Source organism: Lottia gigantea (genome assembly GCF_000327385.1).
Source record: "Lottia gigantea unplaced genomic scaffold LOTGIsca_80, whole genome shotgun sequence".
Classification (NCBI taxonomy): Eukaryota; Metazoa; Mollusca; class Gastropoda; family Lottiidae; genus Lottia; species Lottia gigantea.
In genome coordinates this window covers 210,210-282,298 of record NW_008710663.1, presented here as the reverse complement: position 1 = coordinate 282,298, position 72,089 = coordinate 210,210, and the positions used below count along the sequence as shown (strand labels likewise).

General features: G+C 34.0%; 6 protein-coding genes across 6 annotated transcripts; 3 read left to right on the top strand and 3 right to left on the bottom strand.

Annotated features, from left to right (window-relative positions):
• Positions 1-4,008: 4,008 nt before the first annotated feature.
• LOTGIDRAFT_132512 (hypothetical protein) lies at positions 4,009-4,425 on the top strand (the record flags this gene model as incomplete). The annotated part of the gene is made up of 1 exon (XM_009067180.1): positions 4,009-4,425. A coding segment is annotated over one exon (417 nt), but the record flags the coding sequence as incomplete, so codon positions are not given.
• Positions 4,426-25,575: 21,150 nt separating this feature from the next.
• Positions 25,576-29,313, top strand: LOTGIDRAFT_132723 (hypothetical protein; the record flags this gene model as incomplete). The annotated part of the gene is made up of 8 exons (XM_009067179.1): positions 25,576-25,705; positions 26,053-26,154; positions 26,447-26,566; positions 26,912-27,186; positions 27,635-27,757; positions 28,429-28,499; positions 28,835-28,975; positions 29,169-29,313. The coding sequence occupies 8 exons, from the start codon at positions 25,576-25,578 to the stop codon at positions 29,311-29,313; spliced, it is 1,107 nt and encodes a 368-aa protein (XP_009065427.1).
• Positions 29,314-38,084: 8,771 nt separating this feature from the next.
• On the bottom strand, positions 38,085-46,063 carry LOTGIDRAFT_168891 (hypothetical protein; the record flags this gene model as incomplete). The annotated part of the gene is made up of 17 exons (XM_009067178.1): positions 38,085-38,234; positions 39,563-39,742; positions 40,324-40,437; positions 40,850-40,942; positions 41,160-41,267; positions 41,639-41,737; positions 42,073-42,166; positions 42,476-42,567; positions 42,901-43,089; positions 43,421-43,495; positions 43,961-44,035; positions 44,407-44,493; positions 44,716-44,823; positions 45,078-45,188; positions 45,367-45,461; positions 45,701-45,776; positions 45,950-46,063. 17 exons carry the CDS (start codon positions 46,061-46,063, stop codon positions 38,085-38,087), a joined length of 1,860 nt encoding a protein of 619 aa, XP_009065426.1.
• Positions 46,064-49,338: 3,275 nt separating this feature from the next.
• On the bottom strand, positions 49,339-53,153 carry LOTGIDRAFT_222286 (hypothetical protein; the record flags this gene model as incomplete). Its single annotated transcript, XM_009067177.1, has 7 exons — positions 53,051-53,153; positions 52,013-52,122; positions 51,554-51,657; positions 51,051-51,172; positions 50,450-50,655; positions 49,763-50,035; positions 49,339-49,498 (listed from the first exon to the last, which is right to left on the bottom strand). The coding sequence occupies exons 2-7, from the start codon at positions 52,114-52,116 to the stop codon at positions 49,339-49,341; spliced, it is 969 nt and encodes a 322-aa protein (XP_009065425.1). The 5' UTR covers positions 52,117-52,122; positions 53,051-53,153.
• A 1,426-nt stretch (positions 53,154-54,579) lies between these two features.
• LOTGIDRAFT_236370 (hypothetical protein) lies at positions 54,580-61,093 on the top strand (the record flags this gene model as incomplete). Its single annotated transcript, XM_009067176.1, has 7 exons — positions 54,580-54,703; positions 55,887-56,163; positions 56,392-56,510; positions 56,906-57,015; positions 58,316-58,498; positions 59,450-59,564; positions 59,919-61,093. The coding sequence occupies 7 exons, from the start codon at positions 54,580-54,582 to the stop codon at positions 60,683-60,685; spliced, it is 1,695 nt and encodes a 564-aa protein (XP_009065424.1). The 3' UTR covers positions 60,686-61,093.
• A 1,045-nt stretch (positions 61,094-62,138) lies between these two features.
• LOTGIDRAFT_168888 (hypothetical protein) lies at positions 62,139-65,597 on the bottom strand (the record flags this gene model as incomplete). The annotated part of the gene is made up of 8 exons (XM_009067175.1): positions 62,139-62,329; positions 62,550-62,641; positions 62,815-62,974; positions 63,460-63,519; positions 63,783-63,969; positions 64,235-64,333; positions 64,543-65,116; positions 65,446-65,597. 8 exons carry the CDS (start codon positions 65,595-65,597, stop codon positions 62,139-62,141), a joined length of 1,515 nt encoding a protein of 504 aa, XP_009065423.1.
• Between the last annotated feature and the right edge of the window lie 6,492 nt (positions 65,598-72,089).

Sequence of the window (72,089 nt, the reverse complement as noted above, 5' to 3'; positions counted from 1 at the left end):
ATCTGGTGCATCTTCACAATGTCAAGCTATTAGGATTTATGAACCTCCCCTTATACCTTGACTGCAATGGCAACCTTTCTTTTATTTAATTGGATTGTACTTTAGCACATACGATTGACTTATTAACGTACAATCCAATCAAATCGCAGCATTAACAAACTTCACAGGTGGCTATTGCAGTCAAGGTATAAGACAAAGTTCGTAAGATGCATTTGGTGTCAGTTGTCAACAATTGATTATAAAAACACCAGTCAATAATTCTGACAGCAGTAAACATGTCTGACTATAATTCATATATTAATCTGAAATTGATTTGAATTGTTTATTATTCTATATATTGTCAGTCATATATCACTTTCTTTCTTGATCTGACCTATATATTAATTAATTATCCACTAACAGAGCTTGATCTAACAGTAAGTTTATAATATTAGAGTCATTTTAAAAATATTATATATTATATTGTTAGTCATATATCAGTTTCTTCTTGATTGATCGGACTTTAAGGGACATGTGCATCATTTTAGGAGGTTGATTTGAGTCTTGAATATATGTAAATAGTCTTCAGAAATATCTCAAACTAGGAATTTCTTTTCTATTTCTACAGTTGCCTTTTCTCTATATGGCAGTGTCTCTTGAAAAGACGACCGTATTTTTAACTTTCAAACATGGATAATTCTGTACATACATGAATTTGAAGGCTCAAATTTCGACAGTGACTTGTTAACATTGTTACTGATCGGCTTAGCTAAATAAATTCCTGTTTCTCAGGCTAAGGTACAATTGGTAATCCCTTTAAATATGAATTATTATATTTTTATTTATTGATATAACACCCTTTACCAGACAGGTCTAACTTCTAGTTTATAATATTACAGTCATTTTAAAATAAGTGTAAATTATAACAACTCCGGGGGTTTCTGATAAGATATATCTAATTAGTAATACGCAGTTAAATTTTCAACTCGTAAAAAATCTAAATGACGTCATTTTGCGATAAATATGTAAGTTTGGGTAAACAAAATAAACGGAAATAAAATCAGCTGTAATCTTTAAAAGAGAGTGGTTGCTAAGATATCACTTACGCCATGAATATTCATTCCTCTTTTAATGGCGGCCATTTTAATTCGTCTGCAAGTTGCACCAGTTGTTGTTTACTAGGTTGTATTTTATACGATTAATTGATATGCACTCTCTAAACTAAGTTTTATAAATTAATTATTTAATGTGATGAAATAGAATATTTTATTTTATCTCTCATTATCTACACTGATTCCCCTCTGTGAATGGTTTTGTCATTTCTGTATCTCATTCAGAGAGTCCACATAACTAAGATATATTTGGTATTTAGGTGTTTCCACTCAGCATGCCTTTCAGAGAGTACACATAGCTAATAATGTTTATGTAGGTATTGAGGTTTGTCATCTCTGTATCTCATTCAGAGAGTCCACATAGCTAATGACATTTATTTTGGATTTTGGTATTTACGTTTGTCAACTCTACACCTTTCAGAGAGTACACATAGCTAGTAATGTTTATGTAGGTATTGAGGTTTTTCACCTTGGCATCCCTTTCAGAGAGTCTAGTTATTTATTTACAGGCAATTAGGTTTTTAAATTCAAAGCAAGGGAAAAAAACAGTTCAGTGTTGAGTGGAAAATTTTGTTAGTAGGACTGGATTTGTTGTTAACACAATATCTTTATGGCACACCTGTAAAATTACGATTAGACTAGTAGATGGAGAGGAGATGTTATAAAACATTGGCACCATGCCTATCATACAGAACGGAAGACAAGTTGAAATATCTTGTAGCGCTGAATTCCATGTTTAATTTTACATGTTAGAAAATATATTTCTTCTAATTAGATAATGTCAGTTAAGATGGAAAATAGAAAATAGAAAATAGATTTTTTTTACCTGGCCTCTTGTATAAGACCAGAGTTTTTTTTGTTGATGTTATTAACTTATCATTATTATGAATGAGAAATGTACAAAATAATTAATTGTATTTGGCTAATTACTAAGAAGTAGATTTATGATTAGCATTATACTGTATTAACAAACCCAGTTTGCTAAGTAGACTCTCCAAAAGGGATGCTGGCAAATCCAGTTGCATTCTGGTATCATCTGGCTTGTTGGCTTTAATTCAAATATTACATTATATCAGGTACAGCACCTTTTATTCCATCAGCCATTAGCCAACATCGTTTATCAGGTATAGCACCTTTAAGTCCATCAGCCAACATTATTTATCAGGTATAGCACCTTTAATACCATCAGCCAACATTGTTTATCAGGTACAGTACCTTTAATACCATCAGCCAACATTGTTTATCAGGTATAGCACCTTTAATACCATCAGCCAACATTGTTTATCAGGTATAGCACCTTTAATACCATCAGCCAACATTGTTTATCAGGTACAGCACTTTTAATACCATCAGCCAACATTGTTTATCAGGTATAGCACCTTTAATACCATCAGCCAACATTGTTTATCAGGTATAGTACCTTTAAGTCCATCAGCCAACATTGTTTATCAGGTATAGTACCTTTAATACCATCAGCCAACATTGTTTATCAGGTATAGTACCTTTAATACCATCAGCCAACATCAGTTTATCAGGTATAGTACCTTTAATACCATCAGCCAACATCAGTTTACCAGGTATAGCACCTTTAATACCATCAGCCAACATTGTTTATCAGGTATAGCACCTTTAATACCATCAGCCAACATTGTTTATCAGGTATAGCACCTTTAAGTCCATCAGCCAACATCAGTTTATCAGGTATAGCACCTTTAAGTCCATCAGCCAACATCATTTATCAGGTAAAAGTAACAGAAACCAGACATTTGTTTTCTAAATAAATCAGGTTTTAAATAGATAGAAAACACATAGACTGGCTTGATATACTTATTTAAAATAACTGTATTTAGTATTTGACCAGTGTCTGGTACCTTAACGCAGGTGTTTTTTCAAATTGGGGTAATTTTGAAATGTTTGGGGAGTAAATTAGGAAAGTTTTGGATAATTATGACTATTTTCAGTAAGACTAAAAGCTAAAAGTCATATGCAGCAAAGAGATATTTTGAATCCAACCATGAAGTTTAAATGTGTATTTCTCTATTATCAAATCAGATAACTGTATATCTTTAAAATTCTAATTCTTATCTTGGTTACGTTTGTATGAAACTCCTCCAAATTTTATAAAAGTGGACAACTGCACGATGTTCCTATTTGTCATAACTGCCTTCAAGAATGTTAATAATGCACGGGGAGATGTCCCTGACTATACCAAAACACAGCGTTTCTGGCTGTGTACCAAGTGAAATATGGCGTTTTGAATTGAAGATTGTTTTGGCTGATGTGTGATAGTTAAAACAGTTAGAGATGTTTGTGAAAAACTGAAAAACCAGGTAGACAAATGGTTTGTCGTTAAAAATCATTTTAAAATACGAAGCGGAAGATAGACACGAGTTGTTATTAAACTTAACGTACCTTTATTTTCTTATCTTCTTTAAATGAAGAGTTCAATGGCAACCTTCCAAGATACAAACCGCGCATTTAAATATAGGTAAGATATGAGAATTGTTAAATTATTTAACTTCCTGTTCCAGCCTGCTTCCATTTGGCCTGCAAATCAACAGAATAATTCCACAGAGTTTTATCTTCAGTGTGAATTGAAGCTTAAAACCTTGTGATTTTCAAATTTCTTACAAGGTTTGAAAGAAGAATGATAGCAAGGGAAAGGGGGACATTTTGATTTTAGCACCAAATGAACACTTCCAATTTTATTTTCTATCCATTGGTGTTAATAAGATATTGAATTGAAAGTGGGATAAAGGGTTAAATAAATTTAAGTTTTATATTGTATGATAAAGGATTAAATGAAAGTTTTACATTGTATGATAAAGGATTAAATGAAAGTTTTACATTGTATGATAAAGGGTTAAATGAAAGTTTTACATTGTATGATAAAGGATTAAATGAAAGTTTTACATTGTATGATAAAGGGTTAAATGAAAGTTTTACATTGTATGATAAAGGGTTAAATGAAAGTTTTACATTGTATGATAAAGGATTAAATGAAAGTTTTACATTGTATGATAAAGGGTTAAATGAAAGTTTTACATTGTATGATAAAGGGTTAAATGAAAGTTTTACATTGTATGATAAAGGATTAAATGAAAGTTTTACATTGTATGATAAAGGGTTAAATGAAAGTTTTACATTGTATGATAAAGGATTAAATGAAAGTTTTACATTGTATGATAAAGGATTAAATGAAAGTTTTACATTGTATGATAAAGGGTTAAATGAAAGTTTTACATTGTATGATGAAGGATTAAATGATAGTTTTACATTGTATGATAAAGGATTAAATGATAGTTTTACATTGTATGATAAAGGATTAAATTAAAGTTTTACATTGTATGATAAAGGATTAAATGATAGTTTTACATTGTATAATAAAGGGTTAAATGAAAGTTTTACATTGTATGATAAAGGATTAAATGAAAGTTTTACATTGTGTGATAAAGGATTAAATTAAAGTTTTACATTGTATGATAAAGGATTAAATGATAGTTTTACATTGTATGATAAAGGATTAAATGAAAGTTTTACATTGTATGATAAAGGATTAAATGATAGTTTTACATTGTATGATAAAGGATTAAATGAAAGTTTTACATTGTGTAATAAAGGGTTAAATGAAAGTTTTACATTGTATGATAAAGGATTAAATGATAGTTTTACATTGTATGATAAAGGATTAAATGATAGTTTTACATTGTATGATAAAGGATTAAATGATAGTTTTACATTGTATGATAAAGGATTAAATGAAAGTGTTACATTATATGATAAAGGATTAATTAAAGAAAATTTTAAACTGAAGAGAGGAAATAGTAAAGTAATTCATCAGGAAATATTTGAGATAAAGTGAATTATAAATAGATACTGAATGATGATGATATTACAACATGAATGAAAACATTTTTGAATTTTTATAGACTAAAATTAAATTTCCTTGTTTGATTGTTCCTCAATCCCTTTCATTTTCTATATGAATAAAATATTATTTACAAATAAAATTCTGATCTAGATACCTTATTTGTCATTTTTATAATGTCAAGCTATTACCAACTTTGTACTTATACCTTGACTGCAATAGTCACCTTTCTTGTGTCTTGGAAGGTTGTAAATAAAGAGATTTAATTGGATTGTACGCTACTGAATACAGCCAATCAGAGACCTTGACAGAAAGTATGTGAACATACATCCATAATGTTCCCAGCCTCTATCTTTTTGTCAAGAGATCTGATTGGCTGTATTCGCTGGCATACAATCCAACAAATCACTGCATTCTATGACACAAGAATAGTGGCTATAAGTGCAAAGTTCGTAATAGCTTGACATTGCGAAGGGTGTGTATGCCTTGCCATCTCTCTTTTATTATAGTAAAGGTGGAAGCTGGAGACAGAGCTTATTAAGAAGCATGCTCTATCCCTATTCTTTATTCTAGTTAAGCTTGAAGCTAAATACAGAGTCCTGTCATCTCTCCACAATACTTACTATAGAACTAGAAGAGGAAGAAAAAAGGTATAAAATACTACCAGACATGATAAAGAAATGATATAATTTATATCAGAAACTTGATCTAGAAAATATTTATATTCCAATAAACTCTGAATTGTGCCATTTGTCTACAACATGTTCTCTAATATAACACACACACTGGCGTTCCAACACCTGAACTTTACCATTTCTTTACCTGGTCTTAATTACTAGATTATCTTACATCTGATACGCACATACATTTCACTTGCATCTGGTAGAAATCTAACAAGATTGGGTAACACACCTCCTAAGTACAGTATAGTATTGTAGTAGATAGTTTTAACACATTCATCATGTGTGCATCTCTTCAGAGATTTTATTAGCATACACCCAGATAGCAGTTGAAATAATTTTTTTTGCACATCCATTACATGTGCATCTGGTAAGATTTAACAACAATTGAGCAACATAGTAGTGAAGCATTAGTTAAAAATTAAACATTTCCAAACCAGCTGTCTGATAGCACCATTGCAATTTTCAATCAGATGTCTGTCTTCCTGCAATTCCTCTAAAACTACTAGTAGGTGCTTGATGATGTCACTAATCTCGAAGGGCCATGTGTGATAAAGCATATTTTCGATTAGTTATATTCTGAAGTGCTTGGTAGAATTGCAGGAACCACAGACATCTGATTTACAATAGGAATGGTGAAAATTGATGCTATTAGTGCCCCTGATACACATACAAAATTTAGAAAACCTCTTTAAAATCCCTTTAATACTGATTCTATATCTTCAAGGAATATACCAAATCAACATTATTATCTATGTGAACTCTCTGAAAGGGATGCAGAGTGTCAAATAAATATTATTAGCTATTTAGACTCTCTTTAACAAGATAAACAACAACAATAAGATTATGTAATGATACAGATGTTTGTACCCTTAGACTGAATCAGATCCTGTGTAAGCTTGTTCTAAAAAATTATTGCACCCGTTTCTGCTGACCTCGACTCATAGGTCCAGATGATACCTTCGATTTTTCAACCCAGTTTCTCCCTGTCAGTGATGCAGGTAAGAGGGGCTGACATGGACAAAGCGTCTGGTTGTTTGGATGGGACAATAAACGGAGGCCCTGTGTTTAACAGGCTGTGCACCTTAAAGATCCTTCGATAGTTGGAAATCCAAAAAGAGCATGCCATTGTCCTGGTAAAATTTCCTTCATTGAACCCTGCATGGTGGTGTTGCCCGTTTTCATTAGCCCACATGGCGCAGAATAGTGGGACGTAAAATTCCATTCATTTCATTTTATTTCCTGACATTGATTTTTACCATTGTATTAATTCATCGTTCCCTTCATCAGACTTATAACATGTGCCATTCATAACATGTGCATGTAGACTGTAAGAGTATTGTATATGTACATGTTGCATTGTAGAATTCTAAATATTCTTTATATTCTTAAAGATAGGAGAAAGATATCTGAACTTCTGAACTGAGATAATTTTTAAAGATGTAGAATTTTGATTAAATTGAATTGCTGCATGAAGTTAATAGAAAACCAAATGAAAGGGTGGTTGACCAGCCAGAAACAAACATTACAAGAGTGGTCGTCTTCATGTTATGCGGTTACAAATTTTGTACTTATACCTTGACTACAATAGCCATCTTTCTTGTATTATGGAAGGTTGTCAATGCAGCGATTTGATTGAATTGTTCTCTACTGAATACAGCCAATGAAAGCCTTTGACAGACAATCTATAAACCATTAGCCATAATGGTTGCAGTCTAATTATGTTAAGGGCTCTGATTGGTTGTATTCACTAGCGTACATTTCAATCAAATCACTGCATTCTGTCATACTAGAAAGGTGGCTATTGCCGTCAAGGTATATGATGAAGTAGCTAGACATTGTGAAGATGAAGGGTGGTAGACTTGCTATAGACATACATTTCAAGGGTGGTAGGCCGGCTAGAAACATACACCTGAAGGATGGTAGGCCGGCTAGAAACATACACCTGAAGGATGGTAGGCCGGCTAGAAAAATACATTTCAAGGGTGTAGGCCAGCTAGAAACATACACCTGAAGGATGGTAGGCCAGCTAGAAAAATACATTTCAAGGGTGTAGGCCGGCTAGAAACATACACCTGAAGGATGGTAGGCCGGCTAGAAACATACACCTGAAGGATGGTAGGCCAGCTAAATACACACTGTTCAAGGGTGGTCAATAAAGCCACATTTTGAAGGTGGTAGTTGGCTAGAAACAAAACAGCTCTATACATGTGGTAACAGATATATTTCCACCAGACCTCATGATTTTAACACATGGTTTATCTTAATCATTACACATATCATAATAAACATCAACATAGTCAGTTCAGGTTACAGGGTGGCTTAACCTGGTCTACAGTTCAGGTTACAGGGTGGCTTAACTTGGTCTACAGTTCAGGTTACAGGGTGGCTTAACCTGGTCTACAGTTCAGGTTACAGGGTGGCTTAACCTGGTCTACAGTTCAGGTTTCAGGTTGGCTTTAACCTGGTCTACAGTTCATGTTACAGGGTGGCTTAACTTGTTCTAAAGTTAAGGTTTCATGTTGGTTTTAACCTGGTATAGAGTTCAGGTTACTGGGTGGCTTAACCTGGTCTACAGTTCAGGTTTCAGGTTGGCTTTAACCTGGTCTATAGTTCATGTTACAGGGTGGCTTAACTTGTTCTAAAGTTAAGGTTTCATGTTGGTTTTAACCTGGTATAGAGTTCAGGTTACTGGGTGGCTTAACCTGGTCTACAGTTCATGTTACAGGGTGGCTTAACCTGGTCTACAGTTCATGTTACAGGGTGGCTTAACTTGGTCTACAGTTCAGGTTTCAGGTTGGCTTTAACCTGGTCTAGAGTTCAGGTTTCATGTTGGCTTTAACCTGGCCTAGAGTTCATCATAACTTCATAATTTGTAGAAATCTGATTGGTCAATGGAGTTGTTGCTATAAACCAATCCAATGGCTCGAACATACTTATATCTTATCCTGGCATTGATATATATCCAGCGATATTTACAAATCATAGTTTTCAACCTGTTGTAGCAGGCCAAACCACTCAATGATAATTGATGTTTTGACAATATTTATTTTGTTACGGCAAGTTTACTTCATTACTCTCATAAACTCTCTTAAATTCTCATAAACTGACTTTTTTGTGGAAAATTAGACCAATAAGTCACAAGGTATTGGTGTAACAACAAAAGTAATTGGGGGCAAAGGAAAAGGAATCCAGATTTTTCGGGTAACATACAGAAAGCAGTGCCCTAGTTTCAAAGCATCTTCACAATAACCTATGATTTCAAGCGCTGACAAATTGTTTGCAGTCTTTCTGTTGATTTTTCTGATTGGCTGTATTAGCTAGCGTACAATCCAATCAAATGGCTGCATTTACAGACTTCTCTGATACAAGAAAGGTGGCTATTGCAGTCAAGGTATCATATGCAGTTCAATAGCTTGTCAATGTGAAAAAGGTTTTAAAGAGGAAAGATATAATGTGGTATTGTTGTTCTACCTGATGCCATTGGTTTAAATCTTACTTTTAATGCCTCAACCAGTGTGTTTGAGGGTGAAGACCAATCATTAAATATTATTCTCAGTGTGTTTTATGTCGATCTTAAAATCTTTGAAAAAAAGTGATGAAAAACAGGATATTGGGTATGTAAGTACTGAAACTACTTAAAAACTCTTCCAAACACTTGACTAGAAACTCAATTAAAACGTTGATTAGTCAAATAAAACCTCTTTCAGTGATTATATAGAGAAAATATCAAAGAAAATTAGGACTAAGACAGATAATGTTATCTTTTTCAAATTCAGTCTGGAAATTTCATATTTTAACTCAAATTTCTTCATGTGAAATATTCTTATCTATTTTTCATCTTTTTGATAAATAACAAATTTTTGAGGTTTTTTGTTGTAATTAATTTAGGTGAATTGATCGTAGATTGTAAGCTAATGAACGAATGAAATGAGACATTATAATTAAGTCTTTCTGTTTTTTTTTTTCTTTTCATTGGCACAAAGTTAAATGGAATTTGGCTTACAAATTAAGTATCACTATTAACTATCAAACCATAGTTTCAATAATATAAAGTGGGAACCTAACTTTAGTAACTTATCAAACTAAAGTTACATTATTGTATAGTGAAAACCTAACTTAAATGCACGGCCAAACCAATGATCTACTATTATAAAGTGGGAACCTAGCTTTAATAACTTATCAAACTTAATTTCTACTATTATCTGTGTTGGAATTAAGAGATTATAGTTATCAAAACTGATGGCTTTAAAACAATTTTTATAAGAAAACTGGGCGAAGTCTTATCTTTAAATTAACCCAGAAGATAAACTAGAGCCAAAATTAAGATATTTTTATTCCTTTATTTCTTAATCTTTCCACAGTTCTCAACTTTGACCTCTAATAGATTAAAGACATGACCTTTAAACTCTGACCTCCGTCATCTTCACACTATCAGAATACTTGTAAACAACAAAACTCTATATATGTAATTATATCAAATACAATGTTATACTAAGTTTTGTTTTTGTAAAATGCTAGATTTTGTTTTCTAGCTATGTTATCTTTTGTATATGTGTATATGTTGTACAATGTTACACTAAGTTTTTTGTGTGTTAATGTAGTACAATGTTGTACTATGTTACACTAAGTTATATTTGTGTGTATGTTGTACAATGTTGTACCAAGTTTTATTTGTATATATCTTGTACAAAGTTTTTGTGACTATGTCATCTTGACCCAGATCTACCCTAATTAATATATCTCGTTAACATAATAATTAATTACTTAATTATCTCTCAAAATACACATACAAGATATAAACTTTCACACATGCATGTTTGATAACAAGCACTCTCTATATCTGGTGTATTAAGATAACTTTATGCAGATTCTCTGAAAAGTATAATCTCAAATACCAAAATATAATCAAAAGCAGTTTGAATATTCCAAATGAGCTGAAAAACCCAGTTGTCAATTGTCATCAGGTGTTATAGAAGGATGATTTTGCATCCTGCTTTCTAGGCTTTAAACTGTGATGTATCAATTGGTTCTCTCATGATAATCACCTTTATTTTTTACCTTAAAACAAAGATGCACATGCATTGCAGGTTTGACCTAGTTTTATAGAGTTTAACTCAGTACATGAAAAAAATACAGAATAATAATTGATCTGTACTGAATACACCTGAAGAACAACCTGCACATGATGTAGCAGATGACAGACTGTTTGTCATTCATGTGCTATTTGACCTAATTTTAATAAAAGTGACTCATTTTTTGACACGCCTGAATTAGCCAACTGTATATTATTAATAGTTTTTTGAATACATCAATAACTACTCAAACTGAAGAAGAAAAATGATATTGAACAATGAATAGTGGTAATATATTCTATGAGTGGAAATTGTAGGATCATGAGCTAGCATAAAGGATTTGATTCTCTGCAAAATACATATTTAACAAAGATTTTTCGATGTCATTGGACTTTCTAGACATATAAAGATGTTATTATGTATAATTATCACTTAAGGCCCATTGTGATTAGTGATGTCATCAAACACTTAGTTTTAGTGGAATTACAGGAATCAATTGTGAAATTTGAAATGGTGCAAATTGATGCTATCAGTGTATCCAATACCAATGAATTTTTTTAAACAAACCTCTTTACAATCCCTTGAATATGTAAGCAGGGAGCAATATAATGTCTGACAGTTTCAATTGCAATACTTGCTCATTCTTGACAAAAAAATACTGATCCAGTTTGTATTTCTTAAACATCCTTAGATGTAGGTCAATATCAACTATTATAAGAAAATATTGTTCCCTAAAGTTGAAAATTCCTGAAGACAAAGATCACAGTAAGACATTTTAGTGTCTGGTAAAAACAGACAAATCAGCATCCCTGAAGTGAACTATATTATTATACCAGTTTATAAAGTCTAGTGTTCAACCTTTCATTAATAAAAATTAGACAGGAAGAAAATTATACAGAATGGTTAGAGCAATAAACTCAAACTGAAAAAGGCGACATTGTTGAAACCACTCCTAGTTTTAATTAGGTATTGTACCAAGTCTGTTAAATCCTGTTTAATAAAGTTAAAATTAATTATAATTAACAAAATAATTAATGAATAACCCAGTTCCCTTCATCTAAATTTCTCAAACAGATACAAAATTCTGAAAGAGAACAACATTTTTCTAAAGAAACATACCTACAGAAGTGGTCAAAAATTTCCTTGAAAACTCAAAAAAAAATTTAAGGTCAGATATCAGTGGAAATATGCACAACAAACGAAGAACGACAAAACATTAAAAAAAGGAAATGTTCCAAAAATAATTTTTTTTTAGTCCATGGCATAATATTGTCTTCAGAAGCAAAGGGAGTTTTTGATGTGAAGACAATTTAGTCCTTATTGTTCAAAGGATGTTCTATAACTATAAGATTTGGTGAACACCCTGTATTTTCTCTGTTTAGAGTTTAAATAGGATGACAAGAGTGAACTCAATTTAGTCCTGATTGTTTGAAGGATGTTCTGTACTATGATATCATTGTGAACTCTCTGTGATGTGAACATAATCTAGTCCTAACTGTTTGAAGGATGTTCTATAACTATAAGATCATGGTGACCCAGCTGTTTCAGAGTAACTGATATTTTACCTGACTGACTACCTGAGGTTTTTGTTTGATGTTAAAAACAAGTTAATTGTAAAATTATCAGGTGAATCATGCTCACATGCAACTATATATTTTATGTTGAAGTCACATAGTGCACACTCCTTTTTCATTCATTCATTCATTCATTCATTCATTCATTCATTCATTCATTCATTCATTCATTCATTCATTCATTCATTCATTCATTCATTCATTCATTCATTCTGTCATTCATTAATTTTTAGACTGAATGTTGGTTTTCACCTTGGAATATTTTCTTTACTTTATTTTTACTGACCACTGCCGGCCACCATCTGTGAAAATCATTTATCTAATGAACATAGTTTTGGTGGGTGAATGTTGGTTTACACCTCTTGATATATTTTCTTTACTTTATTTTTACTAACTATTGCCGGCCACAATCTGTTTTCTTTATTTTATTTTTATTGACCACACATAAAGTGGAATAATGTTAAAACCAAGGAAATAAAACTATTAACAATCTAAATATACAGCAGGAATAGAGTTCTAGAGAAGGGGAGCGCCACTTTAATGAGTATAAAGTGTAATTTATTGAGGAGGGCACCTGTTAATATTATCACTGATATTTAAAGATACCAGCTTTAGTTTCTCTGATCTGAAATCCATTTAATCTCAAGTAGGTTGATGTAGTGGTCTTTTACTGTAAATATTTTTATTTGCCTGAGGGACACAGGGAAGAAGGGAAGAAACATAGAAACTTTGCATGAAACTGAAGTACTGGTACACACTGGTTTAATGTGTAGAACATACTAATACCTTGACTGCAATAGGCACCTTTCTTGTATCACTGAAGTTTGTAAATGCAGCGATTTGGTTGGATTATACATAAACAAATACAGCCAATCACAGTCCTCGACAGAAAATCTGTAAACAATAAGTTTTAATGATTACAGTTTACAGTCTTTCTAAGGGTATGATTGGCTGTATTTGCTTTCTTACAATACAATCAAATTGCTGCATTTGCACACTTCTGTGGTATAAGAAAGGTGGCTATTGCTGTTTAACAAACGTATAACTAAAATAGAATGAGTATTTTAAGAAATACAGTTATTTGAGTGGTTTATTATACTCAAGGTAAGATTGATTTTAGTGATTGATCTTGCAGAAAAACCAAACATTAAAATTAGCTCCAAGTAGGTATTTTTGTGTGTCTCTTTGTCAGTTAAAACAGAAGTACCAAACTGGCTAGATGTGATATGCTTTGAGTTTATCATTCTTGGCACTGTATAACAAATATGTCAGATGTTTTAATCGTTGAAATTGTGATAAAAGTATTTGATTCCTCCAGTCTTAATGATAAGCCTCACTTTAAGCCAAGTTAATCTGGTTTAAACTACACCTGTTGAAGTGGATTGTCTCCCTTTGATGAGGTTTTGTAATCGTCTGTCAGAATTTAGTTTCTGTTGCAAACTGTAGATATCTCTCAAAACATACAGTGCTTTTGAGAGTCTGTCAAGTATCAGTTCTTAACCCCTTTCTCTTAAAACTTGACTTATAAGCAATTGATACAAAAATGTATATAAAATGGTTGAAAAACATCAAAATAATTCTGACAACATATCCATGATGTTAAATGAAAAATAAAATGCACACTAATATTTTTGCAGACTAAGATAACCATTGAATATCAACTTAGTTAATTTTTGTACCTTTCTAACCACTAAAACATCTTGAAACCTTGTTTATTTGTTTACCCTGATTCTGTTGATTACAGATAAGATGACCTAATTTCTACACAAACCTCACAGAATTAGGTCAAGAAAAAACAGATACATTCATCTGATTAGTTGTTCTTTTAGCTTTTCAAATACTGAACAACTCCCCTATCATTCCAAACAAACAATAAATGATAATACAGTCTACAAACTTTGAATACAAATTAGCTACTCATGTTGAAAATTGCTTAATGCAGTTCTTATTTTAGTTTATTTTTTATGTAGGAACCATAAGCTGTGACAAATATTCAACAATGAAATTCATATAGCATATCATTATAAATTAAATTAGACTTCTGTAAAAAAAAAAAACAGAAGCATTTCAATAGATACATAATTTATAAATTATATTTGTGAATGGACCAAATTTTTTTTGTTTCTCAAGTAAGGAATCTTTTTATAATATTAATTTTAGAAATTGGACACCTTGATACATGTCTTCCATTTTCTAATCAATTTTTGTTTTCTATTTTTAGATAGTTCATTTGGTAAAGTTCCGCAGATAGATATTTTAAATTCTACGCTATATTTAAAGAAGGGAGATAACCTCACATTAACGTGTTCGGGTCATAAAGAAGTACAATGGATCCTCAACTCGCTTGGTCCACTGGTAAGTTCTTGTTTTATATCATAGATAGAAAGAAACAACTATATTTTACCAGGATAACAACTTAGGTTCACAAAGAATCTTTTCTATCAGCTGATTCTTGACCAAACCTCTTAATATTGATCTTATCTGGATTATCCATACCCATTTACAACTGGGTTGACTGGAATTATGAGTGAAAACGACTTATTCAAGGTTATTAGACTTGTACACACTGATCGAGATTAGAACCCACAGCCACCATTTGCTGGACTTAACCAACCTAATGACGTTGTGTAAACCAATTCTCTAACCGACTGTACTATGGAACCTCACAAAATGTGGAGCCATGTAGTAGAATTTTTCAGTTTCAGAAGAACATTTTCGTGACTACAAGATTTTTCCAGAGACTAGTTGGAAATTTTTTGATTAGGGAAGGAGGAACTTAAGAAACCAAATTTTGACTTCTAAGGATTTGACAAACTAAGTCAACACAATACTTATAAAAATATTCTCCCTCCAGTCTGAATATTAACGAAGCTCATTAATTAGGATAAGTGTAGAATAATTAGACCAGTAATTATCCTCATCAAATACTCTTATTTTATCTCCATTATGAAGAGTTCATATCCTTCTCCTTAAAGCAGCCGTCTGATGTGGAACAACCAAATTTTCCACCTTTCTCTCAGGGAATCCATATAAATCAACTTTTCCTGAAATGATCCTTCTGGTTGGTTTGTATATACACCTAGTTTTCAGCTTTGTCCAAATTTCTAAACACAGGACTCAGCACTTGAAGTTAGACTAGGCCATGTCCAATTCTGTATAAAAAGCCAAAGCAAACATGTTTTGCTATGGCATTATTAATTTTCGAATTGCGGAAATAGATTTGGTAGAGTCCCTCCCTTTGTTATAAAATACTATAATTATTTTGGGAACCAAAAATCTTCAGGAATTTTTGCTGTAGATGACCTTCTAGGTCATATTTGCTACAACATTTTCGAACATTATCATACTAGAATTTATTCTGCCTCCCGTTCATGCTGCAAGGGTCACCAAGTTTAAGGACATTAGATCCAAAATCAAAACACTAACACAAACATTAAATTATGAAAGTAAATTTAAGAGTCACGGTTTTAAAGTCAAGATGGTTTTAACAGTTTGTGAATAAAGTTTAAAAATGTTGAGTGAATGTAATCTATTATTCAAGCTGATATTCTGCCAAGTTTATAATTACAGTCAGTTTTTATTCACTGTATTTTATACTAGTTATATATAACCCTCTTAATCTATTCTTATTATATATAACTTGAAACAGGGCATGCTCACCTTTTCAGGGGGCCTTTTTCTAGAAAATTAAGTAAGATCAAGTCCAAATTTTATGAAATACATCAATCTAATTGGATGATAAAGCTTAACTTAAAACTGATTTTAGTGATTGACCAATCAGATGACAGGAATACTGATATCATCTTTAGTTACGTTTTCGAGACTAAGGCCACTGAAGGCTTGACCTCACTCTACAGCGATATTGATCATATTAGTCTCCCTTCAGAGAGTCAACATGGCTAATATTGTCTATTTGATATCTAGGGTTACTTATTTCATATAGCTTAAAACAAGGCATTATCAACATTCCAGAACACTTGACCAGCCATTTCTTTCATAGCAATATCCTTTCAGAGAGTCAGCTTGGCAAATTAAGAATTAAACATTGGTCTCAGTAGCATTATTAGTATGTATACGCAATTGATCATGTGACGAAGTAATTGATTGAAATACTTTCCACAGTAACCTCAGTTTTGTATATCGTACGTTTTCAAGTACACAGTTCAAATGATTTTACTATAAAAGTGACTAGATCCTAATTCTTGACCTATTATAAAACTAAGATGGTAGATTTTGAAAGTTTTCCCGAGGTCAGTAGGAAATACCGGCCCGCCTCGTTTCCTCTGAAATATAAAACTGATTGAAAATTTCGTGAATAAAATTTGACTAATTAATTGTTGTCGTTGAAGTTTCTGAAGGTTTCTTCAATGACTTCCGCTGACTAGTATCGCCTTGGCGTCTGAATAAGTGGCAAACAAAGATGTATAAACGCAATTCTTTTCTCTTGTTCATATTTTTACGATCTGGGACAAAATGATATCAAATTTGTAAAAGTGATAATAATCTTATGTTCTTGGAATTTAACCCTCAGTAGAATCAATCGGTCAAGTTTACTTTCAAGAAATGAAAATTCAGGGTTTCCGGTAGTCCCACATTTTGAAATTGACCCACATTTATTGGTTTTGTATTTAAATACATATTAACCTTCCCCGAAACCTAACTCCAATACAAGATTTTGTAAACATCTTAGATGTTATACAACTAAACAATGCAAAATCCAAAGTCTTCTTGTGACCTAGGCCAGTGCTTTTATAGGAACGTATCTGTTACATAACAAATCTGTTTATGATGATGCAAATCTTCTAAAATTCATACACTTATAATATGGGAATATGAATGTGCTGCAGAATATGATAATTGCTTGGAATGTACAGAGAGCAATATATCTGATCTCAAGATTATAAATTACCATTTATCTAGGATTGATACTGAATCCAATAACAATTGAGCCTCACTGATAATAATAAAATCATACATTTATTACTATTTTAGGGGTTTTGCTACAAATTCATAAAATAAAGATATGTAGTAATAATGATAATGAATTACAATTTTCAGAGAATAGCTACCAAATCCAATAAAAGTAATCTCTAGTAATAATGATAATGAATTACAATTTTCAGAGAATAACTACCAAATCCAATAAAAGTAATCTCTAGTAATAATGATAATGAATTACAATTTTCAGAGAATAACTACCAAATCCAATAAAAGTAATCTCTAGTAATAATGATAATGAATTACAATTTTCAGAGAATAACTACCAAATCCAATAAAAGTAATCTCTAGTAATAATGATAATGAATTACAATTTTCAGAGAATAACTACCAAATCCAATAAAAGTAATCTCTAGTAATAATGATAATGAATTACAATTTTCAGAGATAGCTACCAAATCCAATAAAAGTAATCTCTAGTAATAATGATAATGAATTACAATTTTCAGAGAATAGCTACCAAATCCAATAAAAGTAATCTCTAGTAATAATGATAATGAATTACAATTTTCAGAGAATAGCTACCAAATCCCCAAAAAAGGAGCCCTGATAAAAATGATATATTACTATTAGCCAATAAAGATACCTAGGAATAATGATAATAAATTACTATTTTCAGAGATATGCTACCAAATCCCCCCAAAATTGAGCCCTGACGATATTGATATAATTGATATAGTCGAAGAATAGCTAGCAAATTGAGCCCTAGTAATAATGATAATGATAAGAGTATATAAGACAATGGTTGTAAAATTAATCTCAAATACAGTCAATATGGAAATAGAGGAAGCAAACACTACTCTTATCACCCTCAGCACTCAAGATAAAGACAGTATTGACGATGGTGATGTCAGGAGGTGACGTCACCTTACTGTCATATCTCTCGTTTATTTTCTACGTTGTTTTAAGTACCACCTCCATCTTGTCAGCAGGAAGGATGGTTGAAATTAGGTCAGCGGAAGGACAAAAGTAACTTGTTATCTTCAAAGTTTATTTTAGTCATCAGATTTCATTTTTGCATTCAAATTAATACTGTATATTTGCATGTTTATTAGCAGATTTTTACTCCAAAAAGGGTAATACATCATCACTTAGAAAATGCTCTAACATCATGAAAATGACTTTGTGCCAGTTTTCAATTCTGAAAAGAGATACAGAGAGCTGAAATTGAGCTCAATCAGTTGATAATGCAAATATTTAGATGACTATACAGATAGCAAAATTGAGCTTTATTGTTTGGTAAAACAAATATTTAGATGACTTTACAGAGAGCTGAAATTGAGCTCAATCATCTGCTATAGCAAATATTTAGATTACTATATAGACAGCTCAAATTGAGGAAAGCAAATATTTAGATGACTTTACAGATAGCTAAAATTGAGCTCAATCAGCTGATAAAGCAAATAATTCAAATGACTTTATAATAACCTGCATTAATATTGAAATTTGTATTACAGAGTTCTCCAGAACCAGAGGGTCACTCTATCGTGTATCACAAACTTCCAGAACAAGATTACGGCAGGCATGCTGTCCAGCTTAATATGACCAATTCACAATATTACGATACGGGGCGATATAGTTGTCTTTTTATAGACACAGTCGGAGATTATTCAATGTCCAATTCCAGTGTTTACATCTATGTTGAAGGTAATAATCTCATGAATATATTTATTATCTTAGGCTTTCTGAGATTGGCAGGGTAGGATGGTTGTTTATGGCCAGTGATCTAAAAATTAAGTTTAGGCTTAAAAAAATTTAGTCCGAAACTTTTTGACCATTAATGGCAGGGTAATTGCAAAATTTCTCTCATTGCACACTGCAATGCATTATCTACCCATTTCTGTTGTTGCAAAATCCATGTGGTCATCTTTATAAATGAACAGTAATATGTAAGCTAACTAATGTCCTACAATTTGCCGAAAACAGACATTTGATCTGCCAGTCATGTCCGTTAAAAAGAGTCAAATCAAAAACCCTGACAAGCTGACTGACTTTCTCTTCCTTTTTTCAGATCCTGACAATTTATGGATCGGCCACAAAAATTATATGCTGCCATTATTTGTCTTCATCAATAGAAATGAGGCAGCTACTGTGGCGTGTAAGGTCACGAACCCTGCCGCTAACGTTAGTCTGATTAAATATCAGGGGGAGAAGGATATCTCTCAGCAGGATGATGTAACCTATGACCCTGAAGTTGGTTTCATACTTCACTACCCCAATGTTTTACTATCAGGAATGTATAAATGTATCGCAGAGTTCAACGAAACGGTCGATGAGATGCTGGTTGTTTTGAAATATAGACGTAAGTTGAATTCAAGATTTTCTCGGATTGTGTGATAAATCTGTGGCAGAGCCAAGTTTACGTACGAGAGGGGGCGATATACCTGAGGTTGTCAGAAATTATAACCTAGTTATAAGATTTTGGCCCGAAAAACATGCTTTCAGGGCTGTGAGGGGGGGGGGGGGCCTCTGCCCCCTCTTTGGCTCCGCCACTGTGACAAACCCTAACCTTTCAGGTGGCATAAATCTTTATGACATGGTGTTAATTTGGTTGTATCTCCACTTTTTTCTTGCTGAACCAGAAGTCCCAAAATTGTTCTTTATCAGGAGTTTTTGTACAATTCTATTTACCTCTTTTGTCTGACTTAATCCCAAAACTTTCTGTTTTGATTTGTCAGCTTAAGCACAGAACAATGGAACTGCTCAGTTAAGACTCAAAAATTCAATCGGAACTCCCAGTTTGTTACAGATAGGTTATCTGTTAAAGTTTTTGTTGTCAGATTTTGTTATCCTACTGGCAGCTCTACCAATAAGGGTATGTGATGTTTATTTATTCAATTTCCAGACACATTAAAAGTGATGCCACCAATAACTATCGAGGTGACGCCAGCAGCATCAGTTCTAGTCAATGAGTCGGTAAAATTAACCTGTAGTGTCAAGGTAGACAAGAGTACCATGATACAGATGGAATGGTCATACCCTAATAAAGACGTAAGATTTACATTATTACTCTAATAAACATTTGTAAAGTTGCATTAAGGACTCGTCTTTCTTCTCCTCCATGTTGAAGAGTTCATAAATGGATTAATGCATTGATTACTATATATGAACTGCTCTCAAATATGGTGGAGCGTCAATATGTTATCAATGTAAGTGAAAGAAGAATAGATTACACGGAAACACGTTAATAACAAACCAATTTCCAAAAGTATGGAAAACAGTAAGTGTGCTGCTGACTGTGAACTTCTGGAATGACAAATCACGTGACATTCCAGACAGTCAGTGCTACAAAAGTCATTATCTGCAATAATGTTTATGTTGTCAATGTAACTTTCAAATGCTGATATCTATGCATACACGTGACTCAGAAGGTTAAACTGTAAGCTGTGAATACTGTTGCTGATTAACGTGGCTAAAAAATTACTTTTCTGAGACTAAGGTACGATTTAGTGAAGGGATGTTTAGTGGGAAAAGGAAGGGGTGCGCATTATACACAGGTGCGCATTATATTCGGAAATATATGGTATATATTCATCATAAATTGATATTTTAGAACAATGGTAGAATACGGCCATCTATCGCCATACGACAACCAATGAAATCAGGTGATGCTACGTACAGTCAGATATCAAGATCACTTGATATTGATAAAATACAACTACAAGATCGTGGAGTTTATCGTTGTACCATTAAAAACTTTGACCAGATGGCCTTCTCCGATCAGATTATTAATGTTTACGGTTAGTCAATGTTTTATATTTTATTTAGATGGAAATGGAAACTGAATAAATATTACTATACATGTGGACTCTCTAAAGAGATATGCCAAGTTAACAGACCTAAATATCAAATAAACCTTATTAGCTATGCAGACTCTCTAAAGCTGAGTTGATGAATCTTCATACCAAATAAACATTAAATTAGTTATGTAGACTCTCTGAAAGAATTGCTAAGTTGACAAATCCAGTTACAGAGTGTCACCAAGAACTATGAAATGATCAGCTGATTTGGCTTATGATGTGTGCAATGAGGGAAATTTTCCAGAACAGCTGAACAGCTTCATTAATTATACAAATTCCAACTGTCAAAGGATGATTAAAAGTGCAAAGAATCTCTGTTTTCAATCCCATTTGAATCCCCAACTTTTCACCAATGTTATCTACATATTTCAAAAGTGAATTATTGAATAAATTAAACGTTCTTAATATTTCCAGAGAAAACGTTTGTCTATCTGACCCCAAGTGATGATGTAGAAGTGGTCGTGGGAGATAAAAAAGCCTTTATGTATTTTGAAATCAATGCTTTCCCTGCCCCAGAACTAGAATGGTATTTTGAAGATGAGAAAATAGAAAACAACAGATTTTATAGTTATGGGTATGTCAGACAAAAGCAGGAATTTGGGCCTTCAAATCCATGTCTGTTCAGAATTATCTGCGATTGAAATTACAACTCTTGAGACAACGTCATATATAGAAAAGACATAATGTAAAATAGAAAGTGAAATTCCTAGTTTGAGCTATAAATCCAAGTTTTGGCGATTTTTGTACAGTTCTAGTACTTCTGAAAACATTCAAGACCCAAATCAACCCCCAAAAATGGCCAACCATGGCTATTGTAATGATATTTATTAATTTCAGACAAGTGGACCATGCTGCAGCTCTGACTGTTTTTCAACCAACGAGAGACAAGATGGGCAAATACGTTTTAAAAGCTAAAACACCAGACATGACGGCTAATGCTTCAATGAACCTCATTATCAAAGGTGAACCATTATTTTTTTATTAGTTGTTTTGCAAGGAAAATGGGGGTTTAAAGGAATTATTAAAAGGTTAGCATTTTATGACATAGCTATCATTAAGAATTGCAAGAACCAAAGACGTCTGCTATACACATATATAGACTAGAAAACCTCTTTACAAACCCTTCAAATTTTAAAATGGCTGTAGTGACAATGGCTGCCTTTTCCATCTTTTTTCATCAATTCATCATATTTATTTTTATATGAACTCTATTACAATGGTCAGTTTTATAATTGCAGGTCCACCGGAAGTGAGTTGGATTGGTAAACCTCCAGTTAAACCGCTAGCAGGTACCTTGGTAAAACTAGAATGTCAAACTATAAGTTACCCTGTGGCTACTATCTCTTGGTTATTCAACAACTGTACTGAGGACAACTGTACTGATTGGATAAACATCACCGATACCACGCTACAATACCAAATCACTGGAACCCAGGTTGAATCTCAACTTAAGATCAGGGCTGATAAAACAGGAAGTATCCGTTGCTATGGTGAAAATAATTTTGGATCCAGTTTTGCTGAAACTGAGTTTATGGTAGTTGGTAAGTGAACCTTTTTTTTTATTTTGAGGTGATCAGGCCACATATTCTCGAAACGATCTCAGCGCTAGGATGTCCTTGGTTTTTGTCTTCTTAATTCTAGGACATCCTTGCACTAAAAACGTTCCGAGAATACTTGGCCAGTTTGGAGTGCTGATATTCTGGTTGAAGGATTTTATTTCATTTAGTAATGGATACATAATTATATTGAAATTGTTTTGTGCTGTTAAAAAATTTGGCCAAAAAAAAAAACTGGCTTATTGAAACAGAATAAAACTGTTAGTTTTTTTTTCGAATTTTGTGCTATCTCTGATGTTCAAGTGGAAATTATAAAAAAAGAAAATTGGGTTCTGATTAAGAAAAAATCTCAGAGTGTTATATTTTTATTTCAGATATTCCAAAAGGGTTTGGATTCGGTGAAATTACCCACAAAGTAACAGAATGTGACGAGAGACTTGAGTTGGATTGTTATGGAAGTCTGTGGATGTATAAATCATTAGTTATTTATAAATTTCAAGATGAACCTGTCAGCATGTCGTCGATTAACGTAACAGATATTTTTACCAGTACGGAGGTGGAGAATGATAGTACAGCAGGATATTATAATATTAGTGATAACACTGTAACACCTACCACTGAAATGTCCGGTTTTACTTCTATTATTGGCAGGTCAGTTGATAAATTTTCTTCTTTTTCTTAACTCTTTGAACACTTTGATCTGTCTTCATTAGCCCACATAGTGTAGAAAAGTAGGACGTGAAACTCCATTCATTTTATTTTTTGAACACACAGTGAATGAAATCTAAAACAATATATACTCTAATATAACTTGAAGCGTATGACGTTAACTTTATATAACAGTATATGTTGCGTAATTATGTGGCCCCTAGAGTCGAAAGGATTAAATATGAAGTTCTGTCTTGTATATTATATCTGAAAAATAAAGCCCATAATAAAGAGCATGTAAAATAAATTTGTATGGCATATTTCCCTCATTCTCCACTGCATGGCTTTGTCTGTTTTCATTATATCAGTGGGTCTGGATTTTCCATGAGCCATCATTGCTTGATAAAGGCTATTGTATCATTGTCGAAACTTTATTTCATTTTATTAGTTATTATCCATATAATTGTGTCCAATGAGGTATTAAGTAATGTAAAGGATTAGTATTAGGATTAAGATGTAAAACTCCATTTCATTTCATTTTTCTAATGTTTTGTATCTGTGTATATTCTAGTACTGGTTATTCTATTGTAAGAACAGCCCTGTTTGAGAATCTATCAAAGAAAGATGCTGGAATTTATCAATGTTTTGGTTTAAAGTTTGATAATACTCTAGATTCAGCACGATATACTCTCAAATTTCATGGTAAGTTTATCAATGTTATAACCTCTGGTCTTCAATCTTAAAAAGAGGCAAATTCAAGATGGATGATATAGAAATTAACGATTTTGAATAAGTCACCTTCTCTCATTATTCCCTTCTCCTGGTGGTTCATCTTCACAGTGGACAAGGTTCTTTGTCTAACACCTTGGTTACATGCAGTGATTTGGTTGGATTGTACTCTAGTGAATACAGCCAATCAGAGCCGATGACGGAAAGTCTATAAATGATAAGCCAAAATGTTTACATTCTTTCTGTGGCTCTGAGTACAATTCAGTCAAATTGCTGCATTCTGTGATACAAGAACAGTTGCTAATTGTAGTCAAGGTATAAGACAAAGTTTGTAATACCTTGACCATGGTGACATTTGACACAATTGTTAATTGGCACACAAGTAGATCTAAGATTGTTGGATTGGTTCTTTGAATGATCAGTTGATTTAATACCCTTAATAATTTTATATATTACAGACAGCATCAAACCATTCATTAAGGAAAGTGCATCTGGTAAAATCCGAGCCGAGAAATCAACATCCCTCTCCCTAGATTGTCATGTCGGAGGTTACCCCATTCCCAACGTAAAATGGTATAAAGACGGGGAGATTATTTATAGTAACAACACAATGAACATTGGCTATTCACAAAATGGTTTCAGGTATGCTGTACGCCTCAAAATTTGGATTGTCGTCTGCTTCAAACACACCTATTCTTCACCTTAGATATCTATTTCCTATAAAATTTTAGGCCCAAATTTCAGAAATAAAAGATCTTATTAGTCCCAAGTCTGTATTTTATTTATTATTTAAATACTATGTGGATTTTCTTCAGAATAATGATCGAGAATGCTACAGAAGTGCATGCTGGGAATTATATCTGTGAAGCATCCAATTGTGGCGGGAAAACCAGTAGCAACATGACTCTTCTTGTTGGAGGTAAGAAAGTTGAAATTGTTATACAAGTTTTTTGGGGGGTTCCTTAACTGTTTGAGGGTAAAAACTTCACCATTTGAATCTGCATTAAATTTTGATTTTTAGGGCAATGATGTGGCTTGCTACATCAGTCAATACTGCTGGAAGCCATGACCAGTCACTGTGGTGTCAGCCTTACATCTATCTAAGTAATCAAATTAATGTATTTTAGGTAAACCAGGAGAAGCAGGGTTGTCGTCAGTGTATATTGGTATCATTGTAGGTATACTAGTAGCTACCATTATTATTATTATTATCATTGTGATCTTTATCAGGAGAATGAGAACATCTCTTGTTATTAAGGTAGGTTATCCAGCTTTTATCTTTCACTTTCTTCCAGTCTTCCTGCATTTCTACTTAAACTAAGTGTTTGATGATGTCACTAATCGAAAAATATGCCCTTCGCCATATGTTTTAGTCGATATGCAGGAACCACAGACATCTGATTGAAAATTGGAATGATGCAAATTGATACTATCAGTGTCCCTGATACACATTTAAAGTTAAGAATACCTTTTTACAATCCTTTTAATCAATTATTTGTTTCATTCACCTTCATGAATTTGATTTGTTTAATTTATTTATATTTTGTTATTACTAGATGAAGGACTATGAACAGTATTTATTGCCACCTAAATGTGACTATAATCCAGAAATACCAATTGACGAACAGACAGCCTCTCTTCCTTATGATCCTCAGTGGGAATTCCCTAAAGATAGGCTCAGAATGGGTGAGTAACTCTTATTGACATCTTTTCTGTTACCCATAGTATATTATGGGGCCCTCACATTATAGCAATCTAGTATGAGCTTATGTAACTGAGTTGCATTCGGAACTCATGGCCACTTTCATTATTTGCAGCCATAAGGGCACCCTAGCAAATATTGTACTGATTTCAATGTGCTTAATAAATTGAAACTTATATCCTTTGTATGGATATTTTGGCCATTTTGAAAATTTTGTCACTGGGGCCACAAAAGTTTGCTTTCAGAAAATAACCAATTAACATAATTTACCTAAGTTGATCTGTCCCAAGTTTTTGAAAAAATATTGTATTTGATGTTGATCTTTTTTTAGGTAACGTGTTAGGACAGGGTGCATTTGGTCGTGTTATTAAAACAGAGGCTATTGGGATAGCAGATGAAGATGTTACCATAGTCGCAGTTAAAATGGTCAAAGGTACTATCTCCTTATTTTCTTATCTTCACTCCAAAATATATTTTTAAGTTGAAACATATTTGAGATCCGACAGATATGTTCAAGGACTCTGGCAGAAAAGATCTTTGAGAACCTTGACAAGTGGTTTGGTCAAGGATGAGCTAGAAGACGGGAGCCCTCAGAATCTTAGTGGTTATCCTTGTAAATCATCACTAAGAGGCCAAGGACCAGCTGGTTGACTAGATCATAGAGAACCTAATTAGTTATCTTTTTAAAGTCATTGTTGTTTCTTTACTGATATTTTATTTTTCAGATTGTACGGATAAAGAACAGATGATGGCGCTGTTATCAGAGTTGAAGATTTTAATTCATATTGGACAACATCTTAATATTCTCAATTTACTCGGAGCTGTGACTAAGAACATCAGATTTGGTGAGTTCACACATCTTATAAAAATAGACATACTGTATAATTGTAAAGACAATGCGCACCTTTTCTTGCCTTCAAGTAAATCTGAGATATTATATATCACCATGAATATCGAGGCCCCACCACATCTATCCAAATCACTATCCATGCAGTAGTCAAAACCAAAAATCATACACAAAATGTCCCTCATTGCTCACTGCATGACATGTATTATATAATCTAACCAGTTACAGAGCAGTAGGATTCAAACTATATTTCATTTCATTAGTCCAAAAGAAACAACAATTGAATGTAAACTTCATAAAGAAAAATGCTATGATAGAACAATTTTGATCATTTTTACAGGAGAGCTATATGTTATAGTGGAATACTGTCATTTTGGAAATGTTCGAAGTTATTTATTAAAGAATCAAGCTTCGTTTGTTAACACCATGGAAGATTACAGCGATCCAGCTTTTGAGAAGAAGATGGAGGCTGCAGGAGATAAAAATAAACCCTACTACGTCAACAAACCAGTGGCTATAAATAGCGCAGATTTGATTGGTCCACCTCTCACTACCAAGAATCTGATTTGCTGGTCTTTTCAGGCTGCTCGTGGAATGGAATATCTCGCTTCCAAAAAGGTGAGCTGGGATCAAACTAATAAAAGGAGCAGGACCTTCATAGTAAAAAGTGAAGTCTGCAAAAAATTTTGACGATTTAATTTCATTAGTCCAATAAAGTGCAAATCAGAAGGAATTAAATTTCATTTCATTAGTCAAATAAGGTACAGAACAGTAGGATATAAAACTCTATTTCATTTCATTAGTCCAATAAGATATAGAACAGTAGGATATAAAACTCTATTTCATTTCATTAGTCCAATAAGGTACAGAACAGGAGGATATAAAACTCTATTTCATTTCATTAGTCCAATAAGGTACTGAACAGTAGGATATAAAACTCCATTTCATTTCATTAGTCCAATAAGGTACTGAACAGTAGGATATAAAACTCCATTTCATTTTATTATTTAAGGTATTGAAGAGGGGGATGTAAAATTCTAATTCTTTATTTGATTTATATTTTCAGTACATACATCGAGATCTAGCAGCCCGTAATGTTCTACTGAGTGAAGATAATGTTATTAAAATCAGTGATTTCGGTCTGGCTAAAGATTGTTATAAAAATCTCGAATACAAGAAAAAGGGTGATGTAAGTTTGCTAATTTTAAATCACATCTATGGCAGTCCTTTGTAAAAAAAAAATGTGTACATGCAAGACAGTTCTGTTGGTCAAAATAAAGTATGGCAACATTGAGAATAAAAGTTGTATAGTTGTGGACTCCTCAAAAAAAAAAGTACTTTCAGGTGTTTTTGAAAAGAGTAAGCATGGTTTGCTTTGTACACGACACCCCCTCTTTATAGGTCATCGACTCATTTGTTATTGCTGTATTTTCAAACTTTCCGCACTAATTGGTTGTACTGATACCATTCACATACCAACAGTTATTATATTTGGTGGGGTTGTAAATTCATTGATGAACTGAGCAATAAAATCCATGAAAATTGAGCCCCTTTAATTATTAATGATTTTACAGAAATTCTGTTTTTTGCTGAGATGTAAACGATTTTTTTTTGCTCAAATTTATGAAAACTATAAACTGAAACCTAGAGTAACTTGTCCCTTGTCTGAAAGTTTTAACTAAAAAAATCCTGCCGGTTAATTTTTTAACGTTTTTTGAAAATTTTTAAAATTCAATTTCTGGGATTACTGACCCACAAAGTTGAGCCTTTATGAATATTAATGAAGTCTAGTATGTATAACAATGAAATATTTTTATAAACTAGAACCTGAGTTTTGATATCAGCTGGAATATTTTACAGGGTCCAGTACCAGTGAAGTGGATGGCGTTAGAATCTCTCACTCATAAATGTTATACAACCAAGAGTGATGTGTATGTACCAATTTTAATTTTTTTGAATTTGTTATACTCTCAGTGGCAATTTTATACCAGGATTTCATTTTAACCATTGTCTCATTCATTTTTTATGGAATTGCATGAGAACAGAAAATCAGATTTTATTCTTGAAAAGTGATACAGATAGCTTTAAATAAGGCTTTATCTGTAGATAAAGCAAATGCTTAAGACAGTTTTGTTTCTAGATCATTCAACTTTGACTGTAAATAAGTATTAGTAGACAAATGCTTCTGTCATGGCAAATTTTCCCTCATTGCAAACTTCATTTCATTTCTGTCCTATTTTTGGTAATATTTCTTTCTATTTTTCAGCTGGTCATACGGTGTGTTGATGTACGAACTCTTCTCACTTGGAGGTAATCCCTACTCTGGTATCGAACTGAACGAGAAATTTATTGGTTTATTAAAATCAGGATATCGAATGGAGAAACCTGAACATGCTTCAGATGATATGTAAGTGTTGTTTTTGTTTTTTTGTTGTTTTTTTTTTTCTAATATGATGGTTTGACATTGTGAACTTTGAATTTTTCTTTGGTCAAAAGTGTTTTTTGCTTGTTCGTAATTCATGGAATCAACCCGATATTCAATAAAACAAATTAGAACAGAGTTTATAACTCATTCCATTTTGTATCCTGTTTATTTTCAGCTATAAGGTGATGTTACAATGCTGGGATGCAGACCCTGAAAAACGTCCCACTTTTACTCAACTGGTCAACAGAATGGGAGACTTCCTGGAGGAAAATGTCAAACAGGTATGTTCTGTCTGCCTTCTTTTCTCAAATTTATTTTAAATTAGCAAATTAGAATTTTTAGTTTAGATTACTTTCCCCTACATTTTTCTGGTATTGTAAAGTCAGAGCCTTTCAGTGTAGTAAAGTCAGAGCCTTTCAGTATTGTAAAGTCAGAGCCTTTCAGTGTAGTAAAGTCAGAGCCTTTTCAGTATTGTAAAGTCAGAGCCTTTCAGTATAGTAAAGTCAGAGACTTTCAGTATAGTAAAGTCAGAGCCTTTCAGTATAGTAAAGTCAGAGCCTTTCTGGTATTGTAAAGTCAGAGCCTTTCAGTATAGTAAAGTCAGAGCCTTTCTGGTATAGTAAAGTCAGAGCCTTTCTGGTATAGTAAAGTCAGAGCCTTTCAGTATTGTAAAGTCAGAGCCTTTCTGGTATAGTAAAGTCAGAGCCTTTCTGGTATAGTAAAGTCAGAGCCTTTCAGTATTGTAAAGTCAGAGCCTTTCTGGTATAGTAAAGTCAGAGCCTTTCAGTATTGTAAAGTCAGAGCCTTTCTGGTATAGTAAAGTCAGAGCCTTTCTGGTATTGTAAAGTCAGAGCCTTTCCTCAAATTTATTTTAAACTACCAATTTACAATTTTTAGGGTCAAATTAATTTTCCGTTTTTTACCTAGCTATCTGACTCTGGTATTTTAGGCATGAGGAACAATGATTAGCAGTAATTTAACTATTTAACATTCACTTATACTTGTTCCTTATGTTTCTTTTTTTTAAAAACAAACTTGTTGAAAAGTATCATGTAATTGAATGATTTCTCCTTGTGCTTGAGTTTTAAAGTGTCATGTTCTTACATATTTGAATTTTTTAAATTCTTTTTTTGGAAGTAACTAATTATTTGATATTTATTTTTAGTATTACCTAGATTTAAATTCTCCCTACCAAAAAACACCGGATTATGAAAAAGAACCGTTGAACCAAGATGGCTATTTAAAAATGACCAATGGGATATCGAATGTTGTCCCCGTAACGGGTTCGGGAAATTACACGGGTGATGATGATATCGAATCAGCAAGATATGTCAACCAATCACGTTGGAAGAAAGAAAAGGCAGATGACATCGAACTTCAACCGTTAACGGGGGGAAATCGAGAAAGTGTCATATCAAACGGCGGGGCCACACCAATCAAATCTTCAAAAGGAGAACCAAATTCACCGGTTCAACTTCGAACACGAGCAGATATTCATTGCCCTGACGATACGGACAGCGGCCATTCGAGTAGCTACGCTCCTGGAACTTCACCAGTGGATAACAACGGGTACTTGGAACCCAAGATTCTGGAAGAGCCTGAAAAAGGGCTGGCTCCACGTGAATCAGAGAGACTGTCCGCCAATTCTAACGGGTTGCGTGGAAACAGTGTGTATAATGACTATCCCCCTCCCGCTTATCGTGAGGTCATGAAGAAAAACGATCCGGGTGAACTTCCTGTCTGATAACTCTTGAGGTAACTCCTCTTGCCTTTATTTATATCAAATAGAACTGATAGTGCCGTAGAATATCAAAGTTTTAGGGCTCACGGAAAAATCTGAAACAACAAGTTCACAAACATCAAATTTTAAAAGCTAGTTGGAGTACTGAAAAATAAAGTTACAAAAGGAAAGTGGAGCTGGAAAACTTGAAAATATTGTTGGTACAAATACTGAGAATACAGTAATTGTAGCTTCCTTCCTAACAATCATTAGGAATTTGAAAAACACCTGGAAGTGTGAGATTGTAATTCAATTATGATTGGTTTATCATGAATAATTACAGTAATTATGTGCATAATTAATCAATAATATTATCTTTAAAGTAGACATGTACATATGATTATGAAATTATAATTTCTCATTCGATAAAAAATCATAGCAATATTAAAAACAACTTAATATTTAGTGTTGCAGCAAAAAATTACATGAACATATCCACAGACTTGAAAAATGATTTTGGGAATTCCATGTTTTGCAACAAAACATCTATAATTATGTTGGCAATATATAAGGATGCCTTATTCGTAGCAATGTGTAAATGTTGGAAAGCATTGCATTTAAAACAAATACCTTAGTGTTGTAGCAAACACCACACCTTTGCTACATTGTCAAATGATTGATAAAACAATGGTGGCAACAAATCTATACTAGTGTATGGTAGTGATAGTTCTTAATGTAAAATACATTATTATAAAATCACCACGCCTGTGATACAAACAAAACAAGGGCAAGTTTTTTTTTATCATCAGTGAACCTTCATTGTCATTGTAGGTCATTATCTTGACTCTATCGGGCCCGCTCGTTTGGTGAGTTCTGCACATTCAGAATTTATGGAATCAATATAAGTACGAACAGAATTCAGAACGAGTTCCATGTGTACCGCAAAAATAGTAGGTGCAGACAGAATTCAAAACGCGGAGAAGGATATAGATGGGACAGTTTTGAATGTGACATATCCGTTTCCATATTGTCCGCTTGGGGCAGAATTGGAACACACAGACCCTGTTCAGAACTCTCCAAGCGAGCCCCAACTATCAGTGGTGCTAATCCTACAAACTTTAGATATAATCCTTACCATCTCCTTTAATCTAGGATATATCAAGTTCCATATTTTAGTAGACTGGAAAAACTGGAATTGGAATGATTTCCCGAGGAAAAGGATGAAGGAGAGCCATGTTGGCGAACAGACTGTGATTTGGTTAAGAGTGATAATGTAATGACATAATAAAAGTAGAGAGTTTGATATCATGTGAGAGTAAAACAACACCCCTATTATTAAAAATAGACTCTTCTAAAATCAACAAGAGTGCATCAAAATGGTTGAGGATCTGGATGTGAGGAAGAGTTCATTAAACTGTCGAGGGGTGTTGGATGTATCCAGATTGGAAGGATATTAACTATCAAAACAGAGTTAAACTGTGTTAAACTTTATGTACAATGTTAAACTTGTGTCAAGATTCTAATATAGCTATATTGTTGGTTTAAATCCAAACTTTTCATTGCAAAATATGAAGTTGCAAATAATTCTGAAGAAAAACAAACTCTTATCTGCTGATTAGAATTATAACATTCACGGAGGAATGGATACGAACCAGAGTGGACACTGCCAAAGATTTGAATTTTTTTATATTTTTGAATGAAGTACACATATTATAATGATGTTATCACAAACTGTGCACATATATATACACCTACACAAAATTTTATGATGTCATCACTTTTTGTGCACATATTATACTCATCTTATGATGATGAAAGCATAATTTGTGTAGTTTTTTAAATCAAATTTTGGGTAGTTTACCACAATTCCTATGACCATGAATTTGAAATCATAAAACCACTTTTTTTTAGTTTTACTGATAGTTTTTGAAGATGCATAATCTTAAGTGTTCATTTTATATAGTTATTATGCATTGTGGAAATTGACCTGATGCCAGATGGTCTTGCAAACTGCTCAGATGAAAATGACAAAACCATTTCCAGAATTTAGATTGACACTAAGTAAAATATTATTCCAAGTTAAATAAGGGTTATTGCTCAGCCTGTCGTTAAGATCTAGAATGAATTCTGCGATTTTCACTCAAATTGTTATCTCTGTTTTAAATTTCAATATTTTTCTTTAAATTTTTCAATTTTATCTTCAATTTTACTTTCATATTAGTCAGTTTGCTCAAAATGGTTATTTTATATTTTTTTGAATAGTTTTGGATATTAGGTTAGAATTTTGTCAAGTAGATTTTGTTTTTAGTCAGAGAGGCATATATTATTGTCCCTGTTTCTCAAAAAATCTTATATTCAAATTTTGTTGTTTTTTTACATGCAAATTTGAATATTTTCGATAAATTTTGGATGTAAAATTGTGTTTGAAACGAGGCCCTGTAGCTAAATACGAACTTTCACACTTAGTATGTACATATCAAGTCTTCAATTAGGCCTAGTCTGCTTCTTACTGGGGCACTTACAGTTTCTATTTAAACCATTCCAACGTTTTGGTTCCTGTAATTCTACATAACTACTCAGCTTTTGTTGAATAACAGGAACCATAAATGTTGGGATAGTGGAAATAGAAGATGTAATGATGCTATTGTTAGAAAAACTCAATCAGTACCAAGGCCATCTTCAGTATGGCAAGTTATTACAAACTTCATCTTATACCTCTTATAGCCCTTTTCTTGTATCACAGAAGTTTGTAATGCAGTGATTTGATTGGATTGTACGCTAGCAAATACAGCCAATCAAAGTCCTCGTCAGAAAGTCGGTAATCAATATGCCATAATGGTTAGTCTGTCTGCAGAGGGCTATGGTTGGCTAGCTTACAATCCAATCAAATTGCTGCACTCAGTGATATAAGAAAGGTGGCTATTGCAGTCAAGGTATAGATGAAGTTTGTTATAGCTTGACATTGTGAAGATGCACCAGGGCAAACCAGACAGTTATCTGTCTTGCATCTTATCACTGTCAAGATTTAAGAGTCAAATTTTTAATAGCTTGACATTATGAAGATGGCTGTCTAGTAGATTCCAATCTTCTTTCATGTAGGATGTTTGCTGCCATGGCCTGTGCCTTACAGAATATAAACAATCTTTGTACCACTTTTTATTTCATACTCTCTACTTTCATTTTATAAATCTCCATGTTGAATCTCATGTCATTTAATTATAGTTTTGTTTATTCTAATCATTTAGTGCTGTAAAAGTCAGAAATTTTTAGCGTTAAAACGACATCTGTCAACATTACCCAAATTATAGCTCTGTGGACTCTATAGGATGTCAAATGTCAAACCTACACATTATTAACTATGTAAACTCTCTGAAAGGAATACTCCTGAAGTACTGACACTAAAATTCCAAATGATTTATAATGTTAGATATTTGTCAGTACATGTTTTAATGAATTTTATCTGGTTTTGAAGTACTAGTATACGCAACAACAAAAAAACAAATCTGAACTCCAAAACCCTGAAATTTCATGTAAAAGTCATCATTTAGGAATTTCAAATCAGTATTTCATATAATCGTGATGTTTTCTAGTCTATTTCATGTGTACCATCAATTCACCATGTGTATGCATATCATTATAATTATTTATGCATTAATATAATTATATTTGGAGAAATTGACCCTCATCTTACTTATAGATTGGAAACTTACTACAGTCACTGTGTCACCTTGAAAATACACTGTGGGGGTACAGGGGAGGCATTTGCCCCCCTAGAAAAGTGCTTTGCACCCCATTTGTACCCTCACTTTATTTTCAACAAATCTGAGTGTCTACCTTTTTTCTCCAAAATGTGTCACAATGCACAATATTGATTCATTTTTTCTAAAATTGTCTTGAGAGAACCCTTTAAGACGCTCTCCGAGAGGCTTGCGACTATGACACCACCACTGTGGCACCACAGAGTAACCTAAATTTGAATTCATCCTCAGCAGTTGTCTCCCCATTGAGTAAGTCTGCCCCCTATGTGTACCCCCAGTCTCGGAAGGCTGGTGCTGCCACTCAAAATACATGAAATTTGATGGAAAATATCTGTTGGGACCGCGGCAATAAAGTGGCCATCACCAGTTGTATATAAGACTAGCAGTCATAAGTTTGCAACACTACTCTCATGCAACTGAATTGTGAGTTGTGTTCAGAACTCGTGACCACTTCCATTGTGTGTAACCATGCGCAACTGGTATTCTGGTGTGAGGGCACCTTAAGATTAGTCCAGGACTGGTTCTTGTTTCTGTGGTATTAATTGCCTTAGCGTGGTCCTTCATGTCTCATATTTGACAGTATATGTGTTTTGATTTGAATGTAAGAGTCTAAAATGAGGACTTCTGAATTTGAAATGAAATGGAGAGATCTGTTCTACTTTTCTACACTATATTGGGTAAATAAAAGACACCTGAAAAATTGAAAAGCCAAGTGTAAAGTGCTGTAAAGTGTCAAGAAAGGGTCAATTTCATGCTCACCATTACTCTATAATAAAATCATTTATTTCACATAATATTTGTTGTACTGTGATTATTTATATATAGTATTTCATCCGTCAACTTTTAGAGTCATGAACATAATATTACATTATTCAGAATAATTTCATAATTGCTAGAAGAAATCTTCATACTGGTGAGGATTTATCAGGAAAAATCTATTTGCGGTTTCTTTAAATGAAAATATGTACGTTTATTCATGCAAATTTACCTGTATATTATGTAAAATAGGCTATAATATCAAGAAAGCCACTTTGCAACTGTTTTAGTATAAATATGCAAAATTATATATACTTAGCAACTTTACAAATTTTGGAATATTGAAATATATTTCATTATAAACATATGTGCTATTTTCTTGAAAATTTTAGGTCCAATAATTGTTCCGTTCTGAAATTGTGAGTGCCTCAATTTTCTGCCTTGCTTTTCTGCCATGCATCTTTTTACAGCTTCTTTCAGCCTACTAGTGCCTAGCTAGCAGCATTTCAATTGAAAGCAATGACTTTGTTAAAACTACAGACAACTTTTTAAAGTAAAGACTCATTTATAAGGATCAAAACTCATTTTTTCAATGGACCATCTCTTTACCATCAACTAAAATATTTCCTGCTTTCCCTGTTACTTCATTTGACTATCCATGAAATGCTGTTGCCCATGAATTATTCATAAAATGCTGTAGCATAAGTAATGTCAACTAGAATCTGTAGTCAGTGAATTGTCCATGAAATTCTGTAGCCCAAAAATTGTCCATGAATTGTGTTCATGAAATTCCACCCATAAACTAAACTGTCCTTGAAATTCGTAGCCTATAAATTGTCCATGAAAACCTGAAGCCAATAAACTGTCCATGAAATTCTGTACCCTTAAACTGTCCATAAAATTCTGTACCCTTAAACTGTCCATGAAATGTTGTATTCATTGAAATGTCCATGAAATGCTGTAGCTATGAAATTTGTTAGTCTATTTAATGATCAATGAATTGTATTTTAAATGTACTATATGCAACTGATTATCATTATTATTATTATTGTTATTATTATTATTGTTTCAAGGTATTATATGTAATAATTATATTAAAATAATCAAAATGTATTTTGAACCAGCAATAAATAAATTGTTGCACATTTTATGTTTATTTTTTTAATAAGACACATACATAAATGCATACATGTCTATGATAATTTATATATAATGTAGCATAGCTATGTAATACAGCATATCATATAGCATAGTATATATTACAACATAGCATATATACTATAGCATATATTACAATATGACATATATTACAACATAACATACATTATAATATTGCATATATTACAACATGGCATATATAATATAGCATATATTACAATATGACATATATTACAACATAACATACATTATAATATTGCATATATTACAACATGACATATATAATATAGCATATATTCCAACATGACATATATAATATAGCATATATTACAACATCACATATATAAAATAGCATATATTCCAACATGACATATAATATAGCATATATTACAACATGACATATAATATAGCATATATTACAATATAACATATAATATTGCATATATTACAACATGACATATATAATATAGCATATATTCCAACATGACATATATAGCATATATTACAACATCACATATATAAAATAGCATATATTCCAACATGACATATAATATAGCATATATTACAACATGACATACATAATATAGCATATATTCCAACATGACTTAGTATCATTCAATCATATGCTGTATTATATATCAAGGGCCAAGCCTTTTAGTAGACTCATTGCTCCTTTGATAATCTCAACTCGAATATTGTGAAAAAAAAAACCAGTTTAAAAATGATAAGGATTTATTATAAAACAAAGCCTACAGAATACATTAATAATATCATTTAAATAGGGCTGTTGATTTAGGCATATTTGCCAGTCATTTCTGATAAGAACTCTGAAATGTTCATCAGTGATTTTGCTATTTATATTGAATGACCAAAAGTTATGATAAAAATTGACAAGAAATCCCAATTAATAATGAAATGAAGCCTACAGAATAAAATAATATTATGTATATACAGGGTAACAAATAAATAATACATACAATAATATAACTATATGGGAAGTCGACTTTGTGGAGTGATTTCATTATTTCCCAGAATACCCCCACCCCATCATGAATAATACATAATCCTATTTTAAATGGATTCAAAACACAAAGTTAGTTGGAATATCTTTCAAAATTTGGTCCTAAAATAAATAAATCTGATGAAATTGCAAATACAGATGTTTCATTTCGTGTTTTTTTTGTACATGTTAAAAAAACAGGAAATATTCAGTTCTGCTTTCTAATCCGATTGAAAATACAGCCTGGAAACCTTCAACTGGGCACGTAGAATAGAAGCACTGGTCTAGGCATGTAAAATACTGGTTTCATAAGAAGCAAGCAATTTCAATTTTTGAAAACCATTCATATTGCACATACATTGCGATACAATTTTCAACCAAAGAGTCAAAGTTGTCTAATTTCAGTGATATATTGAAATACTTTAAGGGATTGTGGAGAGGTTTTCTCAATTTTTATGTGTATCACGGACATGGATAGCATCAATTTGCACCATTCCAATTTTCAGTCATATTCTGTGATTCCTGCAATTCCACTAAAACTAAATATTTTATGACATCACTATCCCAAAGGATCTGGGATAGTGATGTCATCATAAGCCTAGTTTTAGAGGAATGACAGGAATCATTTAATACTTGTTTAATTTGAGAATAGTTTCAATATTTTATTTTTGAAAGCTAGAAATGGTTTGAAATCCAGGACTATACCATAGAGGGGTGTAATTTTTGTGGTGAAGGGTCGAGGGCAGCTCTGGCATTTTTATTCTGAAGTTCTTTCTGTAAATCATTAACTTTCTGTTGTAATTGCTGTTTTAAAATCAGTAATTCTCGATTTCGTAGATGTACTGGTTCCTGAAACATACAATAAACATTATTGACTATGTGGACTCTCTCAATGGGATACAGAGTTGAAAAACCTGAATACCAAATTAACATTTTTAGCTATGTGGACTCTCAGAATGGGATAGAGAATTGAAAATTTCAATACATCATAATTTTATAAGCTATGTGGACAAACCTATGTACTAAATAAACATAAGCTATGTGGACTCTCTGAATGGAATGCTGATTAACTCAAAAACCAAATTAGCATTTCAGCTATGTGGACTCTCTGAGGGGATGCTAAATCGATACTCGAAGTTAAAGACCAAATTATTATTAATATCAAATTCAGGCTAGTACAAAATATAAATAATTCTTGAACATTTTTCAGCAGGTGTTATATCTTAAAATGCCCTCCTCCAAATTCATTTTTTATTTATAATATTTGGAACAAATGTGAGTGTGAAGGGCAGAGGCAGTGAGATGACAAGAAAATAGAAATAAATAAAAACTGATAAAAAAAACATAACACATATTAAAACAAAGACAACTTGAAATGAAAATTCAAAATTACAAAAATTGTTGTATAAAGGATCAGCTTCAGATAAGTCCCTGTATTGCCCAGTTTATAGTTAAGCTTATTGTTTAATCAAATAGTAATTTTAATTAAGCTCAAAAGCTCAATTATATATGCAGGGATTCATCTAAAAAATGGACACAAATATGTAAAAAACTGAAAACCTGAATAAAAATGTGAAAATTTGTAAAAAAAAAAAAAAAAAAAAAAAAATGGGGCTAGGAAAAACTAAATATATTTCAATAAGAATGACTGTATTTACCCAGGTACAATCTGGACCCTTAAGAAAATATTAATTAAGTTAATCATTGTTAGTAAAATTACAATTTTTTTTAAAGCTATCATGTTCTTATAATAGTAATAAAGTTGATCTAAGACATTGTTCACATCAGGGTTTTAATAGTCAAGTTACACAGTAGAATAGATAGCTTTAAATTGATTCAGGATTTGTTAGGTTATGAGCTATATAATCTAAAATTTTAAAACCGGTAAAAATTGACAAAAACACCCCAAATTCCATATCATTAGCATTTTAGGTCCACACTTTTAGCGCTAAACAGTAGAAAAGTTAGTCAGAGGGGATATAATTCTGGAGCTTGTAACTTTAATAAATCTGATTGGTTGACAATATTGCAGTTGAACCAATCAGATCTAAGAATTGTATGTTATAAATCAGCTGTCAACAAGTCACAGAATTTTCAAGATATTAGTTGAAAATGTTAGTATGTTAGGAAGCTGTAAATAGTCACCAGTTAGAAAACCCCCAAAAAATCTTACGAACCTGTGGCCTCATTCTGGGATTCCATCGACAATAATATCCTACCCATAATTCAATCCTACGTAGACTAGCGACGGGGAATAGAACATGTTTATGAAGATATTGAACGTATAATGGGTTGGTGAATTCCTCTAGTTGACAATTTACAAACGACCACAGAGACATGGTGTTGTGTTTTAATTTCTACAATAAAAATATCAATTAATTTATTAACATGTTTGTTTATCAGTAGCGTTTCCACAGGTGCCAGAAAAAGAGCCCAAGAAATTAAGCTGGCAGGCTTTGGCCCCCCTCCCACCCTCCCCCCTTTCAAATTTTATATCATTATACATAGTGGAAGGATTGCTTGTGAGAACCCCCTGAGAATTTTTGACTGCTTGAATAACCTTTATCGTTATAACCACTCCCTTATTAATGAAATAGATAGAATAGTGGTTGACTTTATCCAAATGGCCTTGTATGTAATAGGGAATTATAACCAATCAAAACTACCTTTTTCACATGAGAGGGGTTGCCTATTCATGCATGTGTTTGCACATAATTCAGATTGGCTGCCAATTTTTACATTACACCCTGGCAAAGAAACTTCGCACATACGCTGCCAATTTTCATTCTATTTTCTAAATTTAAATCATTGCAGTCCATTGGTTATTATTATCATCAAGTTAATTTCAGTAGGCACATATGGTGAACTAGATCACAGAGTAACAACATATTTCAGGTTTTGTTTAAATATTTCAAGAAATTTAGAAAACAATACAGACCTCTTTTGCTCTCTGCTGTTCACAATTATAAAGAAAAGTACCAAATAAACAGGAATAAAGATGATCTAGAATTGTTATTAATAGATGTTCATTAAACTCAAACGCATTCGGAAACTGAAACATAAAAAAATAATAATAATACAGACAACAGAAAATTTGAAAGATTAATGAGATGTTACCTACTTCAACCTCCAGGAACAGTATTAAAAAACTCAAGACATCATCTCAACCTATCACAGACTTGAACCTTCGGTATAGTCGCTATAATACATATTGACTGTTGGTCATTTGAGCAGCTCTATCAGTCAGGACCGGCAAATAGAGCCAAATGAACAGCTCTGGTATAGTGAGCAAGCGTTTTACAACTAACTTGCTCTTTAGTCTAAGTCCAAAAACTTATTGAATTTGAGCTCAACTATGATAAATACGACAGGGCATGCTCTTACTTCCTAGGACACCTGATGTCACTCTGCAACTGGGTTTGTCAATTCACCATCATTTTAGAGAATCCACATAGCTAACATACCTGTTTAGTCATCTGCCAGACACAATCCATAAACTGTAGAAATACTGGTGACCTGTCAGCATCAGAATGCTTGTCTTCTCCATGTCCAACTCTCTAGGAAAAAAGTTAAAAAAGGTTGAAGGGGATTAGAATTTGTGGTGAAATCAATGATAAATTACTTGCTAAAATAGTTCACAAATTTACTCTCTCTGAAAAAATTCCTCAAAATTTGGTGCCCATGAAAAACAAATTATCCTATGTTAGCTGCTTCATCCTGCATTTGAAAGCAAAAAGAAACTAAACTGATGACAAATTCTACCTATTGACTTACTTGAGCAAACTTGTGACCAAAACTGAGCCATTCTTTTTCAATAAGGACCTCAAAACCTTTAATAGTTCTATAATAAGGATCTAACATCAACATAGCTAGACCTGTTAACTGAAAAAAAAACAAAAATTCATCCGGTCACAGATTAAATTTGGTGGCGCTTGACTGGAGAGTTTCTGCCTGCAATCTAATGGGACGAAAGCGATTCAAAATTTTCCCATCTATTTCTTTCCATTCATTTTAATTCTGTCTGCACCTACTATTTTTCAACACACGTGGAACTCGTTCTGAGCTCTGTTCCAACTTGTTTTATTGAATGTTCTGTTGATTCCAAAAATCCTGAATGTGCAGAACCCTCTAATCGCGCGGCCCCAATGTGACTAAGATCCACCATCATCATAGCCAATACTGTTAAATTAAGATATCAACATTCTGGCTGATTTCTAACTACAAGTGACCAAAAAGTTTATAGCAATCATTACCTGAGCGGTTCTATCCCAGCCATCACTACAATGAACTAAAACTGATGTCTTATTACTCTCTACCTTATCAGCTACACGGACGGCTCCAGCTAGAATTTGCTGTAAAAAATGAAGAAGGTAAAATGGAAACTCTATAGATAACCACTTGAAAGTAATTGAGAGCTAACACTACTTCTTATAGTATCAACTGGAATTATTTTTGCTAATTCAAAATCATCTATTTATCATGTCAATGCAACTAGCTTTCATTAGAGCTGTGCCACTGTCAGGTCTCCTGAAGAAGATTCAAACCCACAGCGTCTAGTAACCTTGCAGTAAATCCATATTGTTACTGACTGATGTATACCACAGCCACAGACCTACACATCTTGTAGGATCAAAGCTATCCTTTTCATGAAAGAATTCTAAGATACTGCACATGGTATTGTACGAACCTTAATATGTTCTAACCAATGAGTTGACTCGATATTCGACAACCAATGGGCTTCATCTATATTTGGATAGCAAACTTCTTTTAACTTCCGTAAACTGAAAGCAGAAATGTTCTTCTATAACCTACTTTTTTATTGTGGAAGCTAGATTTTTTGACTAGCATGACAGGGCAGGGTTTTATACTGTCAAAAAAAAATGCTGGATGCAAGAGAAGAAAAGCTGAGCTAGCATTTCCTTCACACTTTATTGAACTCTTCCATACTTATAAGATTTTCAATTGATATAAATGCTAAGAAGAGCTCATTTGCAGAATTAGGGTGTTTGAGGCATATCAATTTTTTTAAAAACCTTTAGATGACAGACAGTCACTTTTGCATCAAAAAAAATCATATTTGCAGTCCTCACCTCTCTCTCATGACGTGTATATTGTGGATATCTAAAAATACTAATTCAGCATTCTGATAGGAATCTTCATTTTCAAACCCTCCACCTTTAGCCTGGTAAAATAAAACAGACAAAAATCATTAAACAATGAACATAGATATATCTGTGCATTTACCTCATTGTCCACTGCATTAACTGTCTGTTGAGAGACTAGATATCTAGTAAAGTCATTATGAAAAACAGAATTTTTATCTTTTGCCACTGCTATGACCGTTGGAGCATCAAAAATATATAACTTGTGAGACTGTGCATTCTATTAGGGTCATTATGTACCATAAAAAGATAGTTTACCTTATTGGCCACAGCATTAACTGTCTGTCAAGCCTCAAGAATATATAACTTGTAAGAAAGGACGTTAAAGTTTGGTCATTATGTTAAACATTTACCTTATTGGCCACAGCATTAACTGTTGGTCGAGCATCAAGAATATATAACTTGTGAGACTGAGCGTTGGCGTCCATGATCATCTGTATATACCTTTCATCATGAGAGTTACGTTTTCCTGCTACACCTACCATGGGTTGACTACATCGGGTAATGGTGGCCTGACTTTCTGGGTGTATCCAGGACAGAACCTAGAAATAACCACACAAATTTTAGAAAGTTCAAATCAATTACTGCCACTATGTATTTGGTCATTTTTATCTTATGATATCACTTGTGTAAATTGACAGATGTTGACAGAGTGTACCTGGCTTTGGTATTTTAATCAACCACATTTCAACAATTCACTCTGATACATTTGTTGAGAAGTTAACAACTCAACAAAATGGAGAAAAGAAATGAATGGGGACATATTATGATGATTTTCCTTTCCTATACCGATCTCATGAAGTTTGACGAACATCTAGAGTCTCCTCAAAGCCTCCTACAGTCCTGTTAATGGATTATTAAAAAATAACTTACTGGAAATCTTGCTTTAGATCTGAATGCTGCTACGTTTCTTATATCATCATCTGTACAATTAGCTGGTACACCCAACTACAAAATATATACAAAATATCATCTGTACAATTAGCTGGTACACCTAACTACAAAATATATACAAAAATATCATCATCTGTACAATTAGCTGGTAACCCAACTACAAAATATATACAAAAACATTAAAGGGATTGGGAAAAGCTTTCCTTAAATTTATAGTTGTATTAGTGATAGCATCAATTTGCACCATTCCAAATTTTGATCAGACATCTGTGGTTTCTGCAATTCCAGGCTGATGTCACTAGTCACGAAAGGCCTTATGTGATAAACATATTTTGGTGAATAGTGACAAACAATAGTCATCAAACACTTATTTTTAATGGAATTGCAGGAAGTAAACATAAGTCCACTAGCAGCTTTGTTTGCAAAACAAATAATGATAAATTTTGCAATGATATTGAATGGGTAGTAGAGGCTGAAACTTTTTACTAAAGACTTGAAGATTACAAAAGTGAAACTTACAACTGCTGGGTAGGTATCACATAAATCATAATTCTCATTTAGTTTACTCACTCTCCAACTTTCATTAGGTACTTTCTGTAATAAAAACATTATCATGTACATTTCTAAATATTTCTGTGTACTCAATCGTACAATTCAATATCTAGAAATGGTGGTGAGTTGTCTTGAATGGTTTTAGCAAAAATTTGGTGAATGATAATCAATTACTTGGTATCTATAACACACTGGCTTTTTGAACCGTCACAGCACGTATCGTCTTTATACGTACCGTAGTTAACAGCCAATGAGAGAGCTCCCTTTGTGATGTGCATGGGCAATGGATTGTTTATGCGTCTCTGCACTAGTTCATTTAAGTATGAGGCCATTTTGATCGTCAAGAATCTGTCCAAAAAAATATTATGGCAATATCTAGTTCAAGCCCGGACGGAAACAAATTTAAATGTTACCTGGCGTTTAAATTCAGCCACTGGGTCATAAACTCTCCAACCATCTTCCCCATCATAATCCTCTTTAAATTCATACGCAAAAAATGGCTGAGGAAAATATATAAAATAATCAAATAACAAATTAAACAAACACCCAAAATTAATGTCAGAAAATACTTAAATATTTTATATGATGCAAAAAAAACAACTTTAAAAAACAGGATGGCTAAATCCTTTATCACAAAATATAAATCACATGACCAAAGGTGACAAAATCAATGACGAGTCCAATAACCATCCTAGATCATGGTCAAGCTGGACTTTACTTACCGGAGTGAGTTTATTGGACACAGGAAAAGCATACTGTTGAATCTTCTCAAAAACTTGTCTTCTTGAATGATTTTCTTGTTTATGAGCAAATCTTAAATTTCTCATGTCCTGGTGAATAAAACAGAGTAGAATGGAAATGCCACAATACAATTTTTGGAATTGCAGGCGAACGAGATGCGAGATTTTAATTCTTGAAAGTTCTTAATTGAAATCTTTTAGGTGCTTAGACTGAATGTAAGTCAACCATTTATACTCATCTCTGGTATAAATAAACTGCTTTATTTCATTCAAAATGTAGCTATCATCATGATATGCAGAGCTTGTGTTGTCAATAAAATAAATTGTAAACCAGTTCAGCTCACCTTACATAAAATATCAATACCATAAGAGTTTTCTCCCCTACTTGTAGCCCCACCTATCTTCTCCACTCGGCTAATTACACCCAGAGCTACGTCCAAAACAAAGGGTGGCTCCTAAAAATTATCAATATTTGTCATGTCTTAATGCGAGGTTATCAAAAATCATTTGAGTTGAGACAACTGCAATGCATTCAGCAATCAATTAAGTAAATATAATTTCCTCAGCTAAACAAGCCACATTGTTTCATTTTGAATCTAGTGGGGGTAGAGAGGTAATGAAATATTTGCCTACCCTTTCTGACGATTTGAAATAAAGTTTATAATTTGTAACAGTCAAAGTTCCTCTCACAGCACCTCGATATGGACACAAATATGTCACATCTTGTCCTGAAGAAAACAAACAAAAGTCAAGAAGAGCCATCACAACAATATTTTGATTAAAAGTATGTTCAATAAAAAGATTTTCAGTCGTACATTTAACGGCATTCACTTCTTGAGCTAACAAAGTCAGCAGTCTGGGTAAGTTTGCCTCGACAGCATCATTAACATTGACAGTGATTTGAAGAACACAGGGCCTCAATAGATGACAGACTTGTTATGTCCAAAGATCTTACAAGCTACCATACCTTTTCCCTGAATTTTTTCTCCATCTAAAAGTGGAGGTTCATCTGATTGACCATATTTTGTTGTGTCTCTCATAACCTACAATACAAATAAAACTGTGTTCACTGGCACTCCCTTCTTAGGCTACTAGCCCCTGAATCTAAAAGAGGTAGGCTACTTTGGACAAGCTGAGCAGAGTACGAAACATTTATGTTGATTTGTCATATATCTATCAGTAAAATATTAAAGCCAAATATCTAAATCACTAATACCTTCATTTCCATGGCTGGAACATTTTCTGATGAGGTGGACGCAGAGGAACACAGCGATTTGGATGGTGAACCTGCACTTTCTTTAGAACTGCTGCTAGGAGATTCGTTTGGCATGGAAATAGACCCCTGACTAGCTGTTTTACCTCGGGCGTTACTAGCGTCTAAATAATTATTACTTCCACGGCGATCCATGCTCAAAATGTATGATTTATTTCAAAGCAATCAAATAATTTCCACAAAAATTGACATTTTGGTTTAAGGGTGTTTTCCCACTAGAGGCGCTGTTTATTGACATCCGTTTAATTGACCTTGACCTTTTGATATGAACGAGGGAAATCCCTTCTGTTTGAAATTTTCTCTAAAATCGCTATTTTGTTCATTTATGGCACAAATATCCACTTTGTAAATAAAAAAATGATAATAAATGATAAATATAAATCAATTAGGAAAACGAAAGGCCCCATATCGTGACTATTCTGAATGTGAGCCAACACCAAAATTGTCTCCCTTTAGTGCGTCAAGTGAGGTAATTTCCAGACGACAAATAAATTCAATAGGTCATTTTCACGAATTAAACTTTTCCCCAATTATTGTGTTTATTGTCGAGTTAATGAAAATGAAATGAAATGAATGGAGTTTTACGTCCTACTTTTCTGCACCATGTGGGCTAATGAAGACGGGCAACGCCATGCAGGGTGCAATAAGGTAAATTTTGCCAGGACAGCGGCATTAGCCTGCTCTTTTTCGATTTCCAACTGTCGAGGGATCTTTAACGTGCACAGCCTGTAGCACACGGGGCCTCTGTTTATTGTCCCATCCGAACAACTAGTCGAGTTAATGAAAGCTGGCAGCACCTCACAGTGCACTTGGTAATACGACCACTAGCCTGGAATATTTTCTTGATTTCCCAATAAAAGGGGGCTAATTTCTAGACCACAATGAATGCTATGAGGAAGGAATTGAACCATTCTTTTGCAGATTATTCGGCCACTGAAGACAGCAATGGCATCCATGCTCACCAAAGAAAAAAGAAACATTTTGGCGGACAAGCACATTGACAACTATTTTTTTCAGATTTTTCTATGTTAGCCAGTCTACAATAAAAGAACAGTATAATTTTTTTTCTAATTTTTATTGACAATATCACAGACTGGGACTACAGGTAAAAAAATACAAAATCAACATTGGCAGACATTTTGATTTCTTGAATAAAGATGAAATTCAGAGAGAAAAACTAACAAAACTACAAAATTATAAAAAATGTCCATTAATCAATGCTACTTTTTGAAAATGCCTCGGTTTCAGGGTAAGAGAGATTCTAAATAAATAATAAATAAAAATCAGATTTGACTTGATTAAAAATTAGATATTGGTCAAACTTAAGATACATCACAAACCACACACCAAAATAATGACTACCAAAATTAGGGGGACAAACATGTTGCATTGCAAAGCATAATAATCGAATAATAATAGAATAATAATATAATAAAAACATTGGTACACATCCAGTAACAATTTAAATCAAAAACACCAACAGCTGAGTGAAGTTTTAGGTAGTTTAAACGGTAATTTAATTAATATAGATCTGCCTTGTATAGTTTCAATTACTATTTTTATCATCCAAAGAAAAGCCATCTTTATTGAAAGCCATCTTTATTGAAAGCCATCTTTATTGAAAGCCATCTTTATTGAAAACCTTCCTCACAATGTCAAGCTATTACAAACTCTGTACACTATACCTTGACTGCAAAAGTCACCTTTCTTACATCATGGAAGTTTGTAAATGAAGCGATTTGATTGGATTGTATGCTAGCAAATACAGCCAATCAGAAGCTTTGACAGAAAGTCAGTGAACACAAAACCATAATGTATACAGCCTTTTTAACAAGGGCTTTGGTTGTATTATTCACTGGTGTACAATCCAGTCAAATCATGCAATCCGAGATGTAATCATGTAACATTTTGAAGACGTTTAAACTAAAACCCTCAAAAAATGAGAAAATTTTGTCTGAAAGGGATGTTACTACAAGCCTACTTATTGACTAACTAAATAGAAAATAATATACGTGCTATAAACTATTCAACAGGTTATATATAAGTTATATAAGTATACTATAATATAACATTCAAATAACTAGGGCACACAACATTATACATTTCTTACTGAAATATCAAACAGTTCTCATCCTTACAACATGTTCAATATGAATACCTGGGCCAGTGCTTTCAAGGCATACATCATACAATATTATAAACATTTTTAACACGACAGACAATACATTTTTTAAGCCATGGCCAGTGCTTTCAACGCATGTAATATAGAATATCATAAACATTCTTAATATGAGATACCTAATTTCTGAAGCCTTGGCTAATGCTTTCAAATCATGTAAGCCCTTATATAGAATATCATAAACATTCTTAACATGACAATGAATTAATTTTTGAAGCCTCAACCAGTGCATTTAAAGCTTAAGCATTTTATAACAAAAACTTACAAGAACAAAACCAAGACTCAAAAAAAATATTTCAGGAAGACTTAAATTATCTATAGATAATACACTAATCTGATTGGTTGATACAAAAAAGCTAATAGCAGGATTAGTTGATTGACCAATCAGATGATTTAGTTAAGATCTACAGTAATCTGATTGGTTATTACAACTTACTGCCTTATAAAAAAAACAGAATATACTGATTTGGTTTAAGTAGATGTATTAAAACGTTGATGTGATGGCATGTGATATACTGTACAAAACAAGTTAAAATCATTGGTCCTTTTCTCTGCAATCTGTTTAATGCTCCTTAACACTGACCAAAAACAGCAACACAGACATAGCATAAGATGGGGGCTCTGAGGGCATTTTGAATAGGCAACACCCAGACAGGAGGAGAGAGGGAATGCATGGAAGCGTGCAATATCATTGGTATTTCTTGGGTCTCAAGCACATTTTTTATTCATCTAAAACTCACAGCCCCCCACCAAATATTTTGGACTCCAATGTCTTAAACAACAAAAGCACTTTTCATGAATTCAACTTGATTTATCAATAACTTATCTGTCACTTTATCCATCATCATAGCACAATCTGCTTACAATACACAATCCAATTTCATTTCATTTTTCTAAGCGACAATTTTTAAATATCTAATAGAAAATATCATGCATCAAAATATCTAGCGAGGCGCTATTTCACAAAAAGTTAACAACAATTAAATCGAAATTTCATATAATACAGCAATTTGATTGGTTAACACAAATGAATTTAAAATCAATTCTACTGGATAACCAATCAGATGACTGGAACACCGAAATTATCTCAAATCAAATTTAATTAAACTGGCCGCAATATTCTAATCAGATCGTGATTATTTCAGGTTTTTATCTATTCAGCCTTTTTCTTGGGACTATCAGGATATTGCTGTGAGACAGGGGTCATTCCCAACAGTAGAAAATGGCGTTGATAGGCTTTGGTTTCACGGAATAAATCGTCAGTGCCGTGTAGACGATCTAAAACTCCCATTACCCCATAATTCTGGTTGAATCTGAAAATGAAATAGGTCATCAAATTAAATTGAGAGTTTTTTCAGGTTACTGTTCTGTATCCTTTTTGTCTAATGTCATGAATTTGAGTTTTTCACCCTTCTGTTCTGTATCTTTTTTGTCTCATGAAATGAAATGGAGTTTCAAATTCTACTGTCCTGTTCCTTATTGGGCTAATAAAATGAAAGAGAGTTATACACTGTTACGTATCTTATAATTTGAATCAAATTTTAATTTATTTCCAAATCAATATGTCAAATACTTACTTTAAATGGTGGTAATCGTGAGCCTCAGGAGATGGAAGAAAGGGGAAATGGTAGCCACAATGAGCCACGGTGGTGGATATCAAGGCTATACAGAACCACATCCAAGATGTAGCAATATGTGATCCCATTAATAATGGCCCAATAAATGGAGGTAATAAATTACTAAATATATGTTCAATAGGATGGGCGTAGAGAGCTACAAGACCAATCGAAGCAGTCCATTCATGATGTCGTTTGTGGATGTATTTATAAATAGCTCGATGATGTAATAACCTACAAATAAAAATTAAATTTATTCATAAATGTTGTAATTCATATCTATTAAACTATCAGTGTTGTTCATGAGGGAAGTCATGGTAGACTCGACAGCTGACAGGTAATAGTGAGGAAGAATGGTAGTGAGGGAGGGTGTTATTATGATAGGGGAATGTCTTAACAAGCTAGCTAGTGAAACCCACACAAGATAATCATCAAAGAACAGTTAAGAGTCACTGAATACCGAGTTCAAATGTTAAGTTGGCAAAAATACTTGCAGATTAAGCATACCCTGTATAGTAAGGCGAAATCAAGCGTCCAATGCTCAAGAGTTGGCAAAACCATTCGCAGAGTGACATCAGGTGTTTGAACCCAAAATCTTCATAATAAGAAGCTACTAATGCTTAGATAGAAATTATGTAAATTGCCTACCTGTGGGAATAATAGAAGACGATTTCTTCAAACAGTGTAAAGACAGATAACTCTAATAATACCCAATGGAAAGTCGGCAATTCTCCGCCAACCCCACATCCACGCCATTTCATTGCCTGATACGCCACACAAATAAACGGGATACCGATAACCACCTGGTTGTACAAGACTTGTTTTACTGCTTTATATAAATCTTCTTTTGGTAGCTGGAAAAGAGAGACTACAACTTAAAGAGGTTATGAAGTTTTTTTTTTTATGTTTTTTTGTCCAATTTATGTTTTCTATTTGCAGCATTCCAGTTTCTGTCTGATACCTGTGGTTCCTGTAATTATAGAAATGTTTAACTACTCAGGACATCACTATTATAAAAGCTGTTGATAATATCTAAGAGTCTTTGCAATTTCTAAGAGCTGCAAGAAAATGCTTAAAGCCCACACTTACTAGGTCATTTCTGCATTCAATTTACAATCTAATCTACAGGTAGCTAAAATTGTATCAAAACCTTACAGGATTATTGCTATCAGGTTGTATTTTATATTGATATAAAGTCGTATTCTGCATTGAATTTGAAACCTAATAAGAGCTACAGGTATTAACTTACTGGGTTATTTTTCTCAGGTTGTATTTTATAGCGAAATAAAGCCACAGGTTTGCCAGTCAGGTCTATTATCATAAAGAAAGCGTTGGCCAACCAGAATATTCCTGTTGTTATAATAAATGTTCCTGAAATAAACAAAAATATTCATACAAACACTCAAACAAATCCATGCTTAAATTTGCTGAAGTTTAACTTGTAATGGTTAACCTATACTTGATTGACCGTCGGTCATTTGAGCATTCCTGTCTGCCATGACCGGCAAATAGAGCCAAATCAACAGCCCTGAGTTAAAGTACCAGTAAGTCACAAGTTTGAAAATTTCACACAAGGATCATCACAGTTATAACTGTTTGCTGTTTAGAGAAACACAGCAATAAGCCCAACAAACATTCTGAATTAATAAAACATCAAAAGAGTTCTTTTCTTGTCAATTTGAAATTATTTCACAGTTATGGTCTTTTAGTAAAAAACTGATACGACACATGTGGTCCATGATTGGTACCTACCAACAATACACACTAGAGCGTCACTCGAACCAAATAATACATAAACATTCTCCCATTGTCTCTGCCAAAAATCACCAGAGGCACCCCAGAATCTCTGTAAATGCCTGAAAATAAAATCAAAATTTTCTAAAGCTACCAATAAAGTGACAAAGGACTTCTTTAGCATCAACTTCCCTCCAACTCTTGGTTGGAACACTGTCTTTTGTGTTTCAGTGGAATAGCTCAGTCGGTATTGAGTTGGATTGTCATCTGCTAGCTGATTACATGGGGTTTGAATACTCCTCAAGGTCAGAAAAAATTCTGACGTCTGTGTCAGTGCTTTCGAGAGTCAGCTTTCATTCCCTAATATCAAATGAGATAGAGATGGCTGGAAATCGAGATGCTTTTCCAAAGATGATAAAAATATAAATAAATTGTGAAGACTGTACAAGTGAACTTTTGTAATAATCAATATCTTACCATGTAATAGAATTCCTAGCAGCAACAAAAACAAGTAAGCATGTACTCAGAATAAATAAAACTTTTTTAATGGAATCCACTAATTCTTGACGTATCACCACCATTTTTAACTGAAATTTACATTAATATTATGTGATATAGAAAAATAAATAAAAAGAAATGTTACACGTAAAAAAGCAATAAAATGAGAATTTTCTACTGTTCGCAGGAATTGCAAAATTTAGAATTAAGGAACCAATATATTACAATCCAATTATCTACAAAATAAATACAAACTTTTTACCAGCTTTCAAACATTGAGCAACCTACCGTACTTGCAAATTGCAATTCCTTATTGAAACAACACTCCAACTAAACTTAAATTCACGTGCCAATAGCAAAATTATCACTCAGACTTTGCTATTTTATTCATAGTCAGCTGATCACTATGAGTTTAAACAAAACAAAATAAAACCAGGTCAGCTAAATTTAGACCCTGTCCTGTCACAAGACTCATTAAAATTGACAGGACAGCTGGTGAAAGATGGGTTAATACACAAAGGTACAAAGGTCAATTAGAAATCAATTTCGTCTCAAATTTCTCTTTTTCGTTATGCATCTCATGGTTATATTCTAAAACTGAATGAAAAACTAAACACACCACTTATTTTTTAGCAAAAATAGCATAAGCTTACATAAAAAAAAAAAAACAACTTTGCTACTATTGGATGAATGAATGTTAGCAAAAAGGCCACTTACAAATAAAACTTAAACCTTCACAACGGTAAATCCAAACAGTAATGGTTATTGTCAAATGAAAACTAAATTAGTGGAATGAAAATTGAAATAAATATCTACTCCTGCTAGAGATTAAAACAAAGGCACCTTCAAATCAAAGTCAATAACAATTCCGAAATTAAAGGCTTAACCTAAATATATTATTCTATTTATAGATCAGACAATTCAGTGAAAGTCAAATGGAAATTAGACGCATTTTCACTAAAATGAATGCTTCTACGCGTATTCAATGATAAAAATTTGCAAGAATTCTTAACTCACCTTTCTGAAAGGTCGACAGCTTTTACAGGTGTAAATTAAAAGCAAGAATTAGAATTTTATCGTCAAAAATGAGTTTGGCAGTTGTATAATGAAACCATGCACTCTGAAGACAAACAATAAAGTCACATGACATCAAATTACGCCCTCTATAAACAAACAGTAGGATCAGGGGAAGTAATGCAATTGATATCAGAACACAACTAATTTATCATCAGGGGAAGTAAAGTTGATATCAGAACACAATTAATTTATCATCAGGGGAAATAAAGTTGATATCAGAACACAATTAATTTATCATCAGAGGAAGTAACAATTCAGCTGATATCAGACTACATTTAATTTCTAACTATCAACAGCAGAACCAACAAAATGAATACTCAAAACTCAACCGTGTAATTGACTAGATCTCATTTCATTTTGCTGACAGGAGTTTCAAATACACAATCCTCGTCAGGACAGCCTAGTTTTGATATAACTGATAGGGCCTACCCAAAACTTGTCTGTGTACTTGTGACCTCATCAAACGCTAAGATACCCCAATTTGTATGAATAGTGAAGTGGTCATATGTACTCTGAAACTAACCAACCGTGCATAGTTAAGATATGGTAGTTGAATGAATGAAAGAGAAAAATGTGAGTAGTTATTATTTACATATAACTGTAGTAAAAAGCCATCAACTCCAACTTTTAGACCCGTACCCTACCACTTATTTGAAAAACCTAAAAAGGGGCGCCTAAGAAGTAGGCGACATGTATATATATTGTGTGTTTTTGAAGTGGTCCTTTATATTATAATTTAAAGCATTTACAAAATTCGTCTTATACCTTGGCTACAATTCATAGCCCCCACCCCCACCCTTTCTTGAATCAAGGAATTGATTTGATTCGACTGTTCGCCTCAGAATACATCCAATCAGAGCTCTCGACAGAAAGACATTATGGCTTATTATTTACAGACATTCAGTCAAGGACCCTGATTGGCTGAAGGCCTATTCGCTAAAGTACAGTACAACTAAATTTCTGCATTTACAATCTACAATAAGGTGGGTATAATAGTCAAGGTATAAGACAGAAGTTTGTAATAGTTTGACATTGTCTTGGTATATACACATAATTGTTCCGGGGAAAATTGCGCCAAATTATATCTTAACCAAAATCTTTATGAACAACGGCTCTATGTTACTAATTAGTCAACCAAGAGTGTCTTTATAAACATTATTTTTGTTTATGACCCAGTTTTACACTTGTTCTAGAAATATTTTTCGCCAAGAATTTCGTGTTCATATTTTTTTATTAGAAAAGGACAGTACTCGAATTTGAGTATTTTGTGTTACGTACATGGTTCTGAACACAATAATCGATTGGAATTACGGAAGCACAAACCAAGGAAAGTTTTAGGATGTAAACGAGAATACATATAACTGTGATCACTGGTACGGGATTAAAGTAATGCTTAACAGATACAGTGTTTCAGTGACTAGGTTATTACAAAGCTACTTAAGTATATTGGTAAGGGTTAAAGGGCCATTATGATATTTTTCGTATGTCGAAATTTCTTACCTCAAAGAGGATTCGAACCATCGGCGTTTAGTCGCCGAGATGGCGATCCAACTCGCTTCCAACCGAGCTTTCACAGTGATTGGGAATTTGTTGGTGAGAACCGACACCGGGCACAGTCTCGGAAGCACCGGCATAGAAAGCAGAATTTCCTTACCTTAAGGAGGATTCGAATTCACTGGTAATTAAAGATTAACACGTAGCTTTTCAACAGAAAGCACTGGTTCAGATATAATTTGTTAGGGTTATCATAATATTACGAATATAGAGGAATATTTTTAATCGAAATTAAGATTTTATAATGAAATTAAGATTTTATAATGAAATTAAGATTTTATAATGAAATTATAATGAAACTAAGATTTTATAATGAAATTATAATGAAACTAAGATTTTATAATGAAACTAAGATTTTATATTTTAGTATCTGACTGAAGGATTGACCCATTTGAGGTCACTCGATTATCGGGTAAGGTCATGACGATTGCCAACGTTTCTGATAAATATTTTTATTTTTGTGACTAATATTAATAACTTTTAGCTTCAAAAGAGAAATACAAAACACCGTTTTTATCTCAAATGTAATGAAGTAGGGATTGTCGGCAATCTGAAAAAAAGTTAGTTCTCTGACATAATACGAACAAAGGAACGATTGAATGAATGAGTGAATGAATGAATTAGTAAATGAATGAATGACCGAATAAACGAACGAACGATTAAATGAATGAATGAATGTAATTTCATATGTATGTCCCTGATATGCCAATTTTGTATCGAAAACTTAGTGTTTTCCTATTTTCAAGCAATGAACCAAATTTCGAAATCCGGTTTAGATCTCTCGATAATTTCAAACGAAAACTTTAATAACATCAGTGGTAACCCTAGTCCGGATATTTTGACAATGAAATAGGCTTCATTACGGATGTAAACCACTTTAAATACGAAACTATTACTAAAGTTCTCTCTAAAATCGACTTGTATGAGTCTGAGGATTGTCCTCAACAATACTTGGTTTATTTGACTTCTTTTCGATCCGATAAAGAGGTAAGGACGGTGTTTTTTATTTATGTAAAATTTTGAATTTGTTGATTCTTGGAGTAAGGTCTCCGTCACACGTCAGTACGTCAGTAAACACGTCATTTTCAAAATTTAGCTAAACTATGAGATGAAAACACATAAACTTTAAACAACGAAGATATTTCAAACTGATGAAAAAATATTTTCTACAGGTTTTGGTTTTATACCTTTATTTTATAAGTAATCAAATATATTTTTTCAGAAATTGAAAAAATGGCACAAATGATACAAGTAGAGCAGAGTGTGATGTCATCAAATGACGTCACAAGTATAATGGCGACTTTTGAAGTGAACGACGACCTCGGCCTCGTCTTGGTTCCATTGGACTTGTTTATATCCACGCCCACCTCCATCTGCGACGCCTTCCAGCTGCAGACAAGAACGATAACTCACGATGAAAATTTGATCAACGTCTTCGTGGATAATAATGTGATATATCCCTCAAATCTGGGCATGATGGACAAACTAACCGAGACTTGGTAAGTATTCGATAGACTACTTGGACATAGCGTAGGAGACGAGACGGATGCCCCTTGGTTCCTTGGTTTCCACGTGACTGTTCATCACGTGATATATAGGCAATTCAGAAGGGAGAAAAATCGATGAATGGGGCCCGTGATCTAAAATGGGTTTGGGCATGATATGCACTCCTGCATTTTTTTCTGGGATGAGAGTTCTCATATAAACCAAATCTTCTTTCATTTCAGGACTATAAAAGGAGAGTCAGATGAGTTTCTGGAAAAGATTATCAATTTATTGAGCACCAGAGCCACCATGTTGTCTTTCACACTGAATCAGACAAAACTCAAGGGAGACGACTCCAATTGTAAGTGTTGCATTGTTTTTAAACTGGGGCAAAGATATTAATGCACGTGCATTGATATTTCTAAACACGGGAAAGTGCAGTCTATTTTATTTTGAGGAAGAATAATATTACATTTCTTCCTGGTATTTTTGTATGGCTTTCATATTTTTCATTGACCTACTTTCAAAATCAACACGTGTAATATTTAGTGAGAGTTATCTCCCTTGACAGACAAAATGTATTCTGTAAAATACTTAAGGCCTCGCAAAAGCCATTTGTTATGTCCTAATGCTAATCTAAATTGCAAATTGTTTAATACTAAGTGGAACACCGAGACAATTTTGCGCAGGTGGCACTCGTGTGATCCTACTATGCTCTAAACTCGTATTGATTGCTACGATTCTTAAAATTTTCAGTACATTTTTTGGCGTTTATAAAGCCATCCGCGCCTAGTATGACGTCACTGATAGATTATCTATATATAATTAAAAAAGATGAAAAACACAGTCGAAAGTTTGCAATAGAGGTATGTTAGATTTCTGGTTTTCTGACTTTAACTGATCGACATCTGCTTACAGGATGTAGCTATATCGAAGGCTCGAAAGTGTTTGCACCATTCTAATAAATATTAAATTACATTTTCGTATTTTTTTTTTTATGTTTTCTGATATATTTTTCTGAAATAATGAATTGTGGGATATCAAAGAATTTTTGGTATCCCACAATTCAATATAATTGAGGTTGCGATATCCCACAATTCCTTATTTTATCAAGAAACGGGTTCAACATGATACACTTTGGTTGGTTCAAAATACTAACTTTCGGACGGGTCTTTGGTAGAAAAATCTGTTTTTACAATGGAGACTAAAACATTAGAAAACTAAAAAGATACGATCTAATTTCAATTTATTTAAAATTGAACAGATGAATTGGATTTTTTTTCTGATGGGATTAAGGCGAGAATCTTCACCATAATTTGTCATCTTCACATGTATTATAAACTTCATCTATTATACAAGACAAACTTCGTAATACCTTAACATTGTGAAGATGTTCCTTGATTTGAGAAGGACTGTTATGAAGGTAAAAAGTTTCGCTGTGAACGTGACGTTATTAATGCTAGTAATGTATCAATGTGAAGGTCATGTGCAATTTGAAATATAGCTGAATAGGGTGATGTTGTGTAACCGTGTCGGCAATTATAGATGAGCCCGACCCTGAAATCTAACCCAAGCTCTCAGTGGCTTGGTGGTTTTAGAATTTGCACTTAAAGTGATACTACAGAGATTTTCCAAACTTTTTGTGTTTACCAGAGAACTGATCATCGATTGATACCATTCCAATTTTCAATCAGACGTCTTTGGTTATTGCAATTCTACTTAAAATAAATGTGGTATGACGACACTATCGCAAAGTCCTTTTATAAGTAGGATTTGCGATAGTGACGTCACAAAATGTTTAGTGGAATAACGTCTGACTGCAAATTGGAATGGTGCAAACCCATACACAATTTAGAACGCCTCTATACAATTCCCTTTACTTTAAGTCGTTTGTACAGGTTTATATAAGCTAGTTTTTGTTGTGAATGGTATTTTTAGGTCGTTTGTATGGAAACGAAGTAAACAAAATAAGATTGTTTATTGTCCAAAATATCTTTTATATTTTACCCTCGATATCTGAGTTGATATCGTGAACAATTATTATACTTTTATAATAAATATGAGCTATGCCTATAGCTTAAAGGGACAGGTTCTCCAGTATCTCAGAAACAAGAATTATTAATCGACTTAATATTATCTATTCATTCATTTATTCATTCATTTCAGTTAGATATAGGACCTACGATAGAGAGATGGTGCAGAGCGGTATTTGGACAGGATATGACGTGTATTGGTGGTAGATTGGGTGTGACGAGTGGAGAGATGTTTAATCCAATATTCAACTGGAATGTAGTCGTTGGTATCCTTCCCTGTCTACCCGTCACACTTCTAGCTAGTCTAGTATACAGGGTAAGTTGTTGGTATCCTACCCTACCTTCCCGTCACACTTCTAGCTAGTCTAGTATACAGGGTAAGTTGTTGGTATCCTACCCTACCTTCCCGTCACACTTCTAGCTAGTCTAGTTTACAGGGTAAGTTGTTGGTATCCTGACTTCTCGTTACACTTCTAGTTAGTCTAGTTAACAGGGTAAGTTGTTGGTATCCTGTCTTCTCGTTACACTTCTAGTTAGTCTAGTTAACAGGGTAAGTTGTTGGTATCCTGACTTCTCGTTACACTTCTAGTTAGTCTAGTTAACAGGGTAAGTTGTTGGTATCCTGTCTTCTCGTTACACTTCTAGTTAGTCTAGTTAACAGGGTAAGTTGTTGGTATCCTGTCTTCTCGTTACACTTCTAGCTAGTCTAGTTTACAGGGTAAGTTGTTGGTATCCTGACTTCTCGTTACACTTCTAGTTAGTCTAGTTAACAGGGTAAGTTGTTGGTATCCTGACTTCTCGTTACACTTCTAGTTAGTCTAGTTAACAGGGTAAGTTGTTGGTATCCTGTCTTCTCGTCACACTTCTAGCTAGTCTAGTATACAGGGTAAGTAGTTGGTATCCTGTCTTACTGTCACACTTCTAGCTAGTCTAGTTTACATGGTAAGTTGTTGGAATCCAGTCCTGTCTACCCGTCACACTTCTAGCTAGTCTTGTATACAGGGTAAGTTGTTGGAATCCAGTCCTGTCTACCCGTCACACTTCTAGCTAGTTCGGCTTAAAAAGTAAATCGTTGGTAACCGATTCCGCCTTCCCGCCACACTTCTTTTACTACTTTAGTCTAGTTTACAGGGTAAGTCGTTGGTAACCGTTTTCGCCTTCCCGTCACACGTTATTAAAATGAATATTTTGGGATATTCATACATGCCTAGCATTAGAGTTAGACCTACTATATTCAGATATTGAATAAAAGTTTTGGTTTTTATAGGCTTCAAGAAAAGCGAAATACCGAGTAGAAAAGAAAATTGAAACAGGGGAAGTGACGTGTTTATTGGGGTCAAGGTCGATTGATATTGATGATCAGAGAGAGGCTTTATCAGATCGTAAGTCTCCTATATATATATAGACACAGCTTTATGGAACAACCATCACTGGTTAAAGTTTTATGCAACGTGGACGACGGGGGAAACACGTCGAAGCGTTGCATAAAACTTTAACCAGTGATTGTTGTTCCATAAAGCTGTGTCTATATATCGTACTCACAATTGCTAAATGCCATTCAAAGACTTCTCCTATATATGTACACAATTACAAAACAAATCGTATGTAGTATCGTGTTGACTGGTCGGTTTGAAAATAACCTGATCTCATGAATATTAATTACCTCAGCTATAAATATGTAAGAACTTTAAGTGGCATAATGAAGATATTCACCTTTAAAATGAATTCTGTTTCAGTAACTAGAATAGCTGTAACACTTTCTGTGGAGAAATGTCGTCGTTGTGGATTACTTCTCCGATTGGATGAATTTGTTCCCACGTGTTGTTGTCCTGACAACAAATTACGTCTTCTACGCCAGTCTTCTACTCAGGAACAGACAACCTCTTTTGTAGCAAACGATGATTCCGAGTTACCTGACGACATCCGCCAAAAGATCCTTGAGTTTCATCGGTTTACAGCGTCTGGTCGAGTTGAAACTGTCCGACTGGATGAAAATCATCGCCATTCCATCGACATCGACAGCAATCCTAGAATTTCTATCAGCCAAGTCGACGTAAACGTTACTGACAAAACATCCCACTGTTCCGACCGTCGGCAATCATTATTAACAGCTCCCGGTTCACGACGTGGCTCACTAGCTTCATTAGATGGTGCTCGTAGGAATTCATTGCTGGTATCCGGAGAGGGATCCAGACGCGGTTCTTTAGTGGAAGTATGGGAAGCATGCCGTCGACACCCATTGACGCCTTCAGATGGTCTACAACGCAATCAACCATCAGGTCTACCCTTGGGTGGCGACTTACGCAGGGAATCGTTCATTAACTTGCAGCAACGAGAGCATAGTAATTCTGTTGGATCAGACGATAGACGATCAGGCGACGATTACGCGCGAAATGGTACCAGACGAGAGTCTGACGTCACACCTAGCAACAACCAGCGTCAGTCTATCAGTCAGATTCAATTTGAGTTGGTTGGAGATGAAGCAAGACTCCCCGAGTGGTGATACGCACGCAGCGGTGAAACCTCTGACTCTAATATCTTCACAGTATTCCAAGGCGATAATTTCCGTACGGTCAAGTATCTTTCCCGTAGACCTACCTAGACGTATTTCCTTTGGCATCAGTAATATGAAATGCCTCCTTAGCCTAAGCCAACATAGTAGATTCTTCTTCACAGTACTTCTCAGTCCTTATCTGATTTTTGGCAGATAATTCTTAGCTTCCCCGTTCCCCATTTCTGAAGAGGTCCCCCCTATTATTATACTGACCCCCAAAGGCTATATGTTTTATATGCAGGCTAGTAGGCTAGTGCACTGTAAATATCTCCTTTAGCAATTTCTGTAATAGGCCTACGTGTCCATCTCTCATCATGTTATGAATTGTTTTGAAAAATAAATTTTATATTTTGGAAGAACAAGATTGTTTGCCGAGTGGTATTGGGTGTTCGGGAAGATTTTTCGTGAAAAATGATTTATTTGATACTATTTACATCAATACAATGGTTAACTTAAAAACAAGAAAATAAATGATATATAAAACATTTAAAAATTTACTCAAGGGCTAAACCTTGTGAGGCTGAGCTGTTGTTAAGGTTTTCTTAAAATTAAAAATGACGACGAAATATACTTAAAATGCCGTAAAATACAAGTGTGGATAAATTAACCTTCCCGGTCTTCAAAGGGTCTTCCAATTATTGCAGAAAAAAAATACAGATTAAAATGATCTGATCATCCAAAAATGGACATAGCTCTCGTGAGTTTCAAAAGACCAAAACATCTGCCTATATTCCAACCTTTGGTGGATATTTTGACAGTGAAAATAGTTCTCTGGGGCTGGAATAGAGGCAGGTGTTTCGGACTAGAGAATAAATAATAATTATAATATTTTTATGTCTCTTTCAACATTTGGCCCACTTTCGATCAACCCAAACATTGATGATTTGAGGAGAATCACTCGAGGATTTGTCGAGGATTAACTGGTAATTAGGATTTTCCAGAGTTCATATTCTTGAAAAATCACAGCCAACAGGTTTGGCCAGGGAAAAGCTGCTAGACATGATCCTTTAGAATCTACGATCTTATCGTGTTTTGGTTGAGGCTCAGCTGGTTCACAGAGTTGTGCATTATTGAAAAATCACAACCAAGAGGTTTTGCCAGAGAAAAGCTGGTAGGCTGGATCCTCAAGATTTTATACTTGTATATGCTTGTAAAATTATTAACATCCTTGTAAAAACGTTACCCAGTGGTTTGGTCGAGGCTCAGCTGGTACATAGTAGTTCGTATTCTTGAAAATAGATTCTTGTAAAATCACTACAAAGAGGTTTGGCCGAGGACAAGCTGGTAGACAGGATCCTTGAGAACTTATTCTTCTATCTTTGTATCCAAGACAAGGACCGATTGGTATAACGTGCGACTGTCAAAAGTTTGGGTCAAGGACCAACTACAAGTTGTTCATATCTTAGAATTTTACATCGTCAACATTTTTACGTTCCATCTCCGTTTCGTTCCGACTATTAGTTTTTGTGCGGTTGTCAGAAACCTTTCTTCTGTTCCGACCAGCTAGACAAACGAGCGCCAGGAACTCTACTAGTTCCGTTATGGAGAGAATACTCGCTCCCAGGAACATTCCCATCAATCCTCCTAAATCGGCTGAAAGACAAAAATAATGGATGATAACGGAACGGTCAGTCATAACGTATCAAGAGGCACTTTGTTTACGCTTCGAGTACGTGACAGCGCCAAGAGAAAACTAAACAGCGCAGCACAGCGTGAAAAATCTATATAACTTATCAAAGGGAGGCAACTCCATTTTATAACGTTATAAAGTTTGTAGTCTGTAGCATCATTAACAGAAATAAAGAAATCTTACCAAGGATACCCTGAATTGTCAGTTCCGGTTTTTGTTGAATCTGTGTCACTGTCAGAGAGTCAAAATATATTCTCAAATCAACCACGTTATTACTGAAAAATCAAATAACATGGGAATTGGCCACATACACAAAAACAGAAAGCTGGTCCAAGAATAAAAATTGCTACATAACTATTACATGCTTAACACACTTACAACAAACATTGATCGTAAAATGTTTTGTGAAACCGCGCAGAGGACATAAAACTCCATTTCTTTGACTTACCTCATATACTGCGAGTCTTTCAGTAGCCCAGAAGTCACCATGTAGTCAATGATAAAACTAGAGGCGAAGTCTGCTGATGAAAGATTGGGTATGTAGCCTACTGTTTGGCATGTACTTGGACAACCTTTACAGCTCTCCATCATTTTACCTATTTCACTATCTAGAAATATTAAAACAGTACCTGAAACAGCTTCTTACTGGGAGTTTCACGCTCTAAAATCTTCAGACAAACTGACCTATTTCAGTTTGCGTTCCTACTGACGATTGACAAGTAGAATTTGTTTTCATATTTGCATATCGAGACATCTTTGTCTACATTAAATAATTAGATTTTGACATCTAAATCTACATAATGCCGTGTTCAGCTATATGTCACTCAAAAAAATGTCGAATTGACAAATAATTTAACAGAGTGGCACCAGGTGTTCTACAAGAGTGAGCATACTCAATAGAAATTCATTATCCGAAAAAAACACATGCAAAAGAAACAGTGGCGGGAGTACAGGAGTAGCACAGAGTAGCCACATTTAAATTCAGTCTCAGCAGTTGTTCCCCCATAGAATCAGTCTGTCCCCTATATGTAACCCCAGTCTCGGAAGGCTGGCGCTGCCACTGTAAAGAAAAAAAAAGGAGAAAAAAACAGACCTCTCATAGCGGGAAGTAAACATTCATTAAATTCATAAATAGAACAATACCGCTCGGGCCCTGAAATATATACAAGTTTACAAACAAGTAAAGATTTTGTATTAGTTTCTATTCACTATTCTAGTGAATTTGTAAAAAAAATACATTTCAAGTCTACCTTATCATTTCATATCATGAAGATGAAATGCAATTGTGTACCACGTTCTTCCTTACTTCACCCTAGTAAATCTATCATATACTACCAACAAAAGTCAACATAAAAACCATCTTGATCATCTGGTTTGCTCACCAGGACTACTGGGAAGTGAAAAGGCGTCGCTTACCTGGCACGAAAAAGTGTCGACAGTTACATTTCTCGCCGAAATATTTCAATAAACATTCTTTCCTACATGTCGATCTCGTATAGGAGTAGTCAGGATATCTACTTAGAGGAGTTTTGAACCCGTCTTGTTGGGTGTCTAAACAGTAGGACGTACCGAATGACTTATAGGGCTTCTTTAAACCAATAAACTACAAGAGTAAAAATAGAGAATAAACATCATATATGCTCAGACTCTATACCCATACCCATAAGCTTATACACAACAAGCCATGTGGACTCTCTGAAAGGGGTGGCGAGTTGATAAACCTAAATATCCATTACAATATTAGCTGTGTAGAAAGAGATGATAAGAAGGCAAACCTAAATACCAAATAAAATAAATACTATCATCTATGTGAACTCTCTGAAAAGATGTCGAGTTTTCTATGGTCAGAGGAAAAAATAACTACCCACCTCCTCTTTCCTGATGCCAATATTAGACGAAGTACCTGGTCTCACAAACCATCCAGCATTATCTAAAATAGGAGCTTCATCTGGCTCGTTTACTAGAATCTGAAAAACCATTACGATTTTGATACAAATTAGCAGAGATAGTTACTGTGGTGGTACAGGTGGTGGTGGGGTGGTAGTGGCATTAACCACCCCTATTTGTACCCCTTGTCCCTATATAGAGAAGTGTTTCGTTTCTTGTATATATATTCTATAGGCATTTGTCGGTGTATCCCGGTGATATCAATAATAAATAATTTGGACTATCTTACCTTAACCCCAGATTGTGAAGTTGACGAGAAAAACGAGTTATTCTGTTTAATGTCCAATAAAACTCGGAGTCCATGATTAGGACCCGTATCACCAGCTATATAAGGATCGGAAATATTACCGTTGAACCGATAACAAACGCCGACATCAGTGATCACTCTCTCCATCACATCCTGACAATCCAGTTTCTTTCCCTTCCACATACACAGGAGGAATAACTCTTCTAGTAACGGCGCGGCGTACATCACAGAGTCGTACAAATAGGTTCCTGGATCCACAGGAGACATAGGAGATGAATAATGATAATTCCGCTGGTCAATATGTTCTAGGTACCCTTGTAAGTCAGAGAATTCACTTAAATTATACAGTAGAGTTCGTAAATCCTCGGCGAAAGGCAGTCTAACTCTGTCGTATTGATTAATATTGCAGATTGTTATCGCTGGAAATCGTAGTTCGTCATGAAACTCGGCATTCACCATTGTCACTGTAGGATACTCAAAAAATCTGGTGAACTGCATGTAAAGAACAACAGCAAGTCCGACAGCCATGCTGATTAGTAGAATAGACCACACCCATCTGAAAACAATCAAAAATATTCTTATTATAATTCCTATTGTACACATACTTAGTACACTCTCAAAAGTCGTCACAGTCTGGATAAACAAAAAAGATACTTTTTAACCTTTCTTGGCCGGTCACTCATCTTTAAAGATTTTCATTAGAAAAACAAAAAAAGTCAAATCAAATAGATGCTGCAATTTTCTGTAATATACAAACAAGCTTGAAACCATTTTTTAAACTGTCTTTAAACTGACCACAATTAATGCACCCCCTCCCCCATCCATCTCCCACCCCACCTTCCTGTCCCACCCTTCTAGAACTCTATCTATTTAAAATAGCCTTACCTTCTGAATCTATAAATCTGGGGATCGGCGACTTTCGAGACACCATGGATGGTGGCCGAGTGTCCGTACATCCCCATTATATCCATGGCTCCACCCACCCCATCACAATCTCCGCTATCTTCTTGCTTATCCATATCTAGCAATAGCTTCATCTGGTTTTAGAGAGTTTATTTCTTTTTAAACTTAAATTCTGTAAATAAACCAGTTGTACAACCTTGTTACTCAAACTGTCATTCTATCAACAAGTTACAGAGTCATCTTCCCACTCCAATAGGTTTACAGAACAGTTAATATACATTAGTTACTGAATCAATCATCTTCCAACAACCATTGGAGTTATTAAATCATACGAAGCTACAGAAATGTAAGACCTCATCATTTTCCCCAGTTAAGGTTTTTTTTTAACGTAAGCAGCCAATGGAACATAAAATAACGTTTTGACAATTTACACTATTATTATTAATGATATTTTTATTGATGAACGGATATATAATGGATATACATAAAAATATATTTATATATTAATTGTATTCACAATTCCATAATGAGAACGCCTATACTTAATATAAGCTCACAGCAATGCTGGGTCAATAAAAACATAGTGGACAATCTGGGGGCTAATGGACACTTTGGGTAAGAAAATTGGACCACTCTTTCAGGTGCTGCAGGGAATTACCGTAACAGCTTACAGGCCGAATTTAACTTTAAAAAATGAAAATTTGACATCATCTATATATATATAGCTCATTTGAAATCTACGGTAGAGGCGGTATCCTTTTGAAGAGCTCGCCCAAAACTTTGGCTGGTACAAAAAACACCTTAGTTACGTCCATTCCGGGTGTTGGTTGTTGTACTATTTACAGAAACTGGTAGTCGTTTTGATTCGTTATGACATACTACATGATCAGTAATATAAAACTACATTTTTAATGAAAAAACAGGTTTAAGAATAAACTTTTTTTAATATTTTAATTAGAATTTGAGTTAGATTACTTAAAGGGGCAATATGATTTTTTCACAAGATATTCTTAGACAAACAGCATACAACTGAAAATTCTATTTAGAATATTTAAGAAATGGCCACCTCTTTCCAGTTGAGCGCCACCTAGCGACTCTACGTTGCGTAAAAACAAACCGGACGCCATTTTTTTTTACACCCTTTCAGGTGCACAATACATATTAAGGCCCATCTTGTATAACAGTAGTTTTATGCTTTAACAACTCACTTATTATCGTAGGATGTAGAACTCCATTTCATTCCATTTCCCACGCACTCTTAAAGCACTGTCATTTATTAATTGCACATTGATCTTTGAGACTTACACAGACTTTCCAGGGATAGAAACAGTTTGGAAGATCAGAGATAAATTGGCAGTTTGGAACAACAATATACGTAGGCCAGTCTTTAATAAAGGGGTTGAAAAGAGGTTATCTCAACGTTACTATCGCAAAGATATTATAAGCGACTTTTGCGATACTGGAGTCTAATAATGGTTCTATTGGAATTGCGGGAACTACAGACGTGCTTTAATTGACCCCAATACATATAAAAAGTTAAGAAAACCGATTTACAATCCCTTTAACGCTAACTGGTGCCGTCGCAAAAGACGCAGAAATCCAGCTGTTCCTTTTATGAACTTAAGAAGACTCAATTAGCTCATATTCAGTGGCTTACCACAGAATCCACAGCTTACCACGGAATCTCACTTCCAAGGGGGCCCCACCCCCAGAAAAAATGCAAGAGAACATATGCCAAGAAAAATATCCAGACTGTACATACATGGACATTAATAATTGGTTAAAACTCTTAATTATATGCAATAAGAACATAATGATATGATTAAGATTACATGGTAATTCATAAGAAACAGCAATTAATCAAATAGTTTGCTTGAAACTAAAAAAAAAAAGGAAACCCATCTTTAAGTTCATATGCCCACACTCATTTAGTTGAGCAACTGCCCATACTCAGAAAAGTGGCCCGTTCACCTCGGACTTTCAGTTTTCACAGCTACGTACTTGTTTCATGTAGCGCCAAACCACCCTGTAGTTACCATATACCATGGGGATTTCGTTCTTATGAAAGCTATTGTTATAATGTCAGGCGTTAAATGGAATCATGATACAAGATGGAGTTAATGATTATTGAAAGAAAGTTTATCAAAAATAGATGAGATTTGAGAAAATTCAAAAGGGACAGAGGTAGTCAATATAATACACGATTTTCTTAACCATTTATTATTTATTTTAACCGATTAGACCACTTTATACCCGACATGGTCGATCTCATTATTATTTACGTCCTATTTTTCTGCACCCAATTGGGCTGATGAAGATGGGCAATACCATGCGATAGCGGCGACAAACGGGGCCTCGATTTCAGTCCCATCGCCAGGAATTTTTTTTATGAATTAAAGGCCCAGAGATCTCATTTCTAACAATTTTGTGGTTCCAAAACGTATCATAAAATCTATATCTTTTTGATTTTGTACAAAGATACTGTAAATGAATCAATGTCTGCTGAACTGAAAAAGGTTTTGCTTGGGCTTTCTCACTTGGTGGGCCCAGCTCCCACGGACCTCACCCTAATGACGAGACTGCTCGATTTATTGTCCCATCCGCAAAATTAGGCTCTTCCTTCAATGTCAGCCTTACCTTCATCACAGATTCGGGCAAACCAGGTTGAAAGGTCCAAAGAAAGTATTTCGACCTATATTATGCCGGAATTGAAAGAAAACTTCCGAGAAGAAAACTCAATGCAGAAAAGAAATTGCCGACGAATGACGTCCCAAAGAATATAATCGGATTGCCTACCTTGAGTTCTGGAAATAAGAAGAAAGATAAAATTATTGCTGAAGAAAGGCATTGATTTTGTCATGTTGCATTGCAAGATATGATTCTGAAATTCAATACATTTTAGTTACAGAGACTGCCATTGTTACAGGTAGATTTCTCTGTAGAAGTAAGCGACCATGTTAGAGATAGATATGGTCGTGGTGTACAGATGGTATTGACTGTGTGATCGTTTTGATCAAACTGCTCACTGCCATCGTGTTCACTAACTAGTTTAGATTAATGGTCACTCACTGCTATTGTGTCATATAATCTGCTAGCTAGTAGGACAGTATGTAATGGTAGCTCGTTGCTATCGTGTCACATCCTGCTAGCTATTATGACTCACTACTATCGTGTCACAATCTTCTAGCTAGTTAGGTAGTTTTAATGGTTCAATGCCATCGTACTGCTAGTTAGTAAGACAGTATGAAAAAGTGGCTCGATGCTATCGTATCATAATCTCAATAGCTAGTTAGACACGATAGATCAATGGTGACTCACTGCTAGCGAGTAGGACAGTAAGTAATAGACGCTCACTGCTATCGTGTCACAATCTACTAGTTGGACTGTATGTTATGGTAGCTCCGCACTATCGTGTCACAATCTTCTAGCTAGTTGGACAGTAAGTAATTGTAGCTCATCGCTATCGTGTCACAATCTTCTAGCTAGTTGGACAGTAAGTAATGGTAGCTCATCGATATCGTGTCACAACCTACTAGTTGGACTGTATGTAATGGTGGCTCATCGCTATCGTGCCACAACCTACTAGTTGGACTGTATGTAATGGTGGCTCACTGTTCTCGTGTCACACTCTTATATCTAGTTTGGATCATGGTCACTCACTGCTTTCGTGTTGGGTTGTTGGGTTGGCAGAATTGCTCTTATTGTGTCACAATCTGCTAGCTTGTTGTCAGTAAGTAATGGTCGCTCATTGCTATCGTGTCACAATCTGCTAGCTAGTTTTACTTTATGTAATGGTTGCTCGATGCTATCGTGTAATAATTTACTATCTCCATGGAACAGGTAATTCTGAATGTAGCTCCATGTCGATAGAATTCTATATTAAACAGAATATTAATGTGTAAAGTCTGACAGAATTCACATGTTATATAGTTTGTTCTGGTTTGATATTGACTGAGATCTGGTTAGATTTTCCAGTTTATTACACTCTCGTTACACATTTTTTCTGATGACATAATTATTACGGATCGAGTGATGCAGGTCGGTGAGCTTGACATGGAAAAAGCATCTAGTCATTAAACATACCTCGACAGTTGGAAATCGATTGTGGATTTTGATCTGAATCATGACAACAGCTTGAGATTATTCAAAATGACAAATCTTACTAATTTAAAAATCATATTTATAAATCTAAAATTATACAGTTTTTAATTCTGTTTTCTAATATTCATAATAGTCAGAAATTCAAAAGACTATCATCAGCCAAACTAAATAACAGACTTTCATTTGATATGCTATAATTACATCATTAACATTCATTAATTAATATAGATCTCATTATGATAATTAAGGGTTCAAGGGCAATGTGCGGCAGCTGGGAGGGAGAGTTAAAAATCCCCTCTAACAGTACAATTATCTAAGTAATTATTCGGGGGGGGGGGGGGGTGTTGGAAGGTTAGGGAATAACGAACGTAAAACGATCAGTTTGGCTGGTCATAATGTCACCTAACCGACATACAGACCTGCAGTAACCAATATGCCCCTGAGCTTTCCACTTAAAAAACAGACACCACTATAATTTTCATTAAATACACCCTCTACTCCCCTTGTCCCTTCATGATTCAAGTGTCTCCGTATCGGAGCTGTCATCCAAACCTGTTCATATTCCTCACTGACTGACAGGTTGACGCTTATAATTTAACATTGTGCCATTCTGTCTACTCCAGGTGTCATTTCTATCATTCACTCACCTAGAGTTTCATATGGAAGTTTTATGATAGGAAACAGGACATGACTGTCCCATTCTGTCTAATTGGCGTTAACTTCATAACGTCATAACACCACGTTAACTTCATAACGTCATAACGTCACGTTATTTCATAACATCATAACGCCACGTTTACTTCATAACGTCACGTTAACTTCATAACCTCATAACGTCAAAGCGCCACGTTAACCTCATAACGTCATAACGCCACGTTAACCTCATAACGTCGTAACGTCATACGCCACTGGATAAAGTCACGTTAACTTCATTATGTCACGTTAACTTTAAAAAGCTGTGTCAACTTTATATGTTACTCCAAAACGTTAATTTCATGTGATGTCAAGGCGACTTCATAACGTTACGTTACGTTCATTTCATAATGTCAACTTTAGAATGCTACATTAGCTTTGTAACATTGCATTAACTTAGTAACGGTAAAATCATATCAACTTCGTAACGTCACGTCACGTTAACTTCATAATGTCACTCCATAAAATACGACGCATTGTAAAATTCCATTTAATCACCTACGCGTGTTGAAAAATGTTGGGCGACTGCTTTGACAAGAGGTTGCATATAGAGAACAATGGATTGAAATAATAAACAGCCTTACCTGTCATGATATCAAACAATGGTGCTTTCGTTCCATTGTAAAATTGATTTATTGGCGTATTTAGCACTTTAATTCCTGTCCTCCTGATAGAGCTATAGATCGCGGTTATCACAGGAATGGTGACATATTGCGAGCATGATGAATATATATCATAGAAAATAGTCACAACCGGTCTAATGAATATTATATTTAATGTGTTAAATATACCAAATAACATTATTCGCTATGTGAACTTTGCTGCGAAATCTGACTTTGATTTTAATGAACACCGAAGACCTATGCATTATTGCTAGGTTGATGAGATGAGAATAAATTCCCATAAAAGCAACGGCCTATTGTCTGAGCAAAGAAAAAAGATTTTGGATTTTTTCTAAATCTTTGAAGAGAATTGTATTGGAATATCAGCCTCAAAATAGTACTGATATTCTCAGAATGCCGAGAAATTCAAACAAAACAGACTTGCCATCCCTCCAGAGAGTTCACATTGTCAATATCTATTTGGTGTAGGCTTTGTTAACTACGATCCCTGAGGTTTATAAACAATAATTACCCACCTTTAACCAAAGTATTTTTTATGCATCGTTTCAATGATTTACGTTGCATGTACCACCAGTGTTATCGAGGAAACACTTGTCAGTTCTGTTGCACACGTTTCATCATTTTACATCATTATTTCCGAATATTAAAGACCAAACGTTCGCCTTCAGTGTAATGTTTTGATATCCTACTTACTGTAAACTACACAGTATTATTGTGATTAAGTTTGCAGTGAACTCAACTTCATAATATATATAGTCTATAGTACAAGCCATTACTTACAGAAGAACGCAGTTTGGTACTCAACGTTTTATACTGAGTACAGTACATCACTACACTGCGTTATTTCAACTGTATCCCAGAATATTGAACATTATCAAGCTAACCTGACGAGGATTTTATATCCGAATCACTTGTCAGCATAAAATGATCTCTTATCAATACCAAAAATAAACTTGCTTTCGACAAGCGATTCTTTCACGATAGACTGATATCTGAAATAGCAGAGTGCCAGCAGGTGCCCGTATCAGTAGATCTAAATACATTACAAACTACTATCTGACATCGGAAGTTTCTGATGGCTTGGTATACCCTATCTAATATTATTAAAACACAATACAAAAATAGACCAGAGTTGAGAATGGAATAGCAGAGTGCCAGCAGGTGTCCCTATCAGTGGATCTAAATAAGTTTCTGATGGGTCAACATACC